This window comes from Quercus lobata, chromosome 5 (assembly GCF_001633185.2).
Source record: "Quercus lobata isolate SW786 chromosome 5, ValleyOak3.0 Primary Assembly, whole genome shotgun sequence".
Lineage (NCBI taxonomy): Eukaryota > Viridiplantae > Streptophyta > Magnoliopsida > Fagales > Fagaceae > Quercus > Quercus lobata.
Window position 1 is genome coordinate 78616860 of NC_044908.1, and position 68128 is coordinate 78684987.

The window sequence follows — 68128 nt, forward strand, 5'->3', positions numbered from 1 at the left end:
CCTACGGCACCGAAGCGGTCATACATGTAGAGATTAGCTTATCAAGTTCTAGGGTTACAGGCTTTACACAAAGCCATAATGATGAGTGTATGCTCGGGAATTTGGATGCCCTGAAAGAACGAAGAGATATGGTATCCATCCAGCTTGCTACCTATCAACAAAAGTTGGCTCAAGGATATAAAAGGAAGGTGAGGCCTAGGGAGTTTGTGCTAGAATACCTTGTTTTGCGGAAGGCTATTGGGAGTATGAAGGATCATAATGCCAGTAAACTAGCCTTAAATTGGGAAGAACCCTACCGAGTAATAGCTACGGCCGAAGTAAGAGCTTATTACTTAGAAGATATGGAAGAAAGACCTCTGCCCCGACCATGAAACATCTGTAATCTAAATAAATGCTACCTGTGAATGTAATGTAGTGTGTAGAATGCATGTTTGAATTTGTAGGCTAACGAGAACAGTGGAAGTAGATGAATTTCAGTTAATAGTTCTTGTGTAGATTATGAGTAAACAGTAAAGCATCTGTGCATGTACTTAACATATATTCATAAGGACAGAAACCTGGCCTCAACCTAACTCCTGTCATCGACCAGGTGGAAATCTTAATGTATTCCTAAGGACAGAAACTTGGCCTCGGCCTAACTTTTGTCATCAACCAAGTGGAAACCTTAATATATTCCTAAGGACAGAAACATGACCTCGTTTTGATTCCAAACATGTGGGACCTTTAATATATTTTCTTGACTCAGAGGACGGGTCATGGCATAAATTTGTCCTTTAATCACTGAATGGTCCTAAATGTAACTAATGATCGAGGAATATAAAGTGCATCTCCGATATTATCTAATGAGGACACATGAGAACAGTGAACCATGAACGCAGAAATTATTTATGGTGTTACTGAACAATAACACTTAAGCAATTTTTAACGTTAATATCAAAATGTTGATGTTGTGACCGAACCGAAATTATTTATTGTGTTACCGAAAAATAACACTTAAGCAATTTTTAGCATTAATATCAAAATGATGAGGTTGTTACTAAATGTGTAAATCATTCAGTGTCATCGAACAATAACACTTAAGTGATATTTAGCACAAAAGCCAAAATATTGATAACGTTACCAAATGAGTAAAAACTTGATGAAAGTAAATGGTTGGCATTAACTCTTCTCATACAACCATGATAGAATAAGGAAAAACTAAATCCATTTGTTTCGAATAAACTTAAAAAAAAGAAAAATAGTTTAGTACATGAGTATCGATCCACTAAAAAAAATGATGATGATGATAATAATAATGATGATGATGATGATGATGATGATGATAAAATATATAGAAGTTCAACCAAAAAAAAAAATACAAATATTCAGGGTAAATCTAGAGGCTCGGTGTATCGATGGTCAAGGGAGTTGTTGTGGGTGCTTCCTGGCTAGCTGGAGGATTAGTAGGCAGAAGGTTTGAGGTGACTATGGGCTGTGTGGCATCTGGGTTTGATGTGGTAGTAGCGGTTCTCGGGTTGTCATCATCCAGCACCAATACATGGGAATCAATCTACTCTAATAACTCCTTAGTCTCCGGACTCTCCATGCCCTCCTCTTAATTGCTACAGTCCTCGCCCTACTCTTCAGCCTAGGTTATGACCTTAGGGTCCTTGGGAAGCAGGACTTGGTCAAGACTCCTAAAAAGGGAGTCCTCAAGGAGACTAATGGCATCAACTACAACCATCCAACCCTCCATGAACCCAAACTTCTGGGCCTAAAAGATCATGGGACCAACTGAGTTCTCGGCGTCCCTGAAACCCTTGTTGTAGAAGGTCTGCATTCAAGCCTTCTCTGCACCTTTAAGGTCAGTGAGCTCCTTGTCCCCAGCAGAGAAAAGGCTAGCTATCTCCATGAGTTTATTCTCAGTCTCCCCGAGTCTACCTTGAAGATCACTAGCTTTCTGTTGGGCTAGCTCTAATGCCTGCTCGGTGGTAGTTGGTTACCTATGTTGCCCTAGAGTTTTCTCCTGTAGTCTAGCCTCGACTACCTGTTTGAAGACTTTTTCTTTGTCGGCCTCCTCCTGTGCCCTCTTCAGCTGACCCTCCATCACGTGGATCAATTAGGCAGCCTAAGACAACAAAAGAGCAAAGTGAGATTATTCAAGCCTAATTGGTAATACTTGCAAATTGAGAGGTATGCAAAGGAAACGAAAGGGACCGAGACAACAAAACAGTAAAAATTCAGACGAATAAAAAGCTTACCGCTATAGTGTGCCACTTTAATTTTAGCACAAGGTCATCATCTTTGTAGCCAGAGTAATGATCTAGATCAACAGGTAGTAGTAACGCTTGCTGAGACTGTCTGATACTAGCCCTCCTTCGCCATTCCTCCATGTCTAGACATAAGAGTTCGAGGGCAGGACCTTATCCCCCAAATGGAATGAGCACTTCCACGGGGCAGCAGAACCTGAGGAAGAGGCCAATACTCTAATTATGACCGCCTGGCTCACAAGTTATGTCTCTAGGGGGGTCTTACCGGTCGATTGAGTGGTTGCCTGACCCGAGGCCGGAGTGGGGAGGTGGGTAGCAAAGGGAGTGCTTCTCATGACTACAACACCGTTGGCACCCTTTTGCCACTTCCTCCGCTATTAGGAAGCAAAGGGCGTAGTTTGTTGAGAAGTAGGCTGAGCGATAGCCTAACCTTCCAAGGCCTGCTCAGCTGGAAACTAGCAGTCCAAAGCCATAGAGTGCTTTTGGACCATTTCTTCTGTTAGATTAGGTAGAACGGGCTTTTCAAGAATTTTCTCCTCGGCAATTGAACCCTCTTCTATAGGATCTCCTAAAATGGGGGCCTCCAAAGGAACGTGTACCGCCCGACATTGGAAGACAGTATCTCTCGAACCGTCTTGTATAGGTTCAAAAGAGTCATGTCTGACCAATTGAGGATCTAAATGCTTGGCTTCTCGGGAAGTGAGCCCTTGTGGCAGGAATCCAGGCAGTCGAACATCTAGATACGACAACAGTAGGTTGCCGATTTTCAAGGCGCTCGACGAATCCTAGTAGCTTATGTAGGAGGGTACACAACCCAAGATTAGGTGAGAGGCTCTCAACTATCCATTGTAGTGCACAAATATCTCCGAGCGAAGGACGAAGTTGAGCTCTTAGACATGCACTACGTTTATATCCGATTGGAATTTTTTGGAGACTACAGTCGGGGAGGGGTACAGGTGAGTAAGATGCCGAGAAAGTAATAAAAGAAAAAGAGAGACATATGTACATAAAATGGATAAGAAGTAAATGACAATGAGCAAACTAATAAAACAAAAAGGGGTGGGAGACACGATTTATGTATGTTCAGGGATCAGGGAAAAGAAAGTATCGACCTATCTAATAAGGAGAGGTCGGGTAGGTCAGCTCTCCATTCAACCAATTCACGCTCACCCTTACATACTCCCCAACCGAGTTCTTATTGGAGTTGGGGAGGCAGGATATCAACCTAACCATTGTGCTTTAGGTTTGAAGATAATATTCGAGCTTTAGACTCCCCTGAATAGCATATAGGAAGTTGATGTCATGGTGGGTAAGGCTAAGGCCATACAATTGGTTGAGACGTCCCACACATCTGATTACCCTACAAAAATTAGGCAAACACCGGTCAGGGCTAAGGCCATAAAAACTGAAGGTCCTGAGTAACAAAGGATCTACCAGGAACCTAACCCCACCCTTAAGAATGGACATTAAAGAGAAAAACACTACATGAGGGAGCCTTTAGTCTTCTATGTCACCTTCGTGACAATACGAAATTTCAACATCACTAGGAATGTTATATCTAACTCTGAAAGTTTCTACATCTACTTTAGTTTTCAAAAGGTAAGCAAAAGGCATATTTTCGAATCTAACTAAGTTATGAGGAGATAGTTAAAGGGAAGAAGACTTACTGAGTGACTTCTCAAAGAGGAGAGTAATCTTGTAGGGAGATTAAGGGCTCGAGAATATGAGGAATGCAATATTCTTGGAAGAAACTAAAGAAAATGAAAGCCATGAATTAAGGGAGGTGTTTATAGAAACAAGGGCCATTAATTATTACTATCCAAATACAATTAATGCGTACCATCATGCCGCCTCATGCGTGCCTCGGTAAACGAAGCATCAGGTCATCTGGACTGTCTGGTGCTTCAGAATCTTCCACGTATTTGAAAGGAGTAAGTTGTCTTGTCTGTTTCATTAAATCGTAGACTGTTGGTCTTCCCGAGGCATAATTGTCATTCCTCTTGGACAAGGTAAAGCAAAGGCCCTAACCACGGGGTAGGAAAACCCCAATCCTATCTCTACTTTGTGGAAACAAGATCATTGGGGGGGGGGGGGGGCTAATGTAGGGGGTGTTGGGCCAAGTGACCCATGTTTGCCCACTGGATCAAAACCCAACATAAAACCCAAGGCCTAACAAGCGAATTAAGCTTGGTACACAGGGATAGAGTTAACCTTGGGCCTTATCACAATGGGCCCAACCCTGAGGTCGGGATTATGGCCAAGGAGATGACTACTTAAGGGATTCTTAAGTGGGCAGCTAAACGTTGACAAATAATGAAGGAAGTCAGGGTGAAACATGAACCTAGCGAGATCAGTAGCCAAGGATTGATAGTACCAATGGGGCACCACCACCAAACACTATTTGGCATCTAGAACAAGTTCCAAGGGAATCCTCTAAAGTCGTGAGGATCCCTAGGAATTCTAATGAACATAGGAATATGTGTGAAGTGGGAAGATAATGGTGATCACCCCACTAACAAGAGACTATAAGAAGAGGAAGAAGGTGGATGCTTAAGGGTTGGAAAATCTGGGGAGTGAGAGAGGGAGAGAGAGAGAGGAGAAACACAAGGAAATACAAGGGAATTGAGAGGAACCAAGTGAAGTTTGGGGCCTAATCCATAGGATTGAGACTTAACTCACACATAAATAAATTGTGGCCCAAATACTTTCGCCAAAATAGTCTTGGGTGACCACAAATTTTATGGGCTTATATAATTAGTATTATTTTAATTACCTTAAGTACATAAGACTTTGATATTGTGATATTATAAAAGATATATGCTCTTTTAATGATAGAAAGAAGTTTATAAAGGTAAGGGATATATATGCATAGTTATTTTATTGATTGGGCCTTTTTAGAATATAAGCTTAGAGGGGGGAGGGGTGGTAAGTAAATTTTGAAAAGTTAAAAGGGTGAGTCATCAACCATTTTTCCCTTAGCAATACATGCGCCCCACCCAAATTCTTTTCCCTTGTCTTCTTTGCTGCACTAGAATGTATACCCCTTATTCTTCCTTCTTTGTTCTTTCTTTAGCTCTTTCTTTGTTCTTGAATCGGCAGCACCATCTCACACCAACAGCCCCCCTTTCTCTCATCGAGATTTTATATATATGTCTCTCTCTATCACACCAACAACCCTTTCTCTCGTGTGCCCTTTCTCTTTCACCAAATCTATATCTCTCTCTCTCTAAGAAGAAATCAAACTCTTACTAAAGTTTCAGCTTCATTTGTGGGTAAGTAAATAAGATTATTTTCTGTTATGGTTAATTTAATGGTGGAATGGTTTGTTAAGTTTCCCTTCTATATTCTCTAATTTGATTGTTAGAAGCTGAAATTTGTGGTTTTCTGATAACAATTTGAAAGATTGAAGATATTATGGTCAATTAGATCCCTATTAATGTATTCTAAAATGTATAGTATAGGTATAAAAATACCCACATGAAATGAAGGTCATTTGCAATTATTTGATGATTTTGTGAGAAAATATGTTAAAGCTGTCATTGTGACAAATTTAGTGTTTACAACACAAATAATCTAGATTAAATCATATTATGTGAATTAGGATGCTAGAAGTAGTTCTTATAAATTCTATGACACACATGGTTGTAATGGAAGTGGCCTCATAGCAATAGGATCAATATAGAAATAATGGTTTAATTTCTAAGTTGCATGAAATTCTGTTAGGACAGATTTGAGTATGTTGTCTTGTATGATTTTTAGTAAATAATGGTTTTGTACATTGACCCTGAAATTGATAGAGTATCTACTAGACATCCAAAGGAGTAGCTTTGTAAAATTGCATAAAAATTGGATGTGAATAGATAGCCCATTTGTATTTTATAAATGAGGTACATGTGGCTGAAATTTTTTTTTTTTTTTTTGAGAAACACATGTGGCTGAAATAAGTAGTGAACAGTAAATGATATACTTGACTTTGAGGATTTAATTCTAAAGTTAGGGTGAATGTTTTGAGCTCTAAATTAGTATGCTCATCTTTTGGTATGTCTAGATCATATATATATATATATATATATATATATATTGTATTCCTTGGTTTCTCTATGGTTTGGTACATAATGTGTTTGATAATGTATCTTGTGCTGTGGGAACCATTGTGTGATAGGAATTAAGATTTTCTTGAGTTTGATAGTTAGGTTATGATTCATGTATAAGTTTATATATTTAGGAAGATTTTTTAGTAATAAGTTTTGGTTCTTCATTTAGATGAAATATTGTGGTTTGAAATATTTACTCCACGTATTAAAGAGTCAAAAGGGTTATTTTCTAATTTCCCGCAACTCTATTTCCCAAGTTTATTTATGTGCAAGAGAAATCATGACCAAAGAAGAAAAATACACTCATAAAAATTTAAAATAAAAATAAAACAGAAATACACAACAAACTAATTTACAAAAAATTTATACCCATTCATTAAAGCAAATTTTGTTAGGTTCTAAATATTAGAATTAAATGTTTAGATTTTTAAATTTATGTATGTTAGCAAACCGAGATTGAGACATGTCTAAATTAGGTGTTAGGCATTGCTCATGATGGTTCAAGTCATGATTCAGGAACATGCAAGCTGCAGAAAGAAGAGTTCAGTTTCTGTGAAGCTCGACTAAGTGAAAATTAGGCTCGACCAATCAAAAATCGTAGACAACAGATTTTAAATCAAGTCTAAAGCCCGCGAAAACTTTTAGGGTTTGAGTGAAACACCACTAGGTGTAAAAATAAAACCCTACCTACATTTTACAAGTTCTTGAAAGTCTTGTGAGTTACTCCTGTGAGATTTGTGAGGTTTATGTATCTTCTAACTCAACAAGCATCTGCCGAAACAAGAGATCTACAACTAAGAATTGATGGAAACAAGTTGCTGCATAAAGATCTACTACTGATGGTGATCTTAAACCTTTGAGTGAGATCTCAAAGTCACAAGCGTAGGAGTTTGTGTTCAACAAATCCAAGATAAAAGAGTTCATGGAGTCAGAACTACATGTGATCATGTTAGTAGGTTCTACAAGAGGTAGCTTTAGATTTAGGGTTTAAATCAATTGTAAACTTCCATTGTATTATAGTGGATTTATTTACCTTGAGGATAGCTAGGTGAAATCCTCCCTAGGTTTTTACCTTGAAATAATTGGTTTCATTGGTTATCCTAGGTCATCATATTATTTTCTTTTTTAATTTTTCACACTAAGTAATATATTTGCATGTGTTTAACCTAGATCTCATACTTAACCTAAGTAACTACTTGGTTAATTCATTAGGTTAAACTAATTTGGTTTTGAGGGGTCTAAACAGAAGAAACAAATTTCTTTCATAGAAAATTAGGAATAAAAAAATAGTTATCACTAGCCAAACCGAAATTAACCAATAAATTCATGGTTGCATCTGATCCAGACTGCGATGCCTCCATGAATTTTCTTGGTCCTGGACCTTGCAACTATACTCAAGTTCTTCACCAAATCTACACTTGCTTCACCGAAAGCTAACCCAAAATAAAATCTCCCACTTTCACTCCCTCCGCTTTTCTTCTTTTTCTTCTCTCTTTGACTCTCTCTCTCTCATGTCTACGATGGATGGGTGTAGTTGACTAACACTCTTTTCCTTGCATTGTATCTATCAGTATAGTAGTTGGCTAACATGGAATGTTTAATTAAGTAACTTAAAGGCCAAAATGGCCAAGTACCATTATTTGGAAAAATACGTATAAATTTATCACTGTTTGGGAAATAATTAGGGATCTATCACTGTTTTAAAACTTGAGTTTGTGAAACTCAACTTTGTCGTATAACTCAAGTTTCACAAACTCAAGTTCCATGGAAAAATTTTGATGTAACTCGAGTTCTATAAAAAAATAGCAGTCAAATTTGAAGGCTATTTTTTCAAAGAACTCGAGTTACACGGCAAACTCAAGTTTCACAAATTCAAATTTCAAAAAGGTGGTAGATTGCTAAATATTTCCTAAATAATGGTATATTGCTAAATATTTTGCCAAACAGTGGTATATGTCCATTTAGGCCGTGACTTAAAACTTAAACTTCTCTTAGAGCATTAGCATCTGGGGATGCAAAAAAGTTCTTATTTTACACCCTTCTAAACCTAATTTATCTATTATACCATCTCATTTTACAACTCACTTAACATTCCTGTCTCTATTTTTACATACAAATCATTAAAAATAAAAATAAACTATACCAACAAATAATATAAACAAATCAATTCTCTCTTCTCCTTTATCTCTCTCTCTCTCTCTCTCTCTCTCTCTCTCTCTCTCTCTCTCTCTCTATATATATATATATATATTTTTTTTTTTTTTTTCTCCACTCTATTACTACCTACCAGAGAGTCTTCCTCTCCTTTCCGTGCACCCAGTAACCAAACCCATCCATACCACAAGCCCAGCAACCAAATCCATCCCTACCAAAATCAACTAAATCTATCTATACCAAAATCAACAAGAATCTAGACCTAAAAATAATCATAGAAAAATCCCAATAAACCCATTCCAAAATCACCCAAAACCAACAAAAAAAAATTACAACAAACCCAAATCAAATGAACCCAAAACCACTGAACCCACCATGACGTCGCCGCCGCACCACCACAACAAACCCAGCGCCACCAACAATCACCTACAACTGAAACTCAACCACCACCGAAACACCCAAATCAACCAACAAAACCAACCACCCATCCACATCACTGAAACACAAAACCAACCAAAAACCCAACCACACCATCAAAACCCAAGACAAAATACCCAATCTCCATACCAATTCAACCTAAGCTAAAATACCCATTGCCTGCAACCGATTCAACCCAAGCCCCAACCGATTCAAGCTATAGCTTTACCACTCTCCACACCAACCACCACCAGAACTAAAACCCAAACAACTAAAGAGGGGAGACAACTGAAACCCAAACCCAATCTCCATTGTGACCCATACCCAAACCTAATCTCCACTGTGACCCAAACCTGATCTCTACTGTGAAACCCCGCCAACACCCAAACAACCACAACCGAAAGCCACCACCAATCTAAACCCAGCAACCACAGAAACAACCCACCACTTTAAACCCAAAAACTACTTATTCAAACCAACCAAAAACATCTAAGAAAGTGATAGAGAAGAGAGAAAAAAAAAATCAAACAGAGAGAGAAGAGGGTAGAGACAGAGAAAAAGAGATAGACAGAGAAAAGTGGAGATAGGAAAAAGGGAGAGTTAGAGAAGAGAGAAGAGAGGGAGAGAGAATAAAATATTAGATTTTAAGTTTTCAACCCGTGAACAGTGGTTGTATATGTAGAAACTTACTGTTCATGGATGACATAATTTTTTACATATGCCAACCCAAATGGAGCATGGATTTTGGGGTTTCGTTTGTAAAATAGCAATTAAGGGATGTTTACAACCTCAATACTAGTGCTCTTAGTATTGGTGGTGCTAAAAAGCCAAATTGCTATTTTTAGCACCTCAAAAAAAAAAAAAAAACCCCTCCTGCATTGATGGTGGCAAAGCTGAAATATTTTTGGCTCACTGCTACTGTAAACTGTTACTTGTAAAAGTTTACAGTAGAAATGAGCCAAACATGAAATATTATTTATTAATACCCTAAGCACACGTCTCTTTATTTTTTTACTCACACCCAACCTCTCTCCTCATTCTCTCTCCTGCCTCTCTCGCATCTCTATTCATCGCTTCGGTGACCAGCCTAAATCGATGTGGGCCAATGATCTTGAAGCTCCGGAGCCGATGCATGGAGTCCTTTTACCACCAAAATCCTGATGTTCTCTGTTGTAGGTTTGTGGTTATTGATTTGATCTTTGTCGGAGCCGCCGACGGTGGAGTGGAACAAATCGGAATAGACCCGATGTATGTATGTATTCTGATATGGGTCAATTTTTTTCTCTGAGAAAGAGTAAAAGAAGTGGTTGTTGATTCGATCTTCGTCGAAGCCGTCGGCGGTGGATTATAACAGATCGGATCGGATTATGGTGGTTGTCGGTGAGGTGTGTTGCTACGGTTTGTGGTTGTTTGGTGGGTTTGATGAGGATTTTTTTTGGGATGAGTTTATGGCTTTTTTGGTTCTTTTTTGCATGGTAGTGGGAAGCTCGTGTGGTGGTGGTGGTGGTGGTGCCGGTGGTGGTGCCGGAAGTGGTTGTGGGTTGAAGGGGCTATGAGTGTCTGTGGGTTGAAGAGAGGGAGAAGATAGAGAGATAAAGATGAAGAGAGAGAAAAAAAATAATAAATAAATAAATAGTTTTAAATTGTGATGTGAAAATAAGAGTATTGACGTGGAGTGGATTGTGAAATGGTAAGTTAAAATAGACAATGTGTAAATATAGTTTTAGTTTTATATTTTGATCATGTATTTATTTTGGTCCCTACTTTTTTTGTTTTATCCCTTTTAGTTCTTAAAATGAAAAACGCATTTTATTTTGGTCTCTATCGTCATCTTACTAACAAAAATTGTCTACGTGACATTGGCACACTAAATGCTGATATGGTCATTAAAAAAATTTTATTTAAAATTTTAAAAATGCCACATCAGCATCCAAATTTAAAAGACTAATTTGTAAATTTTAACCAAATTAAAAAAATTAAAAACGAAAAAAATCACATAAATTGAGATTTAAATATATCTTGAACAAAAACCCCAACCCAGATTTAATAACTCAAAATTAAAACCAGCAATCACATATATCTCAAAAAATAAGAATACAAAATTAAACATTAGATCCACATCAAATTATCACATGAACAAGGAATTAAACATGAACACAAAATTTAAAACCCATAAAATTTGAACAAGAAATTGAAAACTAGATAAAACATGAATGCATTAAACATTTGAATAAGAACATAAACCCATAAAATTTAAAACCCAAAAAATTAACATCAGATCCACATAAAAAAGGGCAAATCTAGATCTTGGTAGCGAAGTTGACAATGGCAAAGGGGTTGAGGATGATGGCAAATCCAAATCTTGGCAGATCTAGTTCTTGGAGGCAAAGCCGACGATGGCGTAGTTGTCTTGATTTCTCTAGTTCCAAGAATTCTGCCATTTTGAGATTTTGAAATTTCTTTTCCCGATTCGATTGGGAATTTGAATTCCCCATCAAATTACTGGTGAGCATGGGTGGGATTGTGAAGTTTGGGAACAGAGGAAATGATATCGATGGTTATTGTGGATGGTCTATAGTGATGAACATTGGCATGGTGATGGTACACTGGGTTTGTTGAGCCTTTAAGAAGTTAGTTGACCATTGCCCATCTCCTCTCCTCTCATCTCACAGCCATGAGTTGAGTATCATCTCTTAGTAACACCATTGAAACTATAAAAAAATGACACACGAGTGTAATTATAAAATTCTGCAACATTGCCACTATTTTGTTCAGAATTGAGATACGATAATAGTAGTAATTTTGTCCAAACTTGATAATCGAGGGTCATTATATAACAAGTTGGTTCATTGTTTTTAATTTCCAGGGTCTCAACTGGGTCAAGTTTTGTAATCTTCCTTTGGTTTCTTGTTCAAGATACTCTTAGATTACAATTCATGTGATTTTTGGTTTTTAATTCTATTTTTAATTTTTTTATTTAGTTAATTTATAAATTAGTTTTTTTTTTTTTTAATAATTTGGATGCTAATGTGGCATTTTTTAATTCTAAATAAAAATTATTATTATTATTTTAATGGCCACATCAGCATTTAGTGTGCTAACAATACATTCCGCTTGCCATGTAGATAATTTCCGTTAATAAGATGATGGTAGGGACCAAAATATAATGCGTTTACACCAATAGATAAAGTAGGGACCAAAATAGAAATAGGGTCAAATTGTAAGTACCAAAAGTGCATTTACACCAATAGATAAAGTAGCTTTTTTAGGTGCTAAAAGTTAAAAATTTTACTCCACCAATGTGGATGCTCTTATAGGACCAAACTAGAACTTTAGTCCTCACTTCTCACCCAAGGCACAATATGTGAGTTTTGGCTAAAAACATCATTGCTCAAAGTCAAAGAAGAAGGACAATTACTCTACAAAACATGAGTGGCTGAGTCAACAAAATCTCCTTCTCTCTCTCTTTCTCTTTCTCTCTCTGAAGTGTTTGTCATGTCAGTCATGTCAATCAAGTTCACCATAGCATATGTGGCTGACACACCAAAAGCTCCTAAAAGAGTAGGAATAAATTTCTTTCCAATTTAGTTAAGAGAGAATTTGTATATTGTTATATAGAGTGTAAATTTTAAAAATCTAACAAATGTTCTTATTATACACTCCACGCTTACAAAAATTTTAAGAAAACCAAAGACTAATTGCTATATCATCAAAAAAATGTTAAAATTTCAAAATTTTGTATTATAAAATTGTGTATAAAAAATAAGTTTATTGATTGAATAGTAAATAACATCTTATTTGAACGAAATTTGATGTGCATGTTATGAATATAAGGAACATGAAATTCAATAGTTAGATTTTCAAAATTTACACCCAAAGAAGATATATATATATATATATATATAGAGAGAGAGAGAGAGAGAGAGAGAGAGAGAGAGAGAGAGAGAAACTTTGTTCAAAGAAGAAATACTTGCAAAGAACTGTATTTTTAACACAATAATTTTTGGGAAATGTTTTGCTGCATATAAGTATGTAGCATTTGCTGCACATAGGATTATGTGGTATAAAAAAGAAAGTGACAAATGTCTAAGGGTCTACTTAATCATGTGCATTGCATATGACCCTTGGACACATGTTGCTTTCTTCTTGCTGCCACATAATCCATTATGCAACAATTGCTACATACTAGTATACAGCAAAATCTTTCCTATAATTTTTAACGTCACTCTTTTTTTAATTAAAATAATTTTTATATTTTTATATTGCATCGATTGTTCTTTCTTTGTATTTCAATATACAAAATTAGCCTCATCACATGTGCTTTACACGTACAATGATGCTCTTTTCTTATTTTGGGTTTAGTCATAATTCTTCGTTAATGAATAAAAATGGAAAAGGAAATTTTAGTATGTTTATAAATTGTATTTTGTTTATAAAAAAACCATAAACGTGATAAATTGTATTTCTTCAAGTTCAAAATAAAGAAAAGGAGATTTGAGAATGAAAAAGAAAAAAAAAACCATAAACGTGATAAAATGAAAATTTAAAATTATGAGAGAGAGAGAGAGAGAGAGAGAGAGAAGAAATTGGTAAGTGAAAGCTTGAATTTGTGTGAATACACAAGAGCTTGTTTAGACCCCCCCCCCCCAATTAAAAATTATAGCTAGATTGTTTTCACTCTAACTTATCTAATTGCAGAACAAGAGTAAATGAAGCGCAATAAACCGATAACTACTTTAGTGCATAAACAAGAAAAACAAACAATAAAAGTAAAGCACAAGAGTAAGGGAAGAGAGATGCAACCACAAGATAACACCAAGACGTGTTATCGAAGAGGAAATCGAAGAACTCGGCAAAAAACCTATCCACTGCCCTCCAAGCGGTAAATCAATTCACTAGAGAATAAAGTTGGAATACACGAATAACAAAAGACCCTCCAAGCCTAGTCTACCCAATGTACTTGAGCCCTCTAAACTCCTGCTACCAACGGACTTCTAGGAGTCATGTCTTCTCTAGCTTTCCGGATTCTGCAATACGCTCGATTGCATCCACGAAGCCACACCGGCTTCTTTTGGCAAATCCCAAAGTTTACCAAGCTCCAAAACACTCACTACACTCTGAAAAGGTGTGGGTTGTGTTTGGGTACAAATCTCCTCTCAAGGTATGACAATGGGAGAAAAAAGGAGAAAAGGCTAGAATGATTTCTCACTAAGGATGAGTAGCTCTCTCTCAAAAAGATAGGTGTGTTGTGTTGTAGAGAACCTATCTAGGGTTTTTCTCTTTGAATTGCCTCCTTACAATTTCTGTGGGTAATGAGGGTATATATAGTATAGGTGAAGGGTAAGAAAGTCACACTTAAAAATCCTCCAGGCAGAATGTTTTGCGAGTACCTCGCGGGAAGGCATTGCCTAAGAGAAACTCGCGAAATCGATAGCCTGGCACAACTCTTTAGCTTCCAACATGTGCTTCTCGCGTGTTAGCTTCTTGTGTGCTTCTCGCGAAATCCACTTGTTCTTCAATTCATGCTCGATTCTTCACCAACTTAATCCTAAACCCATTACAATTAAATCCCACAAAATACAAGGAACAAAATTAAAACAATTATAACACTTTTTGTCATGGAATAAAACCAACGAGTCACTGTGTGATGTCCCGGTCACCTGTCCTCTAGTGCTTATTCAGGAGTTTTACTCCAACATGCACGGGATTGATCGATCAGTACCTCTTTTCTTCACTCGCGTTTGAGGTACGCACATTCCTATCACACCGCAATTGGTTGCGAATGTGCTTCGGGTCCCTAAGATAGAGTTTCTTAACTATCCTAGTTGTGAGCGTCTGAGGACTGTGTCTAGGGATGAGCTTATGTCTGCTTTCTATGAACGCCCTTCTTCTTGGGGTGAGCGTCTTTTTACACCATGTCGACCTTTAGCTAAAGGTCCTAAATTCATGAACATGGTGATGACTTTTGTTTTACATCCCCTCTCTCACTATAACTCCATCACAGAGCCTCGTGCTCGATTTTTGTTGTCTCTTCTTGAGCATCTTACCATAGAATTCCCTTCTCATTTCATTCTGTCTATTATAGATGTTCATCTAGATTCGACGTCTCATGATAAGCTCATCTTTCCTTCCGCTATCATGAGGATTCTATGCCATTTTTCTGTTCCTTTTCCCTCTTTCGACTATTTTACCGTCATGTGTGCCATAGATTACACTACCGTTAAACGTAGCGAGGCCCAGCTTCGGTCGCGGCAGTCGAATTCAGCAGCTCCTTCCTCCCATTCTGCTCTATCTCGTTCGACTCCATCCACATCGGCTCCTTCTTCTACGGGCGATGTGTCTCTAGGAGATATCATGGCACAGCTGCAGCGCATGGATGCTCGCCTCAATACACTCTCTACAGAGTTGTATCAGGTGAACGTTCGTGTCGATCGTATTGCACGACGACAGGCGTCTATGGGTGGCTTTGCTCCTGAGGCTACTCTTTCAACACCTTTTCCCATGGCTTCTACTTCTGAGGATGAGGATGATGATGATGGTGATGATGATGATGCTTCAAATGATGATGATGGAGATGCTAGCTCTGCCGATGAGATGTCTACTTGACACTCTTACCCTTTGTTATTCGTGACAAAAAGAGGGAGTAGTTTTGGTATATGAGAGTAGTCCATCTTAAGGGGAGAGTTAGTATAGGATCATTTTGTGAGGGGGAGTGTTGATACATTTTAAGGGATGTAGTGAGGACAGTATGTATATTTTCTTTTCCTTCTTTTTAGATACATTACTCTTGTACATGAGGTCTTGTGACCATTTCTAGACATACATTGTACTTATCTCTTTATTTATATTGATGTATATTTTTCTTTTACCTACCCCTTCATGTGTTGTTTCTTTTCTCTCTTTATACACATGTTTCTTATACTTGTATGCAATCTATTATTTCTGTTTCACACAAAGATGCCTTGATGAATTTTGTTTAAAATGTTTCAGAAATACAGGTTGTCAAATTCTACTTGCCAAAAACTCTCTTCTTGCAAAGTTTTTCAAGAGTTTGTGTTAGGATAGATTTTATTGTATTCAACAAGTGAATATGAGTTGAGTGATTTATGACTTCTCTCATATGTTCATTTGTTTGTTGTGGTTTTGTCACGGATTTTCAAAGGGGGAGACTGTTAGGACATATGTGTTTCACTTGTTAAGAACATATGCCATGATTTTATGTAATTGGCTTATCCTTTGACAAAACGCACTCTACTTGTATTTGGGTAGATTTAGGATGTTTTAAATACTTCAAGAAACTTTGTTTCAAGACCAAGTATTGAAGCTTTCAAGTTTATTCAAGAAAACAAGTTCAGAGTGCAAAATCATTAAAGCTCGACAGTTGGCTCGATAGCTGCATCTATCGAGCTTAAGGAAGCTGTTCTTCATTTGGTGTGCTCGACACCTTCTCGACAGCTGCTCGACACCTACTATCTGTCGAGGTTTAAGATTTTCAAAATTTCAATATGATTTTCTTGGGATCTGTGAAAGTGTCTTTGGGCCTTCTTTTCTCCTAAACCTAGACATATAAAATGATCAGTTTAAGGGCCGTCAAAGTGTTCACAAGTTTTGAGCAAACTCTGTTCAAGCAAATTGTGACCGGAGACGAAGTTCTTGCCCTAGTTCATCTCTTTCTCTTGAAGAAGTTGCTATGTATGTGCACCGTAGGGTTTTGTGACCAAGCATCTTCTTGATCTTCATCGTTTGAATGAACTAAAGAATTTTGCAACCAACAACCTTCTTAGTTGGTGATTGAAGTTGCGTACTGGGATCCACGCAATTGGTTAGTCACGTATTGGGAGTTGTGCATCTGAAAGGGGAACTGTCATTATAGAACAAGTCCAATTGGGTATTGGGGTAAAGGTTCAACTGTAGGTTGATAAGGTACTGAGATTCCTTTACTTGTAACCGCTTGTTGTGATAATAGTAGAGTTTCGGGAGTGGTGACCTGAAAATCACCCGGTGGGGTTTTTGCCGTTCGGTTTTCCCCATTCATAAACAAATTACCGTGTTATTTATTTTCCGATGCATATTTAGTTTATTAGTGATTTGTTTGTGCTACCACGCGTTTACATGATAAATTGATTAATTAATAACTTGACTAATTAATTAATTAATTTCTATCACAAGAGGTCATTCAATTTGTGGCTTATCAAAAGGTAGGTAAAAAAAAAAAGTGATATATTAGCAAGAAAAGAAAGGTAAAAAAGTGATGTCAGTTGTGGGTCAAAGTAAAAACTAGTTACAACTTGTCATTTAACCTCCAATATGAAATTAATTATTGTGAAAATATTGTGAAAATAGTATTAAAATGATTATATTCAAGTTTATTTTAGCTGAATTTAAACAAAATTTAAGGTGAGGGTGAGTTCAAATATTTATTTTAGAGGAGTCAAAACAATTTTTTTTTAATTATATATATATATATATATATATATATATATATATAAAAGGACAGGCCAGGGGGTTCATTTGAACCCCTTGGCCAGCACGTAATGCCACCCCTGAGAGACATCAATATTAAAAAAAAAAAAAAAAAAAAAAAAAAAAAAAAAAAAAAAAAAACCAAACTAGATGGGTCATAAGTATAACAAAAATCAAACCAAAAAAAAAAAAAAATGAAGACATCTAAGAAGAAAAACTGAAATAGATGGTCATGGTTTTTTCGTCTTTTTCTTCATCTGGCTTCTCTCCTTAGATTATATTTGGTAACAGTTTTTATTTTCTATTTTCAAAAACTTGTTTTTGGAAATATTAAAAAAAAAAACAATTTTCTTGTAATTTTTAGATCAAAAACATGTTTGGTTAGTTCAAATTAAAATGATAGTTTTTGAAGAAAAAAATAAAAAATATTAAAATATGTTTTTACTAAGATTTGAACTTTCATGCTAACTCATTAAATGAGATAGATTCTGATAGTGAACTAAATCTGACTATCTCCAATTCGTCCATAGTGTCATCCAAAGCCAAAAATATTAACCCAGCATGAGAAGGTCCTCCTTACTCAGGAGGTTGTCCATGAAGGAAGCCCCTGATAGACGGCCCCTCGACACCTAGAGATTTTCAGAATAAATTTATATCTAAAAACTTATAATCTAGACCACATTCTACTATTCCGAATTATAAGTGAAATCCTCATTTATCGCTATAATTTCCTACTAAGTACGTAACTTCCAATGACAGTTACAGAAGATAAGATTGAACATTCTAACTTCTATAGCAGATGTGGAAGTTAAGTTTGAACCTTCTAACTTCCACAAATATTGGGGAAGTTACTAAACAAGAAACCACTCCAAAGCGCACTATATAAGGACTCATCCACATCCAATGAAAGTAAGTTTTCACTACTCCCATAGAGTTGGAATTCTTGAGTTCTAGAGGAAAAACTAACTAAAGCGTCGGAGGGTTCTTGGCCGGTTCAACCCGGTCTCCTTTGATCTTGTGTCTTTTTCTTTTCAAGCCTTCCAAGCGATCACTAGCACATTAAAGCCCGGAGCATTCAACTTACTGATTTTCTGTGCATCATCAGATTCATTAAATTAAATGCATGTTTTCATTGACTTTTGAAAATTAGAAACTGAAAACAGTCTTTTGCATGTTTTCAGTTTCCTTCACAAATTGAGTTTTGAGAACAATTTTTGTTTACTGCCCATTTTGGGTTGCCAAACAAGTTTTTTAGTCTAAAAAATAATTGTTTTTGAAAATAGAAAATAAGGAGAAAAAATAGTTACCAAAAATACCTTTAGTTTTTCTTAAATTTGGGGAAAAAAAATATTTCAGCAAGTATGAGGAAAAAACACTTGCAACTTACCAAATTTTCTTTTGCCAATCAACCTAACCAAATAAGTCCAATAAATATTTTCCCTTTCCTTTTTCCATACCATAAAATCCACCAAACGATATAAAAAATAGGCGTAAATACACTTTTGGTCCCTACATTTTGGGTCATTTCTCGATTTGATTCCTAAACTGATTTTGCTCCTAGGTCAGTCCCTGAAATCAAAAGATCGATTTTATTTTAGTCCCTACCGTCAACCCACTAACAGAAAAACCCTACATGGCTAATAGAGTGCATAAGTGGCATGTTAGATGCTAACGTGACTAATAATTTAATAATAAAAATACCACGTCAGCATCCATGTCAGCATTTAAATTAATAAAAAATGCCAGGTTAGAACAAATTAAAAATTAACATTAATCTAATTAAAATATTAAAAAAAACAATTAAAAACAAATATCTGAATAGTTAAAAGTTATTAAATTATTAAAATTTCAAAGCTAATAAAATAAAATTATTAAATTAAAAAAGTTATTTTCATTCTTCTCACTCTTTTCTCTTTCTCTCTGGCGATTCACATTCTCCCTCTCTTTGATCTTTCTCCCCTAGTTGATTTTTTTTTTTTTTTTTGGATAAACTCTCCTAGCCGATTGAATGCTTTGAAATGGGGTTTTGTGGAGTAAGTTCTCAAGCACGACCATGGATTTTTATGGATTAGTGGAGGCGAAGGATTGGTTTGGGGTGGTGGGTCGGTTTGGATTCGTGGGTTGTGGATTCGTGGGTTGTGGATTTATGGGTGTGTTGTGCTGTAGTGAAACCCAAGACTGGTGGTGGTGGTGGTGGTTGTTAAGGATCAGTTTTGGGTGGTGGGTTGGTTTGGATTTGTGGGTTATGGATTTGTAGGTGTGTTGTGTTGCTGTGAAACCCTAGATAGGTGGAGGTGGTGGTATTGAAGGATTGGTTTAGGGTGGTGGGTCGGTTTGGATTTGTGGGTTATGGATTTGTGGGTAAGTTGTGTTGCTGTGAAACCCTAGATAGGTTGAGGTGGTATTGAAGGATTGGTTTAGGGTGGTGGGTTGGTTTGGATTTATGGGTTATGGATTTGTGGGTGTGTTTTGTTGCTGTGAAACCCCAGACAGGTGGTGGTGGTGGTTGCGAAGGATCGGTGGTTGCGAAGGATCGGTGGTTGTGTTGGCTATGTTGTTGTGATGGTCCCCATGGCGAAGCCTCAGGTGCAAAGCCCAAATCAGTCCTCACGGCGAAGCCCATATTGTTTCTAACGCGAAACCTCAAGTAGTGGGTGTTGTGAAGCCTCTGGTAATGGGTTTGTGGGTGTTGTGAAGCCCAGGTTAGTCCCCACGGTGAAGCCACATCTCTACCTCTCCTCCATTATGCTATATTGATAATTTTGATAGGTATTTGGGAAAGAGATGGTTTTGGATAATAATTTTGGTTGAATATATAATTGATTTTTGTGGAAGAATTTGGGTACAAATTTTGGAATATTATGGGTTTCTATTATTTTGTTCTTGTGTTTGAATATTCTGGGTTGTTGTTCTTATGTGTTCATGATCAAGATGAACACAGATCTTAATTGATTTTATTTATAATTTTGTTTTTCTTCTTTTTTATTTGATTAAAATCGATAAATTGTTATTTTTTAATTTAGAAACTGATAATAATTTAATAACTTTTAACAATTCAGATATTTGTTTTTAATTGATTTTTTTAATATTTTAATTAGATTAATGTTTATTTTTAATTTGTTTTGACCTGACTTTTTTTATTAATTTAAATGCTGACATGGATGTTGACGTGGTATTATTATTATTAAATTATTAGCCACGTCAGCATCTAACATGCCACTTATGCACTCTGTTAGTCACATAGGATTTTTCTGTTAGTGGGTTGACGACAGAAATCAAAATAGAATTGATTTTCTGATTTTAGGGACTGACTTAGGAGCAAAATCAGTTTAGGGACCAAATCGAGAAATGACCCAAAATGTCGGGACCAAAAGTGCATTTATGTCTAAAAAATATGCTTCTTCTCTCTTACGATCAATGGAAGAGTAGTTCTAGTACTACAAATTATTTCACAATTTTTTTGTTATAATTCTAACGTGACAAATTGTGAATAATTAACTATCATTTATATATAAATCCATTATTTTTTCTTTACCAATCACATTTTATTGTGTTACAATCACAATAAAAAAATTGTGAAAATTTACGTCGTATTAAATTTTTCCTTAATGGAATCTACCAACTTTGAGAAAAGAAAAGCATATACCCGAATCCACCAACTGTGGGGCCGAGAAAGGAGAAGTATTTAAACCCGATTCCACCAAATGTAGGGTGAGAAAGGACAAGCATTTCAAAGATGGAAAGAGAGAATTATTCTTGTGCCCACATAAAATGGCACGTGTGGCACTAGCATAGCTTAGAGAAAAAAAAGAAAAAAAGAAAAAAAGAGTTTTTCTCACCGTATAATAAAAGACTAGATGATGTGACAGCATGATACAGTAAAGGAGAATACTCTTTAGTCTTTATTGAAACAAATCCTGACAAAATCAGATTTCAAAGTTTCCATCTTTCACGTGGGTGGGCCCATTTGTGTCGACCAACTTTTTAAAAAGTTGTCCCTCAAAACCTCTGGTATCAGGCGAGAGAGTATTACACGTTTTGGAAATACGCATCTTCTGTGTGGGGCCATTCTCATGTGTGGGAAAGGATTCATATTTCCAAAACATAGTGGCTTTTTTCCTAGTGTCACCATCGTAGGGTTTGGGAAATGGGACGGAATCCCATAAGAAAGTCCCACAAAATTACCAAGCAAAACCACAATGCAAAATTTCCATTGTTTCTTTTCCAGTCTGGAGGTCTGTCTAGATCTGAAGAATTAAAAGCTCAAGTACGGTCAGAACAACCCCCTTAAACTTTAAACTAATACTCAGAACACCTACTAAACATTTATTTCAGTCAATTTATTCTATAAATTTTATATAGAACGTGTTTGGATCTAACTGTTGCATTTTGCATTTACGTTTTTTTTTTTGCTACACACACGTTTAGGGGACAAACGAGTATTATTTATAAACAGTAATCATATAATGTTGACCTTTCAATCTTTTTATCAATCTCGTGAGTCCATAAACAGTATACAAAACCTACCAACTTCACATTTTAGTAACTTTTTTATTAAAAATAAGTCTCACAATATTATTTATATATTTAAAAATTATTTTATTACAGTATTTTTAATTTCAACAAAATAAATTTTATCCAAACGGACCCATAATTGTCATGTAAAATCAAGACTTCTGTTAATCTTCTGTTAAAATTACAAACGGAATGCTCACGTGCATCTCGTAGGAAACTTTTAAATACCTTAGTAAACTAAACCGGTTGAGAGAGACGATCAAACCAAAAGAAACACCATTGTCAGCCAGCTTACCTTTGACTGCCATCATTGTTACCGCTGTTATGCTTTTTTTTTTTTTTTTTCTTCTGTTTTGCTCTTTGTCTTCTCAATCCTCCACGATCCACAAACAAATAATGAATAATAATATTGATGCTAAAAATAAAGAAACAAAATGGGAAAACCCACTTCGTTTCAAACCAAACCAAACCTGTAAGAAACAATGTGAAAATAAAGCATAAATCAAGATGAAACCAGAAATCAAAATGACAGTTTAGTGGACACTTTGCAGAGCAATATTGATGAACATATAGTAAGCACAAGATCTTTAACAAAAACTCAATTGAACCCTTGGTTTCTCTCTCCTCTCAACTGGTTCAGCCCTTGCTAATTTGGTATTTTTGAAGTTCACGTGAGATGCATGTGAGCATTTCGTTTGTGATTTTAACAAATATTAATAGAGGTGTTGATTTAACAGTCATGTAAAGATTATGGAGCAAATCCGCCGAAATAAAAGTTTAGGGATTGTTATGTCCCCTAACTTAAAGTTTAAGAAGTCTATGAGCAATTTTTCTCCAAAGTTGTCCCTCAAAACCTCTAGTATGAGGAGAGAGAGTATTACACGTTTTGGAAAAAAGCATCCTCTGTGTGGGGCCATGCTCATGTGTGGAAAGGATTCATATTTCCGAAACGTAGTGGATTTTTTCCTAAGTGTCACCATCGTAGGGTTTGGGACGGAATCCCATAAGAAAGTCCCACAAAATTACCAAGCAAAACCACAATGCAAAATTTCCAGAGTTTCTTTTTCAAGTCTGGAGGTCTGTCTAGATCTGAAGAATTAAAGCTCAAGTACCCGGTGGTTTCCCTACTGGATCTTGTGTTCCCTTGAATTTGGTTTCTCAATTTTCTAATAAAATTCTGCCGTTTTTCTCAAAAAAAAAAAAAAAAAAAACAAAAAACCACATGTCCACACCGGAGATAGTTTGACGTGGCAGGGGTAGAGGTGGCCTAATTGTCGAGTGGAGGCTGATTTGTTGTTGGCTGTTGCGGCTACGGTATCGAAGTCCTACTTGCAAGCTTAGGTTGCAGATGGCAGCGTCAGGGTAATTTTGTTTTTTAATATATTCAGATTTTATATTTTGGGAGAAACGGTTTGGATCTTTGAGGTTGTGAAGTTTAGGGTTGTGTTTTGTCAGGGGCGGAGCTACGTTGGTGACTGGAGGGCCAAAAGTTAAGAAAAACAAGAATTTAGAGCAGGTAAAATTGCATACTTAGAACCACTTTTTTTAGAACTGGCTCCCACATGTAAAATTATTTGGCCCCCATTTGTCCTGTTTCTTCCAAACTTGCTTTTTATTTTTTAATATTTTTTTCCTATTTATTATTTGTCTTTACTGTAGAAACTCTTTCACATGTTAGATCATTAGTTTGATTAAAAGTTTTACTTTTTCAATTTTCAAGTTTTAATATATTTTTCTTGATTTGGTGTGAGCTGATATTGCTTTTTATTATTTTTATATTGCTCTATGTTGTAAGTTAATATTGTTGTCCGCATCTGTGGCTACTTACTAGTAAATGTTGCTCTCTGTTACTGAATATATTTGTTGCTGTTTTTCCTACCTTGTTTTTTCTGCTCTATTTTGCTGTGGCCGTTCTTTTGGCTTTGTATTCTTTCTTTTCTTTGCATAAAATTTATAATTTTATCTCAAAAAAGAGTGCTGAGCTTATTTGGAAGTTAGAACTAGCAAAAATGACTTTAAGATCTTGAGAAGTACTAGAGTATTTTTTTTTTTTTTTAACCAATTGATAAGCTTTATTCAAAATTTCATTTTTGGCTTCTATTCTACTCAAACAACCAAATGTGAAAGTCATCTTGTATTTTTATATATAATTTCATATTGGCTTATAAGGATTTTGTTATTTTTTAATTTCTAAAAATATTATATCTTGCTATAGATGTAGTTGTTATATTTATATTTAATTTCTTGAATGGTTTGAACTTATGGCTTGTTAAAAGGACTAAGAGAAACTTAGAAGAGAAAATGAACTTAAGATACTTAATTGGTCATTTAGTTTTGTTAAGTGCTAATAAGAATTACATTGATTAAACCAATGCACAAAAGCATATATGTAGCATATTGATGATATGGTTATTAATCTTTGATCGCTTTGAAATTTTGCAAGTATAGAAAATATATGAATATAATGTAATCCAATGGTAAATTTGTTAAAATTTGCGACCATTAAAAAAATTAAAAAAAATTGAATGGTATAACATTGCTTAGAGTTACACCAAATGTAACTTGAACTCAATCCTATATATACATATATATATATATATATATATATTCAAAATCTTGGGAGGGGTCAAAGACTAAGCTTTTTTTTTTTTTTTTTTTTTTTTTAAATTTATAAGATGATTTTTTTAGTATCGCTATTAAGGGAATTTTTGAAAAGTTAACAAAATAATAAACGTTGGAGAACTTGTGTGATGGCTTGACCTAAGTACGTAAGTATTTTTTTTTAGTTCATTTTGAGGAAAAGAACTTGAGGATTAAGGAATGGAGCTACTCTTTGACCGGGGGGCCATGCCTCCCCTGGATTTTGAGAAAAATATTTATAGGTATATTTATTTTTTAATTAGCCCAAAAAAAAAAAAAAAAAAAAAAAAACTTGGTCATCATTGGTATCTTTTTGCTTATTATTAGCTTGCTCCTGGCATCTAGGTCCAAATAAATTTATCAGTTGGCCACTCTGTGAACTACTACACATGTTGTAGATCATCTCTATTTAAGATAGAGGAGAAAAAAATATGATGGATCTGAGTCTAGCTAAAATAATCAAGAGGCGCAGTGAGAGAAAGGAAGGTGAGAACAATATGAGAAACATGATTTAACAAAAGAACGTGAGGATTATGTAACCAAAGTTATTAGTACTTAAGATCCCAAGATCCTACATCCCTAAAACGTCAAGGATCTCATTAGGATCTCTATTAAAATGAAATTTGTGTGAGATCCCGATCCAAATCTTAAAATTAGGATCTTATAGGATTTTGATCTCATAGCGATACTAAGGTTGCAGTTGCTATTGGCTTTAAAAGCCATCTTTTTTTTTTTTTTTTTACTATTTAACTTATTTTTACTACTATTTAATGGTTCCATTGCTTTTTTTGGTATTATTATGAGCTTTATTGTACTATTTCAACTACATTTTAGATTTATTTACCGTATTTTTAACAAAAATTTCTCAATTTCAACTGAATAAATTGTTTCTAAACGGACTCTAAAGATCTTATGCTATAAAGAAAAATTCAAAAGTTGTTACTGTTAGGTTCCAAATATTTATGTATAAATGTTTAGGTTCTAAATGATTTATTTGTTGGCAAACCGCGTACATAAACTTGTCTAGGAATATATCTTAAAGCATTCCTATCAGGTATGCCAAATGTCAAATATTTGGCATTTGACACTCCAAACACCAAAAATCCTCTCACATGAGGTGTTCTAAATGCCAAAATATTTAGCATAAGTGAACAGTATCATTCCAACTTTAGAACAGTATGGACAAGAATGCTATATGAAAAAAATTATTTTTTTATTATTTTTCTCTCTCCTCTCATTATTTTAATCTCCTTTTTTTTCTCTCTCCTCTCATGTTTCTCTCTCTCAATTGTCCACCTCTCTTTTCTCTCAGACCTTCTCTCCCTTCTCGCTCTCTCTCACAATTTGTCACAGTGATCTCTCCATCTGCCTGCCTCGCCTCCGCTGCTCGCCTTTCCTTTGATGCCAACATTGCTCGCCTTTGCCAACGCCGCTTGCTACTCGCCAAGCAGCTCACTTCGCCTCCTCCAATGTCGTTCACCAAGCAAGCCTCTCTCACAATCTACCACAGTAATCTCTCCACCTACCCACCTCGCCTCTGTCGCCGCCAACAACTCGCCTTCACCACTCGTCAAGCAACTCGCCTCTCCCTCAACCCCAATGCTGCTTGCCTTCGCCAATGTCGCTTGCTACTCACCAAGCAGCTCGCTTCGCCTTCATCGATGTTGCTTGCAGAGCAAGCCTTCCTCACAATCCGCAATAATGATCTCTCCTCCCACCCGCCTCGCCTCTGCTGCTCGCCAGCAGCTCGCCTCCACCAATGTTGCTTGCTACTCGCCAAGCAGCTCACTTCGCCTCCTCCAATGTTGCTCGCCAAGCAAGCCTCTCTCACAATCCTCCACAATGATCTCTCCACCCACCCGCCTCACCTCCACCGCTCACCAACAGCTCACCTTTTCTCCGACCCCAACGCTGCTCGCCTCCGCCAATACCGCTTGCTACTCGCTTAGTAGCTCACTTTGTCTTTGCCGATGTCGCTCGCTAAGCAAGCCTTTCTCACAATCCACCACAGTGATCTCTCCACCTGCTCGCCTCGCCTTGCCTCTACCGCTCGCCAGCAGCTTGCCTCCACCACTCGCCAAGCAACTTGCCTCTCCTCCGACCCCAATGTTGCTCGCCTTCACCAATGTCACTTGCTACTCACCAAGCAACTCGTTTCGCCTTCGCATGTCGTTTGCCAAGGAAGCCTCTCTCACAATCCACCACAATGATCTCTCCACCCGCTTGCCTCTACTCTGTCGCTCACCTCTACCAACGCCACTCGCTACTCACCAAGCAGTTCACTTCACCTCCGTTGATGCCGCTCACCAAGCAACCTGTCTCTGTCGAAATTTGCTCGATCTCACTAAGATCTGAATCCCCTTATTTATTTGGATTGTTTATGGCTGATTTGCGGGATTGGATTTGGTTTGAGAAATTGGATTGTAGTTTTGTAGGTTTAGTGTTTTGAGGTGATGGTGATTAGTGGTGGTTTTGGCCGGTGGTATTGTGGTTTGTTGGGTTTATGTTTGTTGCATGTGGTTGGGCTAATTTTGGTTTTGTTTTTTGGGCTGTTTTTTGTAATAACTGTGGGTTGTGGGTTATGGTGGTGGGTTTTTAACAATGGTGAGTTGTGGGTTATGGTGATGGGTTTGTAACAATGGTTGGTTATGGGGGTGGCGATGGTGAGTTGTTAAAATGAGTTTTTTATTTCGTATTTTTTTTATATTACTAGTTTTTTAAAGTTATTTTGATATTTGTATATATTGTTTTAATATATAGAATTGAAGAATAAAAGATGTGATGTACGGTGAATTGTAAAATGGTCTGTTAAAATAATAAAGTAGCCTTTTTGGTGTGTTAAAATGGCATATTTATTAAACATCTGTTAATAATGCTCTTAGTGTCTATGATGTGTATTAAACATCATTCAAAGTATTGCGAGTCAGAATTCAAGAACGTATAAGGTGCAAGTTCAAGAAGTGAAAATCTGAAGAGCTTGATCAATCAAGAGAATAGCTCGATCAATCGAGATGCGATTTGCAGAATTTTGTTTAAAACCCAACAGCTCATTAAACGTTTAGGGTTTCTGAAGAGGAAAAATTATGCATAACGGAGCTATCTGGACGGAGGTGGCACGGACAGACGTGGCATGTACAGACCGAACGGCCACGTGGCATTCAGCCCATTATTATGTGGTCTCCAAGGAACCTTAAATGGAAAATACTTGCGACACACGAATAGCCCTGGTTTATAGAATCCTAACATGAATAGAATTCTAGAATATACACGCATTAATGAGTATCTTCCTCATAAGGAAAAGACTTGTTTCGCAAGCAAAAGAGTCTGGCCCTACACGACTATAAAAACCCAAAGACCCTCAAGAAAAAGGTACACACAATTTCTCTAAAACTCATACTTTCTAACATTGTTGAAGCTCTCTTCTGACTTAACCTTCGGAGGGTCTTTGGCCGGTACCACACCGGTACTCTCTATAAGGTCTTTTTCTGTGTTGGGCAGGTCTGGTATCGAGCGTGTTGGAACCGTATGGCTCACTGGTGATTTTTTCGGCATCATCAATTGGCGCCGTCTGTGGGAAATACGAGTAATCAGTCATTGCTTTATCCCTGAGACAAAAGGTCGTTCGGTCCAAACTCGATTGATGGCATCAGCCAACCAAGAAACTGGAAATCCCCCCACTGTTGTAGAATGGCAACTGCAGACACTCTCAACTGCGATCGAGCGACTTACTTAACAAAATAAAGCTCTTATGCTACAAAACCAAGTGTTGGAAGTGCAAATTAAGCATCCGCAAGAACATCAAGTCTTATCGCATGATCAACGTAGAAGTGGTCATAATCACTATCCACCCCTTCGAAATATTACAGAAGGGAACAACAAATAGAAGAGAAGACTGATGACTACAATACTGTAGGACGACGAACGATTGGCCAAAAAGAAGACAAGAGGCCTAGACACTCTAACAGCCGACCCGTTCGCTCCACCCCACTAAACGCTCCTATCAACCATATATTTACACTTATCAAAGACGACCCCATGTTGGAATGGCCGAGGAGGATGAATGGGGATTCAAGCAAGCGATCAAAGCACCAAATATTGACATTACCACCATGAACATGGACATGACACAAAGGAGTGTTATGATTTGAAACAACAAATAGAGATCCTTGTAGGCCAAGGGAAGTTGCAGCGACCTGGAGCAACCCAGCAAGAAGGAAGACCAATTCCCCACGAAAAAGGCGCTTTTTGGACGACAACCACCCTACAAGAGAGACTTGATGGGCAGAAGCTACCTCACCCTTAGAATACCGAATGCCTGAAGAATATTTACTCTACTTGCGATTAAAAAAAAATGCGAACAACCAATACCGCCTACCCTTCTAAAATATCTCCGAGGTAGTACCGATCATCAAAGTCGCCAAGGTGACGAACAATCTGAGAGATGATCAACTCAAGTAGCGAAGGCAAACATGGAAGGGGGGCAATAGACAAGGAATATTTGTACAATGCATTGGGTGGACGGTCACTATACTAAGTTACCTACGGGTAGATGCATGGCCATAGTCACCTACGAGTGGACGGCCACTACACTAAGTTACCTACGGGTAGACGCATGGCTAAAGTCGCCTACAGGTGGATGGTCACTATATTAAGTTACTATGGGTAGACGTGTATCCAAAGTCGCCTACAGATGGACAGTCACTACGCTAAGTCACCTACAGGCATACGCATGACCAAAGTCGACTATGGGTAGACGGTCACCACACTTAGTCACCTCAATAAGTCTGCGACACCAAGTGGACGACCAAAAGGTGACGAGGTAACACTTAGTCACCTCAACAAGTCCACGACCCAAGGTGGACATCCAACAAGTTGACGAGGTAACACTTAGTCACCTCAATAAGTCCACGACTCCAAGTGGACGACCAAAAAGGTGACGAGGTAACACAGTCACCATAACAAGTCCACAACCCAAGGTGGACGTCCAACAATGTGACGAGGTAGCACTTAGTCACCTCAATAAGTCCACGACACCAAGTGGACGACCAAAAAGGTGACGAGATAACACTTAGTCACCTCAATAAGTCCACGACCCCAAGTGGACGACTAAAAAGGTGACGAGGTAACACAGTTACCACAACAAGTCCACAACCCAAGGTGGACGTCCAACAAGGTGACGAGGTAACACTTAGTCACCTCAATAAGTCCACGACCCCAAGTGGACAACCAAAAAGGTGACGAGGTAACACTTAGTCATCTCAACAAGTCCACGACCTAAGATGGATGTCCAACAAGGTGACGAGGTAACACTTAGTCACCTCAATAAGTCCACAACCCCAAGTGGACGACCAAAAAGGTGATGAGGTAACACTTAGTCACCTCAACAAGTCCACGACCCAAGGTGGACGTCCAACAAGGTGACGAGGTAACACTTAATCACCTCAATAAGTCCATGACCCCAAGTGGACGACCAAAAAGGTGACGAGGTAACACAGTCACCACAACAAGCCCACGACCCAAGGTGGACATCCAACAAGGTGACGAGGTAACACTTAGTCACCTCAATAAGTCCACGACCCCAAGGTGGATGTCCAACAAGGTGACAAGGTAACACTTAGTCATCTCAACAAGTCCACGACCCAAGGTGGATGTCCAACAAGGTGACAAGATAACACGTGGATGTCCAACAAGGTGACGAGGTAACACTTAGTCACCTCAATAAGTCCACGACCCTAAGTGGACGACCAAAAATGGTGACGAGGTAACACTTAATCATCTCAACAAATCCACGACCCAAGGTGGACAACTAACAAGGTGACAAGTTAACACTTAGTCGCCGACCCAAAGTGGACGACCAAAAAGGTGACAAGGTAACACTTAGTCACCTCAACAAGTCCACGACCCTAAGTGGACAACCAAAAAGGTGACGAGGTAACAATCACCTCAACAAATCCATGACCCAAGGTGGACGACCAACAAGGTGATGAGGTAACACTTAGTCACCTCAACAAGTCCACGACCCAAGATGGACGTCCAACAAGGTGACGAGGTAACACTTAGTCACCTTAATAAGTCCACAACCCCAAGTGGACGACCAAAAAGGTGACGAGGTAACAATCACCTCAACAAATCTACGACCCAAGGTGGACAACTAACAAGGTAACGAGGTAACACTTAGTCACCTAAACAAGTCCATAACCTAAGATGGACGTCCAACAAAGTGACGAGGTAACACTTAGTCACCTCAATAAGTCCACGACCCAAGTGGACGACCAAAAATGTGACGAGGTGACAATCACCTCAACAAATCCACGACCCAAGATGGATGACTAACAAGGTGACGAGGTAACACTTAGTCACCTCAACAAGTCCACGACCCAAGGTGGACGTCCAACAAGGTGACGAGGTAACACTTAGTTACCTCAATAAGTCCACGACCCCAAGTGGACAACCAAAAAGGTGATAAGATAACACTTAAATCACCTCAACAAATCCACGATCCGAGGTGGACAACTAACAAGTTGACGAGGTAACACTTAGTCACCTCAACAAGTCCATGACCCCAAGTGAATGACTAATAAGGTGACGAGGTAACACTTAGTCGCCGACCCAAGGGGGATGACAAACAAAGTGACGAGGTAACACTTAGTCACCTCAATAAGTTCACGACCCCAAGCGAATGACCAATAAGGTGACGAGGTAACACTTAGTCACCTCAACAAATCCGTGACCAAAAAATGACAACCTAAAAAGTGGACGGACACCAAAAAAAAAAAAAAAAAAAGTTGGACGGATGCATGCCCATGAAAAAAGGTGGACGGACAAAAAAATAGAAATGGATGGATGCATGTCCATGAAAAAAAGGTGGACCAAAAAAAAAAATAATAAAAGAAAGAGAAGTGGACGGACATGCATGTCCATGAAAAAAAAAAAAAAAAAAAAAAGTGGACGGATGCATGTCCATGAAAAAAAAAAAAAAAAAAAGTGTGGACAGATGCATGTCCATGAAAAAAAGGTGGACGGACAAAAAAAAGAAATGGATGGATGCATGTCCATGAAAAAAAGGTGGACCAAAAAAAAGAAAAAAATGATGGCAAGGTAAGACTCAGTCACGTCGAAAAGTCCACGACCCAAAGTAGACGAACAAAATACCTTAAGAATGGGACGCTAATAGAGGACTACAACGCATCGCAAAGGTTGAAAGTTCGGGCATCACACGTCCCGGGGGTAGTGTATCAATGGCCTACCGTGCAGAAGGATGCCCAATCCTACGTATAAGCATACGACAAATGCCAACGCTGCAATAAGACCTCAGGGCTAAACACTACAAAAGGAAGCCGACGGACACCTAATCCTCATCCTAATGGGATGGATCGACAACCAAGGGTATCGACGACCAAGGATGCCAACGGCGCCTGATTCTCATTTAAAATTTAAGTCTTTCTACCTACAGGTGGAAGGACGAACCAAGTCACTCACGAGTATCTTAGTCAAAATTTAAGTCTTCCTACCTTCGGGTGGAAGGACGAACCAAGCCACCAGCAAGTGCCTTGGTACGAAATTTAAGTCCTTCTACCTATGGGTGGAAGGACGAACCAAGTCACTTACGAGTGTCTTGGTCGAAATTTAAGTCCTACCTACGGGTGGAAAGGCAAACCAAGTCACTTACAGGTGCTTTGGTCGAAGTTTAAAGTCCTACTACCCACGAGTGGAAGGACTAACCAAGCCACCAGCAAGTGCCTTGGTACAAAATTTAAGTCCTTCTACCTATGGGTAGAAGGACAAATCAAGTCACTCATGGGTGTCTTGGTCGAAATTTAAGTCCTACCTACAGGTGGAAGGATGAACCAAGTCACTCACAAGTGTCTTGGTCGAAATTTAAGTCCTTCTACCTACAGGTGGATGGACGAGCTGAGTCACCTACGGGTGCCTTAGTCGAAGTTTAAAGTCCTACTACCTACGGGTGGAAGGACTAATCAAGCCACCAGCAAGTGCCTTGGTACGAAATTTAAGTCCTTCTACCTACGGGTGGAAGGACGAACTAAGTCACTCATGAGTGCCTTGGTCAAAATTTAAGTCTTCCCACCTTCGGGTGGAAGGACGAACCAAGCCACCAGCAAGTGCCTTGGTACGAAATTTAAGTCCTTCTATCTATGGGTGGAAGGACGAACCAAGTCACTTACGAGTGTCTTGGTTGAAATTTAAGTCCTACCTACGGGTGGAAGGGCAAACCAAGTCACTTACGGATGCCTTGGTCGAAGTTTAAAGTCCTACTACCCACGAGTGGAAGGACTAACCAAGCCACCAGCAAGTACCTTGGTACAAAATTTAAGTCCTTCTACCTATAGGTGGAAGGACAAATCAAGTCACTCACGAGTGTCTTGGTCGAAATTTAAGTCCTACCTACAGGTGGAAGGACAAACCAAGTTACTCACAAGTGTCTTGGTCGAAATTTAAGTCCTTCTACCTACAGGTGGATGGACGAACTGAGTCACCTACGGGTGCCTTGGTCGAAGTTTAAAGTCCTACTACCTACGGGTGGAAGGACTAATCAAGCCACCAGCAAGTCCCTTGGTACGAAATTTAAGTCCTTCTACCTACGGATGGAAGGACGAACTAAGTCACTCACGAGTGCCTTGGTCAAAATATAAGTCTTCCTACCTTCCGGTGGAAGGACGAACCAAGCCACCAGCAAATGCCTTGGTACGAAATTTAAGTCTTTCTACCTACAGGTGGAAGGACGAACCAAGTCACTCACAAGTGTCTTGGTCGAAATTTAAGTCCTTCTACCTACGAGTGGATGGACGAACCGAGTCACCTACGGGTGCCTTGGTCGAAGTTTAAAGTCCTACTACCTACGGGTGGAAGGACTAACCAAGCCACCAGCAAGTGCCTTGGTACAAAATTTAAGTCTTTCTACCTACGGGTGGAAGGACGAACCAAGTCACTCACGAGTGCCTTGGTGAAAATTCGAAGTCTTCCTACCTATAGGAGGACAGACGAGCCATGTCACCCAAAAGGGTCTTGGTCAAAATTCAAGTCCCTTGTGCCATAAATAATTTTAGGCCAGCCTGTCAAAGACTAACAAGTCTCTCAGGATCCAAATCGAATCGTCACCCCACGGATCCTTCCACTCCATGATCACAGACCCATAGGGTGAAGAGGGCAACTGAAGAGGAAAAATTATGCATAACGAAGCTATCTGGACGGAGGTGGCACGGACAGACGTGGCATGTACAGATCGAACGGCCACGTGGCATCCAGCCCATTATTATGTGATCTCCAAGGAACCTTAAATGGAAAATACTTGCGACACACGAATAGCCCTGGTTTATAGAATCCTAACATGAATAGAATTCTAGAATATACACGCATTAATGAGTATCTTCCCCATAAGGAAAAGACTTGTTTCGCAAGCAAAAGAGTCTGGCCCTACACGACTATAAAAACCCAAAGACCCTCAAGAAAAAGGTACGCACAATTTCTCTAAAACTTATACTTTCTAACATTGTTGAAACTCTCTTCTGACTTAACCTTCGGAGGGTCTTTGGCCGGTACCACACCAGTACTCTTTGTAAGGTCTTTTTCTGTGTTGGGCAGGTCTGGTATTGAGCGTGTTGGAACCGTATGGCTTATTGGTAATTTTTTCGGCATCATCAGTTTCAGTCCAGATTTACTTGGTATATAAGGAAAACCTTAATACATGTTTTTCAAGTCCTAGAGAGCTACTTTTTTGAGATTTTTAGAGGTTTTGTGCCTTCTACTCTTTCAAGCATTTACCAGAGGTCATTCACATACTACAAGTATCGGTAGAAGAAAATTACAGCCCAAGTTTCAGATATCAAGCGTACTGAAGATCAAATGCATGAATTGGAGGTTTATGTTGGAGCAAATCTATATTAAAAAGTTTGAGGGTTTCACAGCTAGGTTTGATAATTAAAGTTAAGTTTACTATGAATTTAATGGTCTTGATTGTAAACTTCTATTTGATATGGTGGACTCTTTATCTTCGAATTGGTCCCCCGGGTTTTTTCATCTTAAAATAGGATTGTTTCACTAGTTTTCCTAAGTCATCATATTGGTCCCCCGAATTGGTCCCCCGAGTATCTTACTACTAAACCCTTCTCATGAAATGCTTTTTAGGCAAAAACTAGAAAATTTTCAATTTCATACAGAGGCTATTGCAACTGTCTCGCGACTGTTTTGCAACTAAAAGCTTCTCGTGAAAGCTTTTGTGCTTCTCGCGACTAATCTCGCGACTGCCTAACCCGCGAAAAACGTGTGTTTTCAATTTTATATAGCAGATGTGACAGTTTTTCAAACACTTAGTTTTTTCCCTCGCACTGCCTCTCTCAAACCCCTCTCAACCCAAAATCATTTTTCACTCAAACCCTTACATTTTCAAGCTTGTTTTCTGCATCTTCAACTTCAAGGTATGTTTTCTAAAACATTTTCTTCATGTTTGTCTAGGATTATGTAGAAATTAAGTTAGGGTTTTAAAAATTTGGGGATTTTTCGAAAAAGGGTTGGGATTCTTAATTTTGTGAAAATATTTTTTAAATCTTTGATTGGGCTGAGTCCCATTTGGTTTGTTTGTACCTATGTTGGCCCCATGTGGCAATTTAAACATGTATTGAGGCATTTTCACATGTGTTCATGCATTGTTCATAGTTGTTGTTCAGTGTTGCATGTTTTGTGCTTGACAGAATGTCCATGTGACATTTTTGTGATGTATTGGACTTAACTGAGTGCCAATGCTTGGGTTTACTCTTGATTGAACATGTTTGACATGTTTTGATCAATAAGTGTGTGTTTTGTACACTTTCCCACTTTGTGCCATGCCATACACCTCTTAGGCACACACTATGCATCACCTGCTGCACTCACATGCATCAACTCATGCACACACATGCACAGCACTTCCACACACATGCACAGTCACTTATTTTCATGCATTGTGTTTATGTTTACATGTTTTAGCTGTTATAGCATGGTGTTTTGAGTGTGTTTTGCTCTGTTTAAGTTGTTTTACTTCTGTTTTGGAACTAACTTGAATCTAATCAAGTGTTTTGTTTTGTTTTGTGTTTGTGCACCTGGTTCTATGTTCTCTGTTTGTATGTGCAGATGTCTCCTACCAAACATTTAGCTTCTAAGAGACCAACCTCAAAGCGTGCATGCACGGATTCTGATAATTTTAAGTCTATTGAGGTAGATTTGAAGTATAATGACTGCTACAAAAGAGCGACGATTATCATGGAAAGGGTCGTGAAATTGGATACCCTTAAGGACACCTTCATACCTGAAGTGTTCAAGGAAAGGACGTGGACAAAGCTCCTGAATCCAGTTGGAGTTGTATACTCGAAGATTATAAAGGAATTTTTCTCTAATGCTAGTGTAGAAGGAGATCATATAGATTGCTAGGTGAGACACAAAGAGTTTGTACTTACAAGGGAAAGCATACAAGAATTTTTGGAGATTCGTCCTCCCTCACAGCCAATCATAGTCCAATATGAGGATTGCTTGGACTCTACTGAGGAAATGGTGTTAACTCTTAATGGTATACTTAAGAAGACCTCCATGAACACAATTCCATTCAGTCTAGAGATGAGGACTCTTGCTCATGTAATGATCCATAACTTATATCCGGTCACCAACTTCACGACATTGTCCGCTCTAAGAACAATTTTTTTGTATGATCTCTTTACTCACAAGGAGATTGATATATGTGGACACATCTTCTATCTGCTGAAGAAAAGCATAGAGAAGCAGAACTCTAGAACAGTCATGTCATTCCCCTCACTCATAATGGGCCTCATTGCAAAGTCAAGGCTTAAACTTCCAAGTGGTCTCACTGTAGTTTAAAGAGACTGTCCCATTGGTGCACATACAGTGACTCAGAGCACAGCCCACATCAAAGGCTCCAAAATCGGCGTGTCTTCAATACCATGAGATCGTGTTGAGGAGGAGGGTGGCGATACAGAGGAGGAGATTGATAGATTCACTTCTGCACTAGAGACTTCAGCTCAACCATCTTCTTCAGCACCAGCACGACCAAATAGACTTGATCGCCTCCTAGCTAGAGCGGACCAGATGTTTACCATGCTTGACTCCCATGTGCAGCACATCGCGGACCAGTTTGCATACGTTCAGGGTTAGATCACGGCATTATCTTCTTAGATCGAGGACTTATTCGTAGACCATGGTTCAGATTCAGAGTCCGACCAATTCTAACCTCTTTGGCCATTCCGGTCAAAAAGGGGGAGAAAATTTTGAGGGGGAGCTTGCACAATTTAGGGGGAGCATAGCTTAGGCTTAGAAACATTGGTTCGTACAAGCAGTTTAGCATTATTTATTTTAACTTTTATAACTGTTTGTTTATAGTTTTTATTACTTTCTTTTAAAGCTTTAGTATTCTGTTTTTAATTTCAGTTTATATTCAGTAGTTGTGTTTAACTCAATGCTTTGTAGCATTTTTTTGGTACTTTTAGATGTTGATTATTTATCTTTAGTACCTCTCACTTGTAGCCTAGTAGGATCTTCTATCCTAGATGCAAATACTTCGTGTATTTTGCATTGGTTGTGTGTTGGACATACAATTGATCCTTGTGAGTGATCTTAATTGCATTGCGTGTCTGGATGAGCATTTACTAGTTAAATGTTCATTGTAGTCATTCTTTAACGACTGTTTTTGTTGATCAAGATATGCTTACATGTTTTATAGTGTTTACAAACTTGATCGCACTTTACTTGCTCATGTACGTACCATGTATTCAACTTGTCATAAGCTTAATGAAAGTTTTGTTTGTGTGCAAGTGTTTCAAGTTATAGGTATATACGTGCAAGTGCTTCACAACTTCTAGATTAGGTGTGAGTGAGTTTTTCCACTGTTCCCAAACTCACGTTTAAGTCTAGAGTTTGTTTTAGGGGTTTTGTCATGGAATAACCAAAGAGGGAGATTGTAAAGTTGTAATTTACAACTATATGTTTTGTTAGCTTTAATTTCGTGCCAAATTTAATTGTAATTATGTTTAATCTTTTGTACCATGTATTTAATGTGAGATTTAATTGTAAGGGTTGTGAGAGAGAGAGAGAGAGAGAATGAGAAGACTCAAGAAAATTGAAGACTGAAGAGTTTTTACTAGTAGCTCGCGACTAAGCATCTCACGAAATGATGAATGTGCCTTGCACATGACTGGAATACGAAGAGTCAGGACAAATAGAGACAGCTATGTTTCGCGAGTAGCTCGTGGGTAAGGCCTTCCCGCGAAACACTCACGAAATATTCTGTTTTGTCAAATTGTCCTATCTAATACACACTTTCTGTACCCATACTATATATATCCACATTACCCACAGATGTTGAAGAGTGCTTCAGAGAGAAAACCCTAGCCACAAGCCTTGAGAGTTAGAGATTATTATACCCACATTTCTCTACATAATTGCTTGTGGATTTTCCTCAACTCCTACCTCTCCATTTCCATACCATTGAGAGGTTGATAGTCCAAACACTTGCCACACTCTTTTAGAGTGTTAATTGAGGTTTTGGTGTTGCTGGGAAGTATTGGAAGAAGCTAGGCTTTGGCGGATACAATCGAGCATATTGCGGGATCCGAAGAGTTAGACAAAACACAGTTCCGAGAAGCCTTGTTGGAGTAGGAGCTTGGAGGGCTTACGTACATCGGGTATATTAGGCTTGGAGAGTCTATTATTAACCCATGTATCTCAACTGATTGTCTAGTGGATCGATTACCGCTTGGAGAGTGACGGAGAGGTTTTTTGCCGAGTTCTTCAGTTTCCTCTTCGATAACACATTGGCATGTTATCTTGTGTTTGCATTCTTCTTCTTTACTCTTTTACCTTTCATTTTACTGCTATGTTATAATGATTATGGGTTAGAGTAGTTTGTTTGTTTATCCGCTCACATTTACTCTATTCCACACTTAGTATTAAGTTAGAGTAAAATCAATCGAGCCGTAATTTTAATTTGGAGGTCTAAATAGCTCTTGTGTTTTCACACATTTTCAAGCATTCATAATGAAATCTCACCCACTGAAATTGCTTATCTTGCTAAACAATTCATAAACTTTTTGAAAAACAATAATAAAAAGGCAAGAAAGAAAAATTTTGTTGATTATAAGAATTTGAAGAAGACTGAACAACCTAGGAATGATTTTCCTTAAAAATCAGATTCTAGAAAAGAAAAGGTCGGTCAATCCTCTAACAATTCTTTAGGTCAACAAGTTTTGATTGTCAAGGATATAGACATATAAAATCTAAATGTTTTACTTACTTGAGGTCTAAAGGAAAGGACATGGTTGTCACTTTAAGTGATGAAGGATCTAATCAAGATTCTAATAGTGATCAGGAGTGTAAGTTTATGGCTTTCACCACTACTATTGTGATTGATGAGGCCATTGATGTGAAAGGTGATAGTCCTTTTGAAAGCTCAAATTAGTGTGAAAACACTAGAACTTGTTTAGGCTCCAAATTAAAAATTATGGCTAGATTGCTTTTACTCTAACTTAACAAAGTGCGGAATAAGAGTAAATATGTGCAATAAACTGATAACACTATTCTAAGCCATATCCAACCACAATGAACAGTAAAAGCAAAGCTTAAAGAGTAGGGAAGAGAGATGCAAACACAAGATAATATCAAAACGTGTTATCGAAGAGGAAACCGACGAACTCGACGAAAAACCTCTTTGCGACCCTTTAAGTCGAAATCAATTCACTAGTGAATAAAGTTGGAGTACACAAATAACAAAAGACCCTCCAAACCTAGTCTACCCTATGTATTTGACCCTCCAAGCTCTTGCTACCAATGGATTTCTTGCAGTCTTGTCTTCACTAGCTTTCCAGATCCCACAATTCAGCCCAATTGCATCTACCACTTAATGACTCATTCCAATGCTTCCTAATGGCACCAAAACTTGTCACAACACTCAAATTGGGTGTGGTAAGTGTTTGGGCTAAGAGCCTCTCAAGGATGTAGAGATGGAAAGGTAGGAGTAGAGGAAAACTAAGAGAAAATGTGTAGAAGATTTTAGGTATAACAATCTCTAACTCTCAAGTGTATTTGCTAGGATTTTCTATTTGAAAAGCACTCCTCACATTTTGTGGGTAATAAGAGTATATATAGTGTGGGTAAAGAATTTGGTAAAGCACTTTTTTCTTTTTGCCAAACAGAGAGTTTCACGGGTATCTTACGAAATGGCATTCCTCACAAAGTACTCGCAAATTTGACAATCTAGCATAACTTTTCAACTTCCAGTCATGTGCTTCACACGTGGCCTTTCACAAGTTACTCTTCTTACGAGCTAGTCGCGAACTGCATTGATTCTTCACTAATCCCTCACACTCATCCCTTTCAAATAAACCCACATAAATATAGGGAAATGATTGAAGAAATTACAATCAAATTTAGCACGGAATTAAAGCTAACAAAAGCTAGTTGGAAATAACAACTTTACAATCTTCCCCTTTGGCTATTCCGAGACAAAACTCCTAAAAAGAATCTAGACTTAAACGTGAGTTTGGGAACATAGGCAAAACTCACTCACACCTAAATCTAAAAGCTGTGAAGCACTTGAACCATATACACTTGTATCCTGAAATACTTGCACATAATAAACTTTATTAAGCATGAGGCAAGTAGAATATTAGGCATGTATAGAGAACAAGTAAAATGCGATCAAGATAAACAAGAAGTATGTGAACATATAGCATAAATTGATCATACAAGAACAGTCATTAAGAAATGACCATAATGAAGGCAAGAAACACCAAGCGAGAGGTGCCAAAAAGCACTAGCACGAGTGAAGCGAGATTTCAAATTTTAGTTATTAGACATACAGAGCATATAGAGCTTAAATCTAATGTATCTAAATGATGAGAACATCTCTTTTTGTTACTAATGGATAGGAGCTAGTCTATAAACCAGTTTCTAGGAGAGTTGCTATTACTTGTGCGAGACAATAGAAGAGAGTTTCTGTGATAGAGTAGAGAGAGTATAATTGGTATAAAATGTTTGGTGACAAATGAGAGCTGGGAGGACAAAAAAAAGTGAGGGAGATCTGCCATGACAAGAGAAAAAACAAGAGGAATAAAATGATATATTGAATTAAAATTATAAAAAATAAAGAAAATACCTTTTTTTTAAAATAAGAAAAAGAAAATAACTTTTTTGTTTTTGAGAAATATGTAAAGCAAATACCTAGTACGTGCAACTATGGTAACAATAGGACCTCCCAAATCCATTATGTTTTTTGCTTTTTAAAAAAAAATATTTTTTATATTTTATGTATGACAGATCACCCCAACTAACCCCAACTGTGTTACTAAAAGCTCAAAAGATTGCCATGAATGTGGGGCATTAGATTCTTTCAAAAGATTTGGAGCTCATTTGGTAATGTTGTTCTAGTAATGTTGTTTAAGTATTGTGAAAATATGTGTAGGCGAAAAAGTGTTGTAGAAATACATGTTGTGTTGTTTAAACAACGAAAACTGTTGTTTAAACAACACTAACAAACAAACCCGATTTCCCTCATTTGGTTGAAAGTCGAAACAAGAGAGGAGCCCTCTTGAAACAAGAGAATCCCTTGTTTGGTTGAAACAAGGGAGGAGAAAAAGGAGGAGATGCAATGGTTCAATCATTCAATTTTTGTGGAGGCCACCATTTTGGTGTCAGCCTAAATTAGGGGGAAATGGGGTGAAGAGAGAAAGCGTGATTTTTTTTTTTTTTTTTTGAGAAATAAGAAAGAATGATTAAGATATGGGTAAATTATAGCTTATTCATCTGTAGTATAACCGAAATTTAAGTTGCCTACTTGTAGTTTAAAATTTGACATTTTACTCACTTAAGGTTTGACCTAAATTTAAATTGCTTACTTATAGTTTAAAATCTCATGATGTAAGTGTTCTGTTAGACTCTTTTTATTCTTGTTTGATCTTGTATTTTTATGTTTTTTATGTTTTCGGAGGAGAGAAATATAAAATTAAAGAAAAATTACATATTTAGCCATGTTTTTAATAAAAGTGTGTTACAGAACTCTAACTAAGCTAACCTTAGGTAGGTAAAGTGTCAAATTTCAAACCATAAGTAGACAATTTAAATTTCTGCTAAATCATAGGTAGATAAGTTGTAATTCACCCTTAAGATATATTTAATTTTTATATTGTAAAATGACTAATATATTCTTAATCATTTTCCTTTCTCTCCCTTTTACAAGCCTTTCTCTTTCCTTTACAAACTAAACAATGGAAAGATGGAATTCTCATCTTTTCTTCTTTCCTTTTGTTGCATTTGTTCTGAAGTAAAATGTTTTCAAATGTAAAATATTTTCAGGTGTTTTGTTGACAAGTAAAATTTTTCAAGCAAACCACCAAAACCGATGGCTCAGCCACCAAAGTTACTAGTGCTAGAGGCCCAATGACTAGACCACCAGAACTGATAGTCAGAGCGGTATTTTGGTGACTAGACCATTGACACCAGTCACCGATGCGACATCTCTAGCCATCAAACTACCAACACCGATTGCCGGCGAGGAATCTTCATCCACCTAACCACCGGCACAAGTCAACGAAGCAGAATTTCCAAACATTGGAATATCAAAGAGATGTCTTTGACCACTGGACTAGTGACCTAGCCACCAGATGAAGGAGGGGAAGCCATTGTTTGTTTTTGGAAAATGTTTTACCAAATTTTCAAAGGTAATACATTTTACAACTTTTTATAAATATATTACAAGTATGACTACATTTTACCTACAAACAATCACCTGAAAATGGAAAAATATTTTACTTTAAATAAATCTGGCAAACAATAATGAAAAAGAATCATAAAAATGTAAGTTGAAGCATACATTAGTTATATAGCATCCTTGCATCCTATTTCTACCATACATTAGATTAGATACATCCCACTCTCTTTGCATTCTATCATCTAAAAATATTATTCACTATATTGAAAAGTGATTGAAATGTTCTCAGCACAAAAGAAATGCAATAACACATAATAAAAAAAAAAAAAAAAAAAAAAAAAAAAAAAAAAAAAAAAAAACCAAAGCAAAAAAATCGATCAAATAATAAAATAAAGGCGGGTGGGCTACAACTTATATCCAAATTGCTGGACTTGATCATTTCCAGAATTTCAGTATCAAAAGAATCAATAAAACATCCTTACTTTGATTGCAACATCTCAGGAAACTTATATTGTATAAAATTGTCTAGGGCTCTACAACCAAAGGGAAAAAATGTGATGAAATAAGCAATAAGCAAAACTAACAATAACAAACACAACAAATTTTTATGTTGGTAGGCAAAATGAGATGTGTCCCAATGTTACATTGATCAGTACCAATGTCATATTTGGTTTTTTTTTTTTTTTTTTAACACATTGAATGGTACTAATGTAATATTGGACAATACCATCCAAAGTGATTAAAAAAATGACGTAGCTAACAATCAAAATAAAAAATTAGTTTTATGCTACCTAGGATGTCACATGTACTGGCCATGAAAATTAAGGATGTTCAAAAATTACGTAATCTATAAAATGAGAAAATACCGTAGCCCCGAATAAGACCAAAATACCCTCATTAACATATAAAATTACTAAAATACCCCTAAGAAACTTTTAAAAGGACCAAAATATCCTTGAAACCCTAAAATAAGTAAAATACCCATAAAACTTTAAAATTTTAAAAGTGACTAAAATAAATTTTTAAAATTTCAAAATAAATTTTAATAAAAAAACTAAAATGAATAAAAATAGTGCTAAAATACCAAGAATGACGTAAACATCCTTGAAAGCTTCATTCAAACATCCTCAAAACCTTTAGAATGACTAAAATACTTGCAAACTTTTAAAGTTGCCATAATAGCATCAAAATCACTAAATTTGGTTGTGTTCGAGTAATATTTCGGTTTTTTAAGTGATTGGGAGTATATTTTGGTCATGTTAGAGGTTTCTTGGAAATTTTGGTGATTTTTGACAAATGTTACTTGTCTCGTATTTAGCCAAACATTAGAGGTAATTCGATTATTTTGAAAAAGGCAAAACTTAGCTACAATAGTTTAGGTGCAGTGCATTAGGTTTCCCAATTAACTTCGAATACTTGGTTGTATTGACCAATAAAACACATATAGTGTTATTCTTTTCCAAACAAAATTAAATTTAAAACAACTAAGTGTTTGAATTTAATTGGAGATGCTAATGTATTGCATTTAATGGGTTTCATTCAGCTTTTTGAAATTTTGTTTTTTGAAAATGGTGGTTTTAAAAAATGCGATATAAAATTGTGATCTTCTAAGAGCATCAGCATCCCACAATTCCAATTCTGCTCTATTTTACCATTTCAAAAAGCTACTTTATCATTATACCATACAATTTTACAATACCTCCAACATCTCAAACTTTTATTTTCTTATTCTACTCATTAAAATAATATATTCCAAAATTATATCTTTTCTCTCCCATCTCTCTCCTCTCTCTAATTTTTAGCTCTCTTTTATCTGCGACTTCCGCCGGAGCCTTCATTTCTGGTGAGCCTTCATTTTTAGCTCTCTTTAAGACCATTGAATAGGTTCAAGAAAAAAACGCATCAATCAAACAAAATCCAACAATAACCCATCAACTCAAACACCCAAAACTTCATAGATCAACCAAAAACGCATCAATCAACAAATCCCACAAACAAAAAATCCTAAATTTCACAACTCGGCTTCAATGAAACCCAAAACTTCATTCACTCCATGACGAGCTCGTACCTGCACTTCTCATAGATGTGGCGCTCAGTCTTGCACTTCCATGGGAGGTACAACTCGGCTTGCCTGCACTTGTTGAGAGGAAATCACGCCAGAAAAAGCTTAAACACGCCGCCGATTATACCACGCCGATCTGGACCCAAAAAACCCATAAATCGCCACCATACCACGCCGATCTCAACTTCCCCAGTCTCACCTCCACGCTAGACCTACGACCCATGCCAAAATAGCCCACCATGAGAGAGAGAGATGTGATGAGAGAGAGAGGCCGTTGTGGAGAGAGAAAGGAGATGAGAAACAGAGAAGAGACACCATGGTGAGAGAGAGAGTCAGATATGTGAATAAAAAAAATATTATTTTGTTTTAGAATTGTGCTACAATGCAATTCTAAAGGTAGAATTGCACTGTAGCATTATTGCAAAAAAATTTGCAATACTTGGCATTAGCATTCCTTGATGCAGAGCATTTTGGAACTTGAAATGCCAAATTCCCTTTACATTTGGCATTAGCATTCCCCAGTGCTAATGCTCTAAAGAAGCAGAGTGTTTGATAAATGATGTTAAAAAATTCTTTTTGAAAAAAACTAAGTGTTTGGCTAGTACTAATTAAAATTGCGGTTTAAGGTGTAAATTACCACAAAGAACAAAATATATGTAAGAGAATTCTCTTATACTTATGGTTTCACCTTCTTAATTATAAGAAATAAAAAAGAAGTGGATTTTGTATGATGAAGATTAGAGATACAAATCAAGGATAATTTACCTAATTGGCATATCTAATACTAAGACAAATAAGCAAATTACCAACTATAAGCATCCAAATCCTTTGAGCAATGCCACTAATAAGTGCACTATCCAAGTATTCCAACCTAAGAGAATCCATCCCGAAAGAATAGTAGTAGGCCACTTGTATTACTATATCTATACTAGCCTCTAAGCACGCATGTTGCGTGTGCTTAGAGGCGTGTGCTTAGAGGCTCTTCTATTTTTTTTTAAGTAAAAATTAATAATTTGCATTATTATAATTTGGAAATATATTTTTTATTTTTCAAACAAATGAAAAAAATAAACTTTAGAAATAGTCAGCAACTGCAATTTCTTTTTTTAACTTGTATTTGAAAGTGGTGTAGTGATATAGAGAAAAGTTTTGGTAGGAAAAATAAGATGAATGTGAGGAGAAAGAAGGCTAAAATTTTAGAAGTTCTTTTAGTTTTTTATTTATTATTTTTTAAATTATGGGTGTTTTACTTTTATTCAGATGAAAAATGAATAAAAAATGCTAAATTTTAGGGAATAAAAAGATGAACGTAAAAGGAAAAAAAAATCCTAAATTTTAGGAGTTATTTTTTTAATTCAAAATAAAATTTGTTATTTGATATTTATGACTTTATTTCTAAGAGAAGTTACCATTCATTAATGAGGATTTTTTTGAACTACATAAAAGTTCAGTTTAAAAAGGAGGAATCTTCTTATAGATAGTATTGATGATGAAATGAAAATTAATGATTTAAGATTCCATCCCAAAAGAATAATAGTAGGCCACTTCTCTCTCTCTCTCTCTCTCTCTCTCTCTCTCTCTCTCTCTCTCTCTCTCTCTCTCTCTCTATATATATATATATATATAATGATCATTAATGATGTAAGAAAAAAATAGAAAAGATAACATTACATAATATTGCTCACGTGGTAATTGTATAATGGTATCACACAACACTAGGAAGATTTGTCAACAATAAGAACGGTATATGTATAGCTAACAAAATTGGAGGGCAAATCCCAGTTTGGAACGATTTGGTCACTTCTAATTTCCTAGTTTATCCCTTTCCCTTTGTATGTGTGTTAAAATACTTAATATTCTAAAAAATAAAAATAAAAATAAAAATTCCTAGTTTATCAACAACAATCCATCTTTATTAAATATTAAAAAAAAAAAAAAAAAAAAAAGCACCATAAGATGAATGGATTTTCATTTTCCACAATACAAACAATATGAGAGTAGGCTTAAAAAAAAAAAAAAAAAACATAGAGTTTAATTAAAGATTAATACTTGAATGGATCATCTATTTATTGGTTTTTTTTTTTTTTTTTAATAGAGAGTTTTAACCTATAATGTCTGCTCTTGATAATAGTTTTTATCATCAAACCAAGACACAAATCGGTTTTTGGTGTAAACTAATTGAATCCCCAATATCTTATTCAACCATCAAAAATTTTACTTGCTAAGCTAACTAGAACCAATATTTATTTATTGGGTTTAAGTTAAACTCTATCAACTAAAAATATATAGATGACATTTTCTTTTTGAAAATTTTAAAAAATATGTGACAATTAATTAGTTGGTTAAATTATAAAACAATAGAGTAGAGAAAAAGGTTGAATACATGGTTAAATTTTCTTAATCTTAATTGCCACAGACTCTACCACAGACTCACAGGTATAAAAATAAATAATAGAAAAGTTGTCATTGAAAAGCTTTATCTATCATTAAAAATAAATGATAGAAAAGTTTGATCCTAGTATAATACTAGGGGTATAAGAGTAAATTTATATAATCTACATTTTTTATTTTCTCATTTTTCTTCTTAACCAAATAAAATTTTTTTCTATCTCTTTTCTTTTCGACCCTTTACTAAACACTACGAGATAACTAAAATCTATTTATATTCTCACACTTTTCCATTCTCCAACAAAGTGTTAGGTTCCAAATAATATTATCACAAATATTATCAATCTAAAATAACAATCACACACAAAAACATAAATATTTACACAAAAAACTCATTCTCTTTGAAGGGAAAAACCACAAGCTTAATTCCAAATCAATTCAGTATTTTCAAATCAATTACAATATCTCTTATATATGTTTCACGGTTAAAGAAAAAAAAAAATTTCTTTAATCTCACATGCACTAATTATTTCTCTCAAAAGCGGCAACACTTTGATCTCTCTTTTCTATTTTCTTCTCCATGCACAACTCTTTCTTGACTGTCTTCTTTTTCTCTAAGCAGCTCCCTCTTGGCTACTCTCTCTTTTCTCTTGTGCAGCAAACCTTGTTTGGCAAACCTTGTTGCTGCTATCACACCATCTTATAGTGCACATGCTTTCTGTAAAAAATAAAAAATAAAAAATAAAAAAAAAAACCTTGAACAGCCTTACACTCCTAGTAATACTAGGATTCCTAACAAAACTTTGATGTGGGCTAGACTTTGGTGTCCATGTGCACCCAACAATATCCCTCTCTAGTGCACCAATGGGAAGAGATCTTGATTCTATCTCTTCAATTCAATTCCATGCTAGTGAAGCCAATACAAGGTTTGACCTTCTTCATTATCCACACTAGCACTGAGAACGCCTCATCAGTGTCAATACCTTTCATTCTCAAAGAATTCATCTCATCTTGGATTTCCTTAATCCAATCCCTTGGCTCCCCCTCATCAAAAGCCCAATTATTCTTGAAGATAAAATTTGACATTCTCCATTAGTCCTCTTATTGTGAAGTTCATCATTCTCTAGTGGAGGATATTGCTCCCCTGCTCAAGACCTCCAAGGTCTTTCACTTCATCATCATCCCATATAGCCTTAGAATTTTCATATTCATCACATATTACTTCCTCATCCGAAGCACTATTAGGCAATGAGAATTTCACTCTCTTGACATCATTACCATCAATCCCAACTCTCATCTTTGGAGTTTCTCAAAATCTTTAATTTTATTGAACTTCTTCTTATAGGTCTTCACATGAGTCCTGTACATACCACAACAAGCATGTCCTCTTGCAACAACCAATGACCCCTTAGTAAGTTTCCATCTTCCATTACCAAGGTGGTTACAATAACCCTCTCTATCCATAGCTAATGTAGAAAACACATTCATCGTTAAATCTAGAACATGTTGCACATTCTTCGATATCACAGTGCTACCAACATTGGTTTTAATGCACACATCACCAATTTTCACAATTATTGAGTAACTGGAATTACCCACTTTCACTGTACCAAAGTCTCCTGCTCTGTACATGGTAAACAACTCTTTAATAGGGATAACATAGCGGGAGGCTGCCGAATCAACAACCCACTCAACATCATTATTAGCAACATGCTCACATTTTTGCTCTTCAATAAAGATCAACACAACATCCTCAGCAATCACAACATTTGTAGTATGTTTCTCACTATCATTATTTTTATCTTTGCCTTCATTTTGTTCTTTATTTCAATGTCAACAATTTCTTCTTATGTGACCATTTTTCCCACAATAGAAGCATTCTCTAGTTTCCTTAAACTGAGATCTATCTTTTGATTTTGACCTACGATTGAATTTTCAATCATTAGGTCCTTTACTTCTACCTCTACTCTTGTTCTTCGTGACAAAAGCTTGATCTCGTGCATTGTTTATATTCACATCTCTCCTGTGAACCTCTTCACCTAAAATCAAATCTCGAATGTTATCATATTTGAATTTGTTTTTCCTTGTAGAATTACTTACCACCATTCTCATAGCTTTCCAATTGTTTGGTAAAAAAGCCAAAAGAATTAATGCACGAATCTCATCATCAAATTCAATTTCCACTACGGATAATTGATTTGTAATCGTATTAAACTCATTCAGACATTGTACTACAGGAGTGTCTTTTGCCTTCTTCAAATTAAACTTCTTCATTAGATGCACCTTGTTGTTAGCCGACGGCTTTACGTACATGCCAGACAAAGCCTTCATTATATGCATTGTGGTTTTCTTTTTCACAACATTGTGTACAATTGATCTTAACAGAGTTAATTGAATAACTCCCAGTATATGTCTATCAAGAAGATTCCATTCTTCATTCTTCATAGTATCAGGTTTCTTCCCTAAAAGAGACAAATGCAACTTCTTCCCGTAGAGATTCTTCAATCTGTATTGTCCAATACCCAAAGTCTGTTCCATTAAACCTCTCAATTCTTAAAGCCTTGCCTTTTTCTCCGGCCATCACTTCCACTCAAACCTATCCTCTGATACCACTTGTTGGGTCCCAAATAATATTATCACAAATATTATCAATCCAAAATAATAATCACATACAAGAATACAAATATTTACGTGAAAAACTCTTTGAAGGGAAAAATCACGAAACAAACTCCGAATCAATTAACTATTATCAAATCAATTATAATATCTCGTGTATGTCTCATAGCTAAAGAAAAATCTCTCTTGTATTTTTTTTTTTTCTCTCACACACTAATTATCTTTCTTAAAGGCAGCAACACTTGATCTCTCATTTCTATTTTCTTTTCCACACTCAACTTTCTCTTGGCTGTCTTCTTTTTCTCTAAGCGGCCCTCTCTTGGTTGATCTCTCTTTTCTCTTGTGCGGCAAACCTTGTTGCTGCTATCAAACTATCTTATGGTGCACAACATGCTTTTTATATACAAAAAGCTTCAGCCGCCTTACACTCCTTGTAATACTAGGATTCCTAACACAACTTTAATTATAGTTCTTAAAGAGCGCTACTGTTTACTATTTCCTAATTCTAATTGAACTAAGAGAGTTCAACTTCATGTGGCTTGTAAGCCACACAAACATAAGCTCATTAAATGAGCACTACTTTGGTGTGGGCTGGACTTTGGCATCCACAAGCACCCAACACAAAGTGGACCCTAAAGGAGGAAGTACATCTTGGACAACACCATAATATATAATTTCTTCACACTTTTAACCATATATTTGCAATTGGTTTTCAGCATATCAAAGCATATCTTGTACATAAAAGCAATTCAAATTAGAAAAGGAAATACATCTAGCAAACCTTAACTTCAATCAAATTGAAGATGGACATCAATTTATTTCAATATTTCGGGAGAGGGGGGGGGGGTTGAACTGGATTATGACCGTACATCTAACAAAATGTTTGATGCACACGAGTACCAAATAATATCTAGTGCAAACAACAAAATTGCCTGTCTTATGAGCGAATCAATTCAAGTATGTCAAAATAGAAAAATCACAGAATTAGATGAGAGAGCTCCATAGAAAGAACTTAAAATGTTCATCTTAAAATAAGTCAAAATATAAACTAACTTTAGTCAAAACCATTTACATTAAAAAGTAACACACCTTATTTGTCATGTCACTTCCCGTTTGCCTACTCAGCAATGATCACTATTTTCATGTTTTTTTCACAACATCCACGTTTAGTGCAAATAAAATAGTTTGCTCCTTTCTCAAGATAAAGTTGATCATTTCCACTGTTGTTTTCAAAAGCACTTATTGGTGCTTTGCATGTTTCATAACCATGTTTGTCTACAACAACCACATTGTACTCCCTTGGGTCGTATACAAACTCTGTAACATAGAAACAAGGAGAAAATTTAGAATCTTAGTTGGAGATTCAAGAATCTAATTTCATGATTTGAAAAAAAAAAAAAAACTAAACTTTGACTAAAAATTTTGGTGGAAATGGAAAATGTAAGATTTTAAAAGCTAATGTGAAAGCATGAGAAAGAGGCAACAAAAGTCATATGCTTCCATTTTCTATATATCACAGTAAGAATTACACTAAGTCATTAAGTGCAACCACAATGTGTAGGACATAATTTTTATTATAGTAATCTAGAATATGATACATGAAATCATTTCTTGTAGAGGTTTCCCAAGAAATTTGATAGATTAGAATGAAGTGTGAGAAAAAGAATTTTCATTGATAAAACTATGCAATTATTTGTCGGTAATAATGGTTCATATCTACCACAGAATTCTTAGCTTGGCGGTACCTCTGGCTCACCCACAGAGAGGTGAGCTTTGTTAAGAGTCCAAGCTCACTGGCCTTGTCAGCAACAACTACCATGTAGTCTAGTATAGATTTGCATTGTAATTAGCTCATTGTAACAGATTGATATTGTAATATGTGCTTTAGACAGTTAAAGATAGTTGTTAGGAGTTAACAGTTGGAATATGGATTGCATTAACAGTTGGAATATTGGTACAGCAAGTTGTTAAGCGGTTAGACATGTTAGTTGGTGTGATGGCATTAACAGTTGGAATATGGACATAAGTGTAATCAAGCAATGAGTAGAGATAATGATGAGACTGACCAGCTTATGCTAATTCCTCTTACTTTGCTCTCTCTCTCTCTCTCTCTCTCTCTCTCTCTCTAATTATTCCCATTATTCCCTCTATTCTCTACGTCTCTCTTACTATAAGGTCTGGCTGCCTTAAATCAGTTGCATAGCTTAGAGTTAGAATTGAGATTCTAACAATCTCCATGTTTGCTAGCAAATTCCCCTTTTGCAGGTGAGTTTACCTTCTAGGGCCAAAAAAGTAATGATAATAAAAGATCAAACTCACCGAGCACATCACCAGCATGAAAGGTTGTTCCATTAGGAGGCCAATTAATAATGTTTTCGGCCCAACCTTCAGGACCTCCAACAAGAAACTCCTCTGCCAAAGCGGTTTGACGGTATAATACCAAACCCCACAGAACTATAATTGAAAACAAAATAGCTCTTCCCAGGGCCATCAGGCTATTAAAATTTCTGCAACAAATAGAGAAACAAGAGGGATAGAGAAGAATCATGTGATTAGAATCATGCTAAAGTCACTATCAATTTTATTACAAAAAATTTACAAATTGAAGAAACAAAGAAGGTGATTGAAATCCAATTGCATTTGTTATAAACAACCAGGTAAAAAAACAACCGGACTAATAATTGCTAGATGAAGCATAAGATTATACAAAAACTGTGGCTTAAAACAAAATGAACTTACCAAATTCCAAATAGGCCAATGCTGGGATTAAATGCATAACCTTATTTATTTATTTAACCCCCTAAGCCATAAGATTTGCAATAAACTTCCCTCAAGATTTGCAATAGTGAAACTCACTGAAAAGAAGACTTTGTGGTTTCAATCTCTCAAACACTCTCCTTGGGATCACAAGAGAGTTGCCAATCAGAATCCTAACAATCTTCCTCTTTTGGCAATTCTGTGACTAACATTACAAATTTAAAAACAAAAATCCCATTATAGATTAAAAGTTAAGCCTCTTCACCACACGGGCTTGTCACATGATTAACAACGTTATTAAAAAAAAAAAAACTGTTGATTTTGCTTGGCTCGACTTGTAGAATTTTGATACTTCTAGAGAGGGGAGAGGCACTGTTTTTTAAATTCTGATATCCCCCCACTTTTGGATGAATGTAAATGACATGTATTACCCGATGCTGTGTTAGTCCTAGTTTTAATCACATGAGTCTGGATATTTTCTTCTAAATTCATCATTGGTAGACATGAGTACTAATTCGATATTGTGTACAAGCTGCTATCTAAGGTGTTGGCAAATAGATTGAGGGTGATGTTAGACTGTCTCATCTATGAGTCTCAAAAACTAGATTCAGTGCTAATTGCTAATGAATGACTAAATAGTAGATTGAAGTGTCATACACCGGGGTTTGTAAGTTGAACATTGAAAAAGCCAATGATCATGTGAATTGGGATGCCTTATTCTATTTGTTGGGCAGGATGGGTTTTGGGATGAGACAAAGGGGGTGTATCAAGGCTTTTATCACTACTATTTGTTTATTTGTTCTTGAGAATGGATCCCCTAAAATTTTTTTGGAAGCTCTCGTGGGTTGAGACAAAGTGATCTGTTGTCCCCTCTTCTTTTCCTTTTGATTATGTAAGTATTAAGTTAAAACTGAGGAGAGTCTTATTCGTGATTTTCATGTGGGACCAGTTAACTCTATCACACTTGTTGTTTGTAGATGATACCATTTTGTTCTGTGATGTTTCTAGAGAATGGTTGTTGTTCATTAGGCTGGCTTTGTCTTGTTTTCAAGCTTTTACAAGTTTGAAAGTTAATGTGGGGAAATGTGAGATTGTCCCTGTTGGGAAGGTTGGTAACACTAGTGCATTGGCTAATATCCTATGGTGCAAGGTGGGTAGCTTGCCTATGAAATACTTGGGAATTCCGTTGGGTACTCCGTTCAAGACAACATCCATTTGGAATCCTATTTTGGAGAAGATGAAGAAGAAACTATTAGGTTGGAAGCGTCTTTATTTATCTAAGGGTGGTAGACTTACTTTGTTGAATAGTACACTTTCAAGTCTCCCTACATACTACCTATCCTTGTTTACCATACCTATAGCTATGACTGATAAGTTGGAACATATTCAGAGAAATTTTTTATGGGAGTCTTCAGAGGAGTGTTTCAAATATCCTTTGGTAGCTTGGGATAAAGTTTGTTCACCTCTAGAGATGGGTGGGTTGGGGATCAAGAAGTTAGTGCACTTTAATCATGCTTTATTAAGGAAATGGCTATGGAGGTATGGACAAGAAGGTACCCATATTTGGTAGAGGGTTGTTGCCACTAAGAATGGAGAGGGTCAAGGGGGGTGGAATACTAAAGTCTACAAAAGAGCCCATGGGTGTGGTATGGCATGGTATTAATGAAGGATGGGAGTTTCTCCAAACATTTGGCTCTAGTGGTAGGCGATGGTTCTCATATTCTTTTTTGGCATTATAGGTGGGTTGGAGATAACCCACTTAAAATGCTCTATCCCCAGTTATATGCGTGTTCAAATGACAAGGAAGCTTGCATTTATGATTTTTGTGTCATTAGGAGGGTAGAAATGATAGGATTTGGAACTTGAGATTTTATAGGGGCCTTCACGATAGAGAATTAGAAGCAGCCTTCTCTATAATGTGCAGTTTTTTGGTTGGCTTAAGATAGAAGTCACCAATTCAACCAGAGCCACTAGTTTACAAATCGTGGCTTTGCTTTGAACAAGTTTAAGTCCCTATTTTGTACTTGCCCAACATTTTTGTTCTTCGGCCTATTTAATGTACAATTTTTTGGTTGGCTTAAAATAGATTAATATATGGGCTTATTTGGCATTGGCTTCTATGGTAGGTCATTGGTGACACTTCATTTTCCAAACACGAAGGGGAAATTGGTTGGTTTAAATGATAGGTCCTGCTAACAGGTTCTTTAAGACAATTGTTAAAAGAACATCTTAGAAAATATTTCTAAAATGGTTCACTAACAAACTAACAAATGTCCTTTTTTAAGTCTTCCGTTACCATAACATTTCCTATAATGAACTGCATTTGGGGGAAAGTGTTTTTCCTATAATTCAAATCAACTTATTGGTATTTGTAACTGTATTAAGAAAATTTGTGTTGTGTTAACGTTACTCTATCAAAATTCCACTAATCAATGCAAAAAATAAATAATAAAAAAAATTAGAAAAATGATATGTCTACAACATTTTCATAACAAGTAGTTGTTATTGGTTGTTATTATTATGGCAAAAAAAAAAAAAAATCCTAGTATTAGATTCAAATTTGAACTGATAACAACTATAACTTACTATTTGTCGTGAAAATATTATAAACATAATATCGAATCTACTGCCACGTCACTGTATTGTCCCGTAAAGTGTATAATAATAATTTAAGTACAGAGATTGATAGCAGTAAAAAAAACCGTTTTTAATCTCAATAAAAAAGTAAAAAGAATTGGTTGCGTGGAAAGAAATTACACCCCAATTCCTCGAGATGGTATTGCATGTTGGAAACATGCATCCTCCCCCTCACAAGGGGGTGGACCCCACATGGAAACCATGCTGAAGTTTCCCCAATTCCTCACTTCGCACGCAAACAATTCTACTCTTTAACTTTATCATATATTAATTTGGCCCCACTCAACGAACAACAATTCACAACACATGTTTCATAAGCTATAGTCCAAAACAGAGAGAGAGTTGAATTGGAATACCAGTCAAAAGATCGGCAGATGAGGTCGGTGTTAAGCGCAGACTGAGAACAACGAGCGATTGCCGATCGCGATCGCGATCGCGATTGCCGATGATGGTGAAGGGGACGAACTAACGCGGATGAGATCGGTATTAGGCGGAGACTGAGAGCAACAAGCGATTTCCGATCGCGATCGCGATCGCCGATGACGGTGAAGGGGACGAGCTAACGCGGATGAGATCGGTATTAGGCGGAGACTGAGAGCAACAAGCGATTTCCGATCGCGATCGCGATCGCCGATGACGGTGAAGGGGACGAGCTAACGCGGATGAGATCGGTATTAGGCGGAGATTGAGAGCAACAAGCGATTATGGTGAAGGCGACAAGCGTGGTGTCAGCGAAATCGGGAGAATTGTTTTGAGGCGTTCAATCTGGGGTTGAGATGTTGTTTGGTTTTTCCTTTTCTTTTTTTCTTTCTTATTTTTCTTTTTTAGGGGGTTCATTCTTATTGCTGGCGTGTGTTTCTCAAATAATAATAATAAAAAATCATTTATAGGGTAGTAAAAATAATAAAAATATTATATATATAATTTTTTGCCTTCAACTAATGACCGCCACTTGTTTCTCAAGAAAAAGACAAACAAGGGACCGCCACTAGGTATGTCATTTCATATATGTGTGGCGTTTTGGTTGACATCGTGATTCATGATTATAAAGTTGTATTCTTCTACAATATTTGAGCTAATAAATTGTGTAATATCTATTATTTTGGGTAACCCATTGTTATGAAAGTCTAGATTATCATTTCCAAATTAGCCACCGTACGTCTATTTTGTATTTAAATAACTTTTGGGCAGTTTTGGTTGCACATATTGTGATTGCCCAAATCAACTAAAATTGTTGCTTAAAATCACGTTTTATATTTGACAATGTAATGCACATATGTGTGGAACAAAATTTCCCATAACTATTTTATTTATTGTTAAGATGATCTTTTGCTTAAGTTTAAATAAATTGATGTCACTTCTTCTATGATGTGTGAATGATGTGTGCATGATTTGTGCAGGTAGCAACTATGAGTCTATGAGTGCGCATAGGTTACTCACAGCCAAAGAAAAAGAGGAAAAGCTATAGCAAAAGATATTTCTGTGATTGCACATGGGTATATGATTGCACTTAAGAAAAAGAGAAAAGATGTAAGAAAAGTTATTTCTATTTGTAATTTTTTTTTCCGTAGTTTTTTAAACTTCCCCCTATTGGGCGTGTGTATATATATATATATATATATATATATATATATTTTTTGGTAAGCTGCTAGACATATCTTTACTTGTACAGTTGTACATAGGTTGATGCATAAATATTTGTTCCATGTCTTTTAGATAAAAAAAAATGTTATCCAATGAACTAAGTTTATTTGTTAATAAACCATTTTAAGAAAGTTATTCTGAAAAATAAAAAATGTTTTGACAAATTTTTTTTTTAATTTTTCATAAAAATTGTGTTAAAACTTTCAAAAAATAATTTATTAAAAATACCTTAAGAACACTCATTAACATGACATTTTAGGTAATTGATATTCGTACTTGCAAGGACAATTGGGAATCATCAAACCGTTCTCAATGCCACATTTCCACATAATTTTTTTTTTTTTGGGGGGACATTTTCAGTCTTTTTTATTTTTATTTATTTTTTATGAGAATAACTTTCATTAGAGCTGAAATCCGGTGCAGATATTAGAGGCAGTAAGCCTACAAAATGACTTTATTATTTCTATCCATGATAAGGTTCTTCAGTTTCGGCATGACTTTATTATTTCTATATAATTAAACAGAATTTTGTGATCTCATCTATATATCTATATATATAATAATAGGTGAAGTTGAGAGAAACTCAAATTAGAATTCCAAATTAGAGTTCTAATTTTGTGTCATATGTTTAGATTTATGTGAAATCTGAAATTGAAGTCTAATTTTGATCCATATACCTAAATTTACGTGAGAACCAAACCATAAATATCATATTCAAATCACGTACTGAAATAATTGTCTTGGAAGAGTATATATAACAGATTTGCTTGGCAAATTTTGAAGTTTACACATTAACATAACACTCACACCCTCTTTCTCTCGGCTCTTCCCCTTCTGAACTGAATGACTTTTCATATTTCTAATTCTTCATGCCCGTTCAGTTGCCTCTACTCCTAAAACATCAAAGAGCCCGTCAGATGTTCGGAGGTCTATTCTCTCTCAACTGGAAGGGAAAAGGTTCTGAGTTTAGGTTCTACTAAAACAGGCTCCATTCAGAGGAACATGATTGTCTGCAATTCTTGATTGGGGATTGTGAACAAGCAATCCAATTATCATGGGAGAAGAATTACAAAATTCGTAAGGTGTGTGTTCCAGGGTTTTTTTTTCTCCCCTAAAAAATTTAAGATATTCATTCAATTTTGATTTGTGCCTGAGATTTTGTTTTTGAGTGATTTGAATGAGTTCTTGATGCCGATTTAATATGTTCTGTTTAGTTTTGGCCATTTGCTTGTCTGTTTTAGTTTTTCTCTTAAACAACAATAAAAGTTTCCTTCAAATGACTACCATGTGTTTTATAAATTAAAAAAAAAGTAATGACCATCTAATTTAGATAGTAATCTGTTCCACAAAAGCAAAAACGCTTTGGCTGGCCATATTTGTTTACCACATGATTGAAAGTATTGCTGCACTTCTTACAACATTCAACCCAACAGTTTTGTTGGCAAGATTGAGTGAGATAGAGCACTAAATACTACAAGCAGAGCCTAATTCAAAGTCCATCTATTTGCTTTTTCAAGTCAGTTATTTACACGCATGTATAGTGAACATCAATTTTACTTCCATAAAACTCTAATATCATAAATTGCATCAGTTGCAGAATACATCAAGAATAGACACATACAAATGTTGGTTTTTGTCGCACCCGTGATTTATCAATTTCCATCACTTTACTCCACATAATCAGTTTTTGTAATTCATGGCTCACCTGCATACTATTTTGTAAATTGGTAGAGATGCTAGCAGAGTTGGAAAAGAGGAATGGTCAAAGGCAAGCAAATAAGTAAACTACAGAACTTAAACTCTAGAAAATAGGTACAGTTTAGGGAGCGGATTAAAGTCTCTATAATGCATTCTACCAGCAGTACTTTAATTGACTAATGTAACGTGTTTGTTTAGCTAGAAGTTATTGATCTTGGCCAATTTTAATTAGACTTGATAAGTGAAACTTCTATATCAGCTTGCATATAACATAATCTTCTCCACAAAAAAAAGAAAAAAGAAAAGAAAAAAGAAGCTTGTATATAACATAAGAACTTTGCACTTTATATTTATTTTTGTATTAGTCCATCATGACTATTAGCATGTTTCAGATGTTTGTGTAATCCTTTGGGAGTGCAATTCTTGCCAAGAGCTATAAGAGATTTTCTAGATAAATTACAAAAGAAATGTATTGCGAGATTGTGGTTACTTTGACAATGCTATTTTCCATGCAATTGGGATTTGTGAGATTGATTGATAAATTTGAGATTTATTTTTGTTTTTGTTAAAGTGAAATATATTTTTAAGATTTTGTGCATGTACCTTTGCAACATGATTTTACTCTTATAACATGACTTTTGTTGGCTTCCATTTTGATTCAACTGTTATTAGAAAGGAAGTAAGGGATAAGGACTAACGATTAAGGAGGGCAACTAGAGAATTGTCATACAATTGGGGAACTCTCTTGGCAATTATAGTGATGCATTTTTCACTCCTTATTTTCTTATTATTAATGCCAGATGATATGATTTATTTTTGGTACGCTAATAGGGACGATTAAATTTAGCATTTTATTCGAGCTTTGTATATAATCATAAAGTTTTCAACAACTTTTTGAAGGAAGAATTAATTTGATGCTCACACACTTCAAAAATATGATGTCTTATTTCTAGCAGTAGGGTTTTGTTTTGTATGTATGTGTTTTATTAATATCTAAAATCAACATCTATTTAAATTGTCCATTGATTAATAGACTTATTTGTTGAACCAACTACATAAATTGAAGTTTCTACTTTTAATGTCAATTCTAGATGTAAGTTTCATTTTCTTAGTCATTTCAAAAATGTTTGAAATTCAGCTTGGACATTGTTGTTTGCATTTTATATTTGTCACTCAATATTTGATGCTTCTAGCAAGTAAATTCAAAATTGGAGGCCTAATTTTGTGCCACATGTCGTACTAAAGTTCTTAATTTTGTTGCAAACATTTAACAACATTGTGAAAACCAAAGAGTCCAATGAAGAAATCATGTTCAAAACACCATTTCACTATTTAACAATGACGAAATCATGGAATTCAAGGAGTTGCTTCAAAATTATTTTCACTATTTAATAGTTTAGAAATCATGGAATTTAAGGAAATACTTCAAATTTGATATTGTGATTAATTTAAGCACAGCTTATAATTTTTATTTTCTAGGTTTGTAGGTGGAAAGACAAATCCTTTGGAGCAGTCCAAGTCTGAAAAGAAGGAGTAAAACGAGGTATAGTTTTTACTTTATTGAAATCCCTTGGAATTTGTATTTAAATGAGTGGATTGATCTTATATTTGGGCAGGTATCCCAACTTTGTTAGAAGAATTATTATTTTTTGTATCATTGTGCTTTGTTATTTTTTGTATCATTGCACTCTGTTATTTGGTGTTAACTGTGCTGAATTGGGACATTCAAGTATAAGCAACAAGGTAAAGAGGCCATATTGGAAAATAATGTATTCTTTTATGTCACCTATGGCTCTTCAATTTTTCTGTTTCTTAAAGGTAAAGATGTTAAACCCAGTAAATTTTATTTTACTGTGCCATAATGGCTCTTCAATTTTTCTGTTTCTTACTCATGTTCTTTTTGTTTTCCTCTTTTGGACCAACAAAAGGTACAACAATGCACTACACAAGACCATCAAGTTGTGTTTCTATCCGTCTATTGTACAATTTTATTTTAGTTTCTCATTGGCATCTAGATTTGTTGTCATCTCTAGCTATTTTTGAAGTTTGATGGTAGCTTAATTTGATGCGAAGCATCCCTTTTAAATATTCAACAAAATAAGAAAAATAAACCTAAAATTTCTTTAAATCTCATTTTCAATAGTTTTTAGTGTGTTCAATTTAGCATTTTGTTATTTTGTTAAAAGTGAACAAAAATATAATCATATATATATATATATATATATATAATGTGGAAGTACAATTAGAATTCAAATCAAACCCAAATTAGTTTTTAATTGTAGCCCAATAAAATAGATTGTAGTCGAAAAAACAATATCATGAAAATTGTTTAATAACCTAAGCTTAAGATCAATAGCATCATTACAATTGACCATTCTTGTGCGTAAGCACGGGTTATATACTATTATATATTAATAGCCAAAGCTCAAAGAAAATTCAATTATATTTTAATTGGATTCTTAGTTTTGTGCCACGTGTCTTATATAATTTTTAATTTTGTGTCAAGTGAATTATTGAGTGTAGAAATCAAAGAGTCTAAATCTAATTAGATTCTAAATTGGATTTCAATTGGAGTCTAATTTTCCACCACGTGTCCATCTAAGTTTTTAATTTTTGTGGCAAGTGAATTATTAGGTGTAAAAATAGAAGAATCTAAAACCAATTAAATTCTAAATTATGTATATATAGATATGAGAAACTATTACATATTTTAGAAATGTATGGTTTAAAAAAAGTATAAACTAATACCATGTATAATTTGAACATCTTCTCAAAAAAATGTATAATTTAAACCGTATAATTGTGATTGTTTTTAATTGTACCCGTGCATATGCACGGGGTACACACTAGTTATCCCATAAAGCTTTTCACGATACAGTGATATCATCTCTTACTGATATTGATGAAATTACATCCTTGTACTTTTCATCTTATGTTATTCATAATTCATATACCCCTTATTAATTACTATAATCAATATTATTTCCCCAGGTTGTTTTGCTACAACTAAATACGTAGTAAATAGTTGCATGCTTCTTTCCACTAGGAGTTATGCTCAATTGGTTTCTCTTCAGATTGGAAAATTTGCTTAAAGAATGAATGGCTAGGGATCTTCAAGCCAATTCGCTATCTTGTTACATCTTCCACGACAGGTCGTGAATGCAAATCTCATGTGAAGACCTACGGTATGGATTTAAATTACAGTTCCATATTAACTCTTCAAGTCTTTTTTCTAGTTTATAGCTCATAATCCTGGTTCTAAGTTCTAATTAACCCACAAGAAAAAGTGTGTCAGACACTTTCCCATTTCATAACATATCCTCCTTACCTTAATCAATAGTTTTTTATTAGGCTTTTTATTTTTATTTTTTTATATAAGTCTTACATTTTTAAAATGTAACTAGGAATCAAAATTATCTATTTTTTCTTAGAATATGACTAGAAATAAATTGTAGTTTTTATTTTTCATTCTAAAATCATGTAATCTAATTAATTTTTCAAATGAAATAAAGATGTATTTAATTAGTTTTGAGTTACCTAGTTTTTTTCCCCCCCTTAAATAAACAAGTGATGTCTCTAATAATATGACGGTGAAAGCATCATTTTGATCCTTACATTTTGGTGTCATGGTCAATTTGGTCCATACATTTTGGTAACAGTTAATTTGGTCAATATTATTTTTAATTTGAAGTCAATTTGATCCCTACCTTTAACTCACTAACGGAAAATGCATGTGGCAAACGGTGTGCATTGTTGACACACTTGGAGCTTACTTGGTAACAAAAATAAAACTAATAAAAAATGCCACAGCATCTGAATAAAAATAATAATAATTTATTCAATTTTAAAGAAAAAATAGCACGAATTTTTTTTTTTAGAAAAAAAAAAATCATGAATTTAGATCTACTGGAAAACACAAATTTTGAAGATGAATCTGGAAAATATCAAACTCGAATCAAGCTACGCAAATCTCAATTCGTTACTCATGCTGTGTTAGGATTCTAGGCTATCTAAACCCACTTGAAACTTTCTTGTATAAGGAATTGAAAATACTCATTGAAATTCACACATGATACAATGGTAAATTTCTAAGAAATTATCAAGAGATAATTTTTCTCCAATTGAGACTACCAGATGAAAGAAGAACCCAAGGCTTTTGCTAAAGCCACCATGGAAAAATCACTCATTAACTCAAACAGCTCGACCGATTCCTCAATACGGTCTTTCAACAGAAAGCTTCAAGGCCTTGGTGGGTCTCTCTTCTTCCTCTTTACTTTCATCATCAACAACATTGATGACATTCAAAGCTGCTACTGTTGGTGGTCAAGACCAAGAAGCACCAAGACCTTAGAGTGGGTAACGGGTATATGCTAATGGATAAGTTTAGATTTCAACGTTGAGGCTTTGGCTTTGTGTAATTGTTTAGAAGAATATATGCTAGTTTCTCTCTCTCTCTCTCTCCACCCATTTGGGATTGATTACTTGATTGAATATTTTTGGATTTGGGGTTATTTGGTTGTAGATTGTAGATGGTTGATTTTGGACTGTGGATTGCTACATGGAGATGGGAAAGAGAAATTGGTACCATTGCAGAAAAGAGAAATTGTAGATGGTTAAGCCACGGTGGTGCATATAGGCCAAGATTGAATAATTGAATTCATGATTTGCTGAGCTTGATTCAGGTTTGATATTTTCTGTGTTCATATTCAAGATCTGTGTTCCAGAATCCAGATCTGAATTCTTGATTTTTTTCCTTTATAATTAAATCAATTTATTTATTTATTTATTATTCAAATGCTAATGTGTCATTGTTTAAAGTTAATATAAAATTATTATTATTATTTTCACTGCCACGTAAGCTCCAAGTGTGCCAACAATGCACCCCGTTTGTACATATGCATTTTACGTTAGTAAGTTAATGATAGAGACTAAATTGACTGCAAGTTAAAAATAACAAGAACCAAATTGATTGTTACCAAAATAAAAATATAGAGACCAAATTAATTGTAATCTCAAAATGTAAAGACTAAAATAGTGTTTTTGCCTAATATAATTTAGAGGTATGATATTGGCAGTAGGTCAGTAGGGTGATCACCTTGAGAACATCATCTTGACCTCTCATTGTTCGGGTTGTTTTTGCTCACATAAAGCCATAGCTCTTTTACACATGATGTCTGTCACTAAAGATGAGATCTAATATTTTGTTTTAAATTAAATAAAACTTAATTAGATGAGTTATGTGGTTATCTCAATTTTCCTATAGAGTATTATGATTGGGCCATTTGGTACAAAAAATGAAGAAAGTTCAAATCGAAACTTAAACACAAAAGTAGACTATACATTTAGAAATGAATTTATGTCATTAGCAACTTTTGCAACTTTTGGTAAGACTCTTCCTAATTCCCAAACATCTTCCCACTCGCCTTTTGTTTTGCATCACATACCTTATAGCCCTCATATTTCAACTCTATCATAGATCTGAGATGCTTAATTAGGGTAGTGTGATCCTCACATAACTTCTTAAGGATGTTTGATGTAATAAAATTACAATTTATCATTCTACCATCATTTTGCACCCTAATCGGTATACACGTGTGAGGACCCACATACACGGTGACCATCCATAATCCGTGGAGATTGGGCTTCATGACTACGCAGACATATCACTTGCATGACTCATCCATGCATTTCGCACAAAGTTTTTTCTTCGTCGATCTACTGATCATAAAATGTTTATTTTCCTTGAGGGCATAAATTGTTAATACGCGCTTCACCTCCACTTTTTTGGCAAAAGTCAACCATTTGCACAAATTCATCCCCTCTCTCCAAGTAGACACAAATGATATCTCAATATGTGAAGGATTAACCATATTTTCCCAAGTATTTGCAGAAAATGATAAGGGAGGAGGTGCGTAGGCAGGGATTGTGTTCGTAATGTTTTGGACACTAATAACATTGTCTGTATCAAGTTCAATCAATGTCTCTCTCAAAGTCCTCAAAGTCCCCTCGTTTAATCATCTCTTCAAACTCATCTCTACCAACAAAATCTTCACTGTTAATGGCAGTAGTCTTCATCAACATAGTCGTCGTCGTCGTCGTCGTCATCATCATCATCATCATCAACATGAACATCATCATCCTCTACATGTATAGAATACTCATATTGAGCATCCAGAACTGTAACTTGTAAACTTGTGGTTGTTTGTTGGATTTCCTCGATACCAATTTCTGCACACGACTCTAACTATATGTACAACTCAATACCATTTACTTCAGGTATTCTCTCTAACTTGTCAAACATGATCTTTACATGTTTGTCTGTTTCTATCGCCATATACTTGTAATTAATTTGGTGCTTTAGGACTTCATATGGCATACAATAAGTAATTTGTATGTTGTGTACAGTAGGATTGGCACATAATTCTTCCATAACTATCATCTTCAATTCATCAAGGGTCTTCAACTTATGATTAATTTAGGTATAATACAACTTTATACCTGGCCCTTCAAATGACAATCCCTTGTTTGCATTGGCACTCTTAAGTGGACCACCATAGTAGAGGATTATATCAATTTCAGACATTGTGAACCTATTAGAGTCAAGTTACTATGTTAGCTAAAAAACATTTTATCTAGTCAAACTATACAAAGTACAAATTCCAATTCATTCAAAGGATATGAATTTCATTACACATTCGTCACACATTTCATACCCAAATCCTTTTTCCATCATGCTAAGACAATATTTCATACCCAATACCAAAAAAAAAAAAAAAAAAAAGCCAAAATCTTTATAAAAGTATACAACATTTTATTTAATTACATACCCAATACAAAAAAAGTCATTTCATTACACATTCAAAGGGCATGAATTACATACCCATTTCATTACCATTCATTCGAAGGGATTAAGTCACTCATTTCGTTACATACCCATTCATTACAATTCATTCACTACCCATTTCGTACCCAAAACAATGATGAATAAAGTCAAAAAACTTGTAAGATCATGATAAAAATAAGAGCCTAGAAATGATGAATAAAATAATGATAACAAAAATCATGCAAATAAATACTCAAAAAATTAACACTAACAAAACAAAGTTCTATAATTCATAATATTGGTATTTTAACTAAGTTATGTTAACTATTTACAAAATAAGGAGTCAAACTCTTTAACCCACACCCAACAACAAATAATACCCAACTACAATGACAATCAAATCAAAAAACTCTTACCTCAGATATGAATTTGTTGAGAGGGAGGAGCAGTGAGAGTGGCAATGTGGTGAGTGAGAGTGAAAGGCAATGTGGTGTGAGAGTTATGACTTATGAGTGAGTGAGGCAGTGAGTTAGTGAGGCTAAGTGTTATGGGTGAGAGAGTGAGGGCTGATAATTTTATCTATGAAGACATAAAATTTTGTAGACTGATGCATGTATACAGGTTATAAAATTTTTCCCTGCGAAACTCAAGTTTATAAGACTCAATTTCTATGCAAATTTTAATTAAATATCGAGTTTCTAATACTCGATATCTATTAGTATAAAAAGGATTTCCCAGTAGAAAATCGAGTCTTTAAGACTCGATTTTTATTTTGTAGAAAACGAGTCTTTAAGACTTAAGATCTATGTGGAATTTAGTCCAAGTCAGCAATTGCACAGCAAGTGTAAAGCGAGTTTCTAATAGTTGATTTTTAAATAGATCTTGAGTTTCTAAAACTCGAGATGCTATTTTCCTTTATCCTTTAAAATGTTAGTTAACTTACTATATAGAACCTCCTTACTATGCTAATTCCCAAAAATCCCCAATCACCTTGTGCCTTTGGTTCAAACCTGGGTAAGCACATGTACTCAAACTTGTTTGCACTATAGAAGTCACAATAACCATTTGAGCCACAATACTTATACTTATCACATGATTCTTTCGGGGTAGACCAGAATTGGATCCATCTATGCTTGTGCCATGTGGATCGCTCAAGTACTCTTGATTCGTCCACCACCATTCTTGACAAAACTTTGGGGTCAGTTATACCATAGATAACGGTGATTTCATTTTGATTATTCACATAACTAACATTGAAGATTAACTAACATTGAAGATGTAATCAGGTGACATTTTGGGCACACCACTCAATCTTTGGTCGGTCTAAGATCCGGCACACCATAATGGAGCTTGACCCATGTATAAGATCAACTGTGGGTACCCATTTGGAACAATCTGATATGTAAAGTTGCTGGTTCCTGAGTGATCTTTAAACTTCCATGATGTTAGATACTGATTCAACCCAGTTCGCAGGTCTAGCCCAAGTTTCATAAAAGGAATCATAGTATTGGTGGGATAATCAAAGCTTTGCCATATGACCCTTTGGCTATGTTGTTGAACCAAAACAAAATTTCCAACATCTAAGAGCTAAGCCATAGAGATAGAATAGTTTGTGGATGAGATTGAAGCAATATCGGTAGACCAAATAGGAAAGGTTTGGTTTTGGGAGTGGAGGACAAGGTTGCCCTGACTGTTGATGGATAGGAACTCCTGAGGTATCATTGAGGGGATTGTTTCTATTTGCAACCCACACAATGGTTTGTTCCGTAATTTGGTTATACCATATTCCAACATAGCAACGGGTGGAATTGCCCAGACTGAAAAACCCAAATGCAAAGGTTTTTTATTTTAAGACTAGAATTTGACCATCCTTGATGGGTTGGTTTGGTGTAATGGTGTCAAGCGAATTGCAAATTGGGAAAACAAGGGAGAGAAGTAGTGGCAACATTAGTGTATTCAATGACGGTTTTGCAAGATTCATGGTTTTTCCAACAAAGATTATAGGATTGTGAATGTGAGTAACTTCAATTTATTAGTTAGATATTATTTAGCCCTTAGAGCAAAGGACCAATTAGCTTTAGTTGAGGGTTCAATGAAGAGCTGGCAAAAGAAAAAAAAAATAGTATAATTTTTTTCAATAAAATTTAAAAACTCTAATGCCTGGCCCTAAATCTTTTTTTTTTTTAAATCCAATTAAAATAAGTTTGAATATGATTTTCTTAACAATTACAATCAATTTATACTTTTAACAAAATTTGTGAGTAGAGTGGCTAAATTTGAATGTGTTTTTAATTTTTTAAGTGGGGATTGGAAGCATGGACTAGTAAGTCAGCCGGTGATTAGCAAACTTAACACCACCATTAAATAATTAAAAAATAGGTGATATTAAAAAAAATAAAAACAAAAAAATTAGACAAGGGGCATGGGACATTAAGAGTAATTGAGTAATTGAAGACCAAAAAAAATGTTGACACAATAAAAAAAAAAATATTTTGAGAATTTTTCAACCTTTAAAACTGTGATTTTCAATTATGTTATGTTGGCTTTAATTTCATTTCAAATTTGATTGTATTTCATCAATCATTTCCATGTATGTTTGTGGGATTCAATATAATGGGTTAGTGTGTGAAACTGGTGAAGAACTGTGAAAAACAGAGCATCTCACAACTTGATCGTGACTAGCTCGTAAGTGGACAACCCACGAAAGGTCACGTGAGAAATACATGCTAGAAACTAAAGAGTCAAGTGTCAAAAGGCATCTCGCGACTCATCTCACGGCTTGGCCAACTCGTGAGATGACCCGCAAGATGCACTACTAGCCTGTTTTGTGTGCTTTCCTCACTATATAAAAGTCCACATTACCTACGAAATTTTAAGGAAAATTTCAAAGAGAAAACCCTAGAAATCCATTTGAGAGTTAGAGATTGCACACCCATAATCTTCTACAAATTTCTCTTAGTTTTCCTTTACTCCTACTATAATTCCATACCCTTTTAAAGGTTTTTAACCGAAACACATGTGTCACTCAATCTAAGTGTTGTGAGTTTTTTGCCTATGGGAAGTATTAAATGAAGTCATTCTTTGTGGATCTAATTGGAGCTATTTGCGAGATCCTGAGAACTAGTGAAGACGTGACTCGGTGAAGTCTGTTAGGAGCTGGAACAATGTAGTTTTGTATTGAACAACATTGAAAATTAACAGTGTAATATTAGCCCAAGCACAAGCCCAATCCTACCTTGTGTTAGTTGTGTACAAGAAAAGTCTACTACT

General features: G+C 35.8%; 2 protein-coding genes and 1 long non-coding RNA gene across 10 annotated transcripts; 2 read left to right on the forward strand and 1 right to left on the reverse strand.

The window, feature by feature from the left end:
* Nucleotides 1-22833: 22833 nt before the first annotated feature.
* LOC115991907 (mucin-2-like) lies at nt 22834-36929 on the forward strand. Of its 4 annotated transcripts, none has more exons than XM_031115889.1 (3): nt 22834-23254; nt 23332-23408; nt 25845-27234. In XM_031115889.1, exon 3 carries the CDS (start codon nt 25934-25936, stop codon nt 26885-26887), a length of 954 nt encoding a protein of 317 aa, XP_030971749.1. In that variant the 5' UTR covers nt 22834-23254; nt 23332-23408; nt 25845-25933; the 3' UTR covers nt 26888-27234. The 4 variants fall into 4 exon arrangements, 3 of the variants coding, with proteins under 3 accessions (XP_030971749.1, XP_030971748.1, XP_030971750.1); XM_031115888.1 differs by having other exon boundaries at nt 23348-23408; XR_004092370.1 differs by lacking the exon at nt 25845-27234 and adding an exon at nt 35657-36929 and having other exon boundaries at nt 22837-23254.
* A 13487-nt stretch (nt 36930-50416) lies between these two features.
* LOC115991211 (basic blue protein-like) lies at nt 50417-51790 on the reverse strand. The gene is made up of 2 exons (XM_031114953.1): nt 51619-51790; nt 50417-50616 (listed from the first exon to the last, which is right to left on the reverse strand). Exons 1-2 carry the CDS (start codon nt 51788-51790, stop codon nt 50417-50419), a joined length of 372 nt encoding a protein of 123 aa, XP_030970813.1.
* Nucleotides 51791-54989: 3199 nt separating this feature from the next.
* Nucleotides 54990-62745, forward strand: LOC115991909. Of its 5 annotated transcripts, none has more exons than XR_004092371.1 (7): nt 54990-55463; nt 56094-56223; nt 57219-57419; nt 59515-59578; nt 61027-61220; nt 62170-62398; nt 62558-62745. It is a non-coding gene; the product is annotated as an uncharacterized LOC115991909 (long non-coding RNA). The 5 variants fall into 5 exon arrangements; XR_004092374.1 differs by having other exon boundaries at nt 62170-62387; XR_004092372.1 differs by having other exon boundaries at nt 61110-61220.
* Nucleotides 62746-68128: the final 5383 nt, after the last annotated feature.

Coding starts and splice junctions, on each gene's coding strand:
- LOC115991211 (XM_031114953.1), bottom strand. CDS start 51,790: ATGGCCCTGGGAAGAGCTATTTTGTTTTCAATTATAGTTCTGTGGGGT. Junction 50,617..51,618: donor TCATGCTGGTGATGTGCTCG/GTGAGTTTGATC, acceptor TCTATGTTACAG/AGTTTGTATACGACCCAAGG.
- LOC115991907 (XM_031115889.1), top strand. CDS start 25,934: ATGCCAACATTGCTCGCCTTTGCCAACGCCGCTTGCTACTCGCCAAGC.